The following is a 72,089-nucleotide window of genomic DNA, read 5'->3' as shown; positions in this document are numbered from 1 at the left end:
TGCCTTGCTTGGTGTTGGGCTCCGCTGCGAGCACCACTGCCTCTTTGCGCTTCACGTCCTTGGCCTTGGCCTTCTTCTCCTCCACTCCTGCAGCTGGCAGCTCAAGGAGAGAGAGGCGCCCCTCCTCAGCTCTTGCGCACTTGGTCGCCAGGTTGAACAACTCCTGAGACGTGCAAAGCTCCTCATGGATAGCCAGCTCTTCCTTCATCTTGACGTCGCGGACGCCGTCGGAGAACGCGAAGATGATGGCCTCGTCCATGACCTTGGGGAACTTGAGGCGTGTGTTGTTGAAGCACTGGATGTACTTCTGGAGGTCCTCTCCTGGATGTTGCTTGATGCGGCGTAGATCGCCCGCAGCCGGTGGGCGGTCGCGAGTGCCCTGGAAGTTGGCGACGAAGCAGTCGCGCATCTCGTCCTAGGAGGAGATCGAGTCGTGCTGCAGGTTCAGGAGCCAGGAGCGGGCCCCATCCTTGAGAGCCATGGGAAACCAGTTCGCCATGACTTTTTCGTCGCCGTTGGCCGTTTCGATGCTCAACTCATAGAGCTTCAGGAACTCCGTGGGGTCGGCAGTGCCGTCGTATCGAGGAGGTAGATCTGGCTTGAACTTGCCTGGCCAGGCAACGCTATGCAGCTCAGGGGTGAAGGCGCGGCAGCCGACCGTGGTTGCCGGGGCCCGCTTCGGAGGTTGAGCTAGGTCTTGGCGAGGTCCGCGCTGCGCCACTATAGGCGGCACGCGGTCTTGACGAGGTGGCACGGGGAGCGCCGGTGCAGCTTCTCACGGTCGTGGGATTTCTTGGCAGCTTCTTTCTTCACGCGCGGGTGCCGGGCGTGGTGGATCACGCCGCAGAGGCGCGCGCCTTGGTGCCAAGGCACCATCTTGGGGTCGAGGCGATGGAGGCACACCATGAGCCTCGTCGCCCGTGGCTGGTTGAGGGGGAGGCAGAGAGTGGGATGGCGCCAGAGAGCCCCCTGCGGCACAGACGAGCTCGGCGACGCGGTCGAGCCACTCCTCATAGAGGTCGTCGACGGGGCGGTAACCCAGGAGCTCGTTCGCCGCAATGAGCATGGCCCGTGCCTCCATGGGAGCGCGGTGCGCGTGAGACGAAGAACCAACAGGGGTGAGTGATGGAGTAGCGGTGCGGCCGTCCTGCCGCACCGAAGGATGCTGCGAGGACACCTGCTGCTCGTTCCCCACCGGGCCGGTGGCAGCGTTGGCAGTGGGGGATGGAGAACGACGAGGTGGCCCGCCGACAGGAGCCGTCTGAGCGACGCGGGCGGCGAGGGCAGCCCGACGCTCAGCTCGAGCACGGCGAGCATCCGACATGGAGACGACGGAGCGACGTAGCGACGGACTGACGGAAAGGAAGCTACGACGCACCCCTACTTGGCGCGCCAAATGTAGGATGTGGGGATCCGGCTAACCCTTAAGGTTCGAACACTGGGGTGCACGCGAAGTCTTTCCCTTCTACCAATCTATGCTCTAGCTCGCTAAGATCTTGCGGACGAACTCGACGAACTCACAACACACAAAGGCACAGGGTTTATACTAGTTCGGGACACCGTTGCGGTGTAATACCCTACTCTAGTGTGGTGGTGGTGGATTGCCTCTTGGGTTGATGATGAACCATACAAGGGGAAGAACATCCTCCTGAGGTTGAAGTGTTCTTGTGCGTATAAACTTGTGGTGTGTAGGTTCCCCCCAGCTAAGATCCGGTGCCTCTACTATGGTGGCTAGCTCTACTTATACAGGCCCTGGTCCTCTTCCCAAATATTGAGCGGGAAGGGAGCCAACAATGGCGGGCTAATTTGAAGGGGGACAACTAGTACAAGCTATCCTGACAAAAGGTAGTCTGCGCCTGTGAAAGGCTCTGGGGTGACGCCGTCTTGGGCTCCACGATGACCTTCGTCTTGCAGTCCATGGTCTTGGTCTTGTTGCACCGAAATGGCAACCTTTGCCTGAGGCCTCGGTACTCCATGGCTGCGCTTGCCTCCTTTGCACCAAAGAGGAAATAAGGACGCTGCGCGCGCTGGCGCCCGCCTGGTGTCGATCGTCATGGCTCATGTCACGAGGGTCTCGTGAGGTTTGCCCCGCCTTGATATCTCCGCTCCTCACAAGCCTGCCTGACTAGGCCACTCGGGAGGAGGTCTTGCGTCGTCTGCCTCGCGAGGCTTGGCCCCTCGCGAGGGTCTTGGGTGCCTTGTTGGTGAAGATGGATCGTACGACCTGCTGGCTCAGCCACGCCGTGGGCCGCAGGCAGGCAGGTCTGGGGACCCCCGTTCCCAGAACGCTGACAACAGCGGCGGTAGGTATTTACCTCAGATATGAAACCAAGGTTATCAAACCAGTAGGAGAACCAAGCAACACAACGTAAACAACACCTGCACACAAATAACAAATACTCGCAACCCGACGTGTTAAAAGGGTTGTCAATCCCTTTCGGGTAACGGTGCCAGAAATTGGTACGTGGACGGGAGAAAGTTGTAAGTATTGATAGATCAAACACAAAATAAAATAAATTGTAGCAAGGTATTTTTGGATTTTTGGATTTAATAGATCTGAAAATAAAAGCAAAGGAAAATATATCGCAAAGACAAATAATATGAGAAAGAGACCCGGGAGTCGTAGGTTTCACTAGTGGCTTCTCTTGAGAAAAATAGAAAATAGTGGGTAAACAAATTACTGTTGTGCAATTGATAGAACTTCAAATAATCATGATGATATCCAGGCAATGATCATTACATAGGCATCACGTCCAAGATTAGTAGACCGACTCCTGCCTGCATCTACTACTATTACTCCACACATCGACCGCTATCCAGCATGCATCTAGTGTATTAAGTTCATGGGGAAGTGGGGTAATGCAATAAGAACAATGACATGATGTAGACAAGATCTATCTATGTAGAGATAGACCCCATCGTTTTATCCTTAGTAGCAACGATACATACGTGTCAGTTCCCCTTCTGTCACTGGGATCAAGCACCGTAAGATCGAACCCACTACAAAGCATCTATTCCCATTGCAAGATAAATAGATCAAGTTGGCCAACACAACCCAAATATCAGAGAAGAAATACGAGGCTATAAGCAATCATGCATAAAAGAGATCAAAGAAACTCAAATACTTTCATGGATATAAAAAGATAGATCTAATCATAAAATCAAAGTTCATCCGATCCCAACAAACACACTGCAAAAAGAGTTACATCACATGGATCTCCAAGAGACCATTATATTGAGAATTCGGCAAGAGAGAGGAAGCTATCTAGCTACTAACTACGGACCCGAAGGTCTACAAAGAACTACTCACGCATCATCGAAGAGGCACCAATGGAGGTGGTGAACCCCATCCGTGATGGTGTCTAGATTGGATCTGGTGGTTCTGCGCTCTGCGGCATCTGGAATTGTTTTTCATCGACTCCCCTATGGTTTCTGGAATATTGGGGTATTTATAGAGCAAAGAGGTGGTCCGGGGGGCACCCGAGGTGGGCACAACCCACCAGGGCACGCCCAGGCCTCCTGGCGCGCCCTGGTGGGTTGTGCTATCCACGGAGCCCCCCTAGGCGCAACCTTGGCCCATTAGGTGTCTTCTGGTCCAAAAAAAATCTCCGTAAAGCTTCATTTCATTTGGACTCCGTTTGGTATTGATTTCTTGCGATGTAAAAAGCATGCAGAAAACAGCAACTGGCACATGGCGCTATGTCAATAGGTTAGTACCAAAAAATGATATAAAATGACTATGAAATGATTATAAAACATCCAAGATTGATAATATAACAGCATGGAACAATAAAAAATTATAGATACGTTGGAGACGTACCATGAGGCTCGCGGCGGGTATCGTTATTTTCTGACCTTCACAGATGATTTGAGCAGATATGGGTATATCTACTTAATGAAACATAAGTCTGGAACATTTGAAATGTTCAAAGAATTTTAGAGTGAAGTGGAAAATCATCGTAATAAGAAAATAAAGTTTCTATGATCTAATCACGGAGGCGAATATTTGAGTTATGAGTTTGGTCTTCATTTGAAACGATGTGGAATAGTTTCACAACTCACGCCACCTGGAACACCACAGCGTAATGGTGTGTCCGAACGTCGTAACTGTACTTTATTAGATATGGTGCGATCTATGATGTCTCTTACCGATTTACCACTATCATTTTGGGGTTATGCTTTAGAGACGGCTACATTCACGTTAAATAGGGCACCATGTAAATCCGTTGAGACGACACCATATGAACTGTGGTTTAGCAAGAAACCTAACTGTCATTTCTTAAAGTTTGGGGTTGCGATGCTTATGTGAAAAAGCTTCAGCCTGATAAGCTCAAACCCAAATCAGAGAAATGTGTCTGCATAGGATACCCAAAAGAAACTGTTGGGTACACCTTCTATCACAGATCCGAAGGCAAGATATTTGTTGCTAAGAATGGATCCTTTCTAGAGAAGGAGTTTCTCTTGAAAGAAGTGAGTGGGAGGAAAGTAGAACTTGATGAGGTAGTTGTACCTTCTCTCGAATTGGAAAGTAGTTCATCACATAAATCAGTTCCACTAATGCCTACAGATTAGTGAGGAAGCTAATGATGATGATCATTAAACTTTAGATCAAGTTACTACCGAACCTCGTAGGTCAACCAGAGTACGTTCCGCACCAGAGTGGTACGGGAATCCTGTTCTAGAAGTCATGTTACTAGACCATGACAAACCTAAGAACTATGAGGAAGCGATGATGAGCCCAGATTCCACGAAATGGCTTGAGGCCATGAAATCTGAGATGGAATCCATGTATGAGAACAAAGTATGGACTATGGTTGACTTGCCCGATGATCGGCAAGCCATAGAGAATAAATGGATCTTCAAGAAGAAGACTGACGCTGATGGTAATGTTACTATCTGCAATGCTCGACTTGTTGCAAAAGGTTTTCGACAAGTTCAACGAGTTGACTACAATGAGACCTTCTCACCCATAGTGATGCTTAAGTCTGTGTGAATCATGTTAGCAATTGTCGCATTTTATGATTATGAAATTTGGCAAATGGATGTCAAAACTGCATTCCTTAATGGATTTCTTAAAGAAGAGTTGTATATGATGCAACTAGAAGGTTTTGTCAATCCTAAAGGTGCTAACGAAGTGTGCAAGCTCCAGCGATCCATTTATGTACTGGTGCAAGCCTCTCGGAGTTGGAATATACGCTTTGATAGTGTGATAAAAGCATATGGTTTTATACAGACTTTTGGAGAAGCCTGTATTTACAAGAAAGTGAGTGGGAGCTCTGTAGCATTTCTAATATTATATGTGGATGATATATTGCTGATTGGAAATGATATAGAATTTCTGGATAGCATAAAAGGATACTTGAATAAGAATTTTTCAATGAAAGACCTCGGTGAAGCTGCTTATATATTGGGCATCAAGATCTATAGAGATAGATCAAGACACTTAATTGGACTTTCACAAAGCACATACCTTGATAAAGTTTTGAAGAAGTTCAAAATGGATCAGTCACAGAAAGGGTTCTTGCCTGTGTTACAAGGTGTGAAGTTGAGTCAGACTCAATGCCCGACCACTGCAGAAGATAGAGAGAAAATGAAAGTCATTCCCTATGCCTCAGCCATAAGTTCTATCATGTATGCAATGATGTGTACCAGACTTGATGTGTGTCATGCTATAAGTTTAGCAGGGAGGTACCAAAGTAATGCAGGAGTGGATCACTGGACAGCTGTCAAGAACATCGTGAAATATTTGAAAAGGACTAAGGATGTGTTTCTTGTTTATGGAGGTGACAAAGAGCTTGTCATAAATGGTTACGTCGATGCTAGCTTTGACACTGATCCGGATGACTCTAAGTCACAAACCAGATATGTATTTATATTGAATGGTGGAGCTGTTAGTTGGTGCAGTTCCAAGCAGAGCGTCATGGCGGGATCTACGTGTGAAGCGGAGTACATAGCTGCTTCAGAAGCAGCAAATGAAGGAGTCTGGATGAAGGAGTTCATATCCGATCTAGGTGTAATACCTAGTGCATCAGGTCCAATGAAAATCTTTTGTCACAATACTGGAGCAATTGCCTTAGCGAAGGAATCCAGATTTCACAAGAGAACCAAACACATCAAGAGACGCTTCAACTCCATCCGCGATCAAGTCAAGGTGGGAGACACAGAGATTTGAAAAATACATACAGATCTGAATGTTGCAGACTTGTTGACTAAGCCTCTTTCATGAGCAAAACATGATCATCACCAAGACTCCATGGGTGTCAGAATCATTACTATGTAATCTAGATTATCGACTCTAGTGCAAGTAGGAGACTGAAGGAAATATGCCCTAGAGGCAATAATAAAGTTGTTATTTATATTTCCTTATATCATGATAAATGTTTATTATTCATGCTAGAATTGTATTAACCGGAAACTTGATACATGTGTGAATACATAGACAAAACAAAGTGTCCCTAGTATGCCTCTACTAGACTAGCTCGTTAATCAAAGATGGTTAAGTTTCCTAACCATAGACATGTGTTGTCATTTGATGAACGGGATCACATCATTAGGAGAATGATGTGATGGACAAGACCCATCCGTTAGCTTAGCATAATTATTGTTAAGTTTTATTGCTATTGCTTTCCTCATGACTTACACATATTCCTTTGACTATGAGATTATGCAACTCCTGAATACTAGAGGAACACCTTTTGTGCTATCAAATGTCACAACGTAACTGGGTGATTATAAATATGCTCTATAGGTGTCTCCGAAGGTGTTTGTTGGGTTGGCATAGATTGAGATTAGGATTTGTCACTCCGAGTATCGGAGAGGTATCTCTGGGCCCTCTCGGTAATGCACATCATAATAAGCCTTGCAAGCAATGTGACTAATGAGTTAGTTGTGGGATGATGCATTACGGAATGAGTAAAGAGACTTGTCCGTAATGAGATTGAACTAGGTATGAGGATACCGACGATCGAATCTCAGGCAAGTAACATACCGATGACAAAGGGAGTAACGTATGTTGTTATTGCGGTTTGACCGATAAAGATCTTCGTAGAATATGTAGGAACCAATATGAACATCTAGGTTCCGCTATTGGTTATTGACCGGAGATGTGTCTCGGTCATGTCTACATAGTTCTCGAACCCGTAGGGTCCGCACGCTTAACGTTCGATGACGATTTGTATTATGAGTTATGTGTTCTGGTGACCAAAGATTGTTCGGAGTCCCGAATGAGATCACAGACATGACGAGGAGTCTCGAAATGGTCGAGAGGTAAAGATTGATATATTGAAAGATGGTATTCAGACACCAGAATGATTTCGGAGTGGTTCGGGTATTTTTTGGAGCACCGAGGGGTTACCGGAACCCCCGGGGAAGTAATGGGCCTACATGGGCCATAGGGGATAGAGGAGGCAGCCCACAAGGGGTGGTCGCTGTTGGGTTTCGTAGTAATTTCAAAAAAATTCCTACGCACACGCAAGATCATGTGATGCATAGCAACGAGGGGGGAGAGTGTTGTCTACGTACCCACGCAGACCGACTGCGGAAGCGTTGACGCAACGTAGAGGAAGTAGTCGTACGTCTTCACGATCCAACCGATCAAGCACCGAAACTACGGCACCTCCGAGTTTGAGCACACGTTCAGCTCGATGACGATCCCCGGACTCCGATCCAGCAAAGTGTCGGGGAAGAGTTCTGTCAGCACGACGGCGTGGTGACGATCTTGATGTTCTACAGCAGCAGGGCTTCGCCTAAACTCCGCTACAGTATTATCGAGGATTATGGTGGCTGGGGGCACCGCACACGGCTAAGGAATAGATCACGTGGATCAACTTGTTCGTTCTAGGGTGCCTCTACCTCAGTATATAAAGGACCAAAGGGGGGAGGTTGGCCGGCCACAAGGGGCGCGCCAGGAGAGTCCTACTCCCTCCGGGAGTAGGATTCCCCCCCCCCAATCCTAGTTGGAATAGGATTCGCGGAGGGGGAAAAGAGAGAGAGGGGGCCGGCCACCTCTCCTAGTCCTAATAGGACTAGGGGAAGGGGGAGGCGCACATCCCATGTAGAGCTGCCTCTTCTCTTTTCCACTAAGGCCCATCATGGCCCATTTAGCTACCGGGGGGTTCCGGTAACCTTCCCGGTACTCCGGTAAAATCCCGATTTCACCCGGAACACTTCCGATATCCAAACATAGGCTTCCAATATATCAATCTTTACGTCTCGACCATTTTGAGACTCCTCGTCATGTCCGTGATCACATCCGGGACTCCGAACAACCTTCGGTACACAAAATGCATAAACTCATAATATAACTGTCATCGTAACCTTAAGCGTGCGGACCCTACGGGTTCGAGAACAATGTAGACATGACCGAGACACGTCTCCGGTCAATAACCAATAGCGGGACCTGGATGCCCATATTGGCTCCTACGTATTCTACGAAGATCTTTATCGGTCATACCGCATAACAACATACGTCGTTCCCTTTGTCATTGGTATGTTACTTGCCCGAGATACGATCGTCGGTATTCCAAATACCTAGTTCAATCTCGTTACCGACAAGTCTCTTTACTCGTTCTGTAATACATCATCCCGCAACTAACTCATTTAGTTGCAATACTTGCAAGGCTTAAGTGATGTGCATTACCGAGAGGGCCCAGAGATACCTCTCCGACAATCGGAGTGACAAAACCCAATCTCGAAATACGCCAACCCAACATGTACCTTTGGAGACACCTGTAGCACTCCTTTATAATCACCCAGTTACGTTGTGACGTTTGGTAGCACCCAAAGTGTTCCTCCGGCAAACGGGAGTTACATAATCTCATAGTCATAGGAACATGTATAAGTCATGAAGAAAAGCAATAGCAACATACTAAACGATCGGGTGCTAAGCTAATGGAATGGGTCATGTCAATCAGATCATTCAACTAATGATGTGATCTCGCTAATCAAATAACAACTCTTTTGTCCATGGTTAGGAAACATAACCATCTTTGATTAACGAGCTAGTCAAGTAGAGGCATACTAGTGACACTCTGTTTGTCTATGTATTCACACATGTATTATGTTTCCGGTTAATACAATTCTAGCATGAATAATAAACATTTATCATGATATAAGGAAATAAATAATAACTTTATTATTGCCTCTAGGGCATATTTCCTTCAGTCTCCCACTTGCACTAGAGTCAATAATCTAGATCACATCACCATGTGATTAACATCGATAGTTCACATCATCATGTGATTAACACCCATAGTTCACATCGCCATGTGACCAACACCCAAAGGGTTTACTAGATTCGGTAATCTAGTTCACATCGCTATGTGATTAACACCCAAAGAGTACTAAGGTGTGATAATGTTTTGCTTGTGAGAGAATCTTAGTCAACGGTCTTTTACATTCAGATCCGTTATGTATTTTGTAATTTTCTATGTCTACAATGCTCTGCACGGAGCTACTCTAACTAATTGCTCCCACTTTCAATATGTATCTAGATCGAGACTTAGAGTCATCCAGATCAGTGTCAAAACTTGCATCATTGTAACCCTTTACGGCGAACCTTTTTGTCACCTCCATAATCGAGAAACATATCCTTATTCCACTGAGGATAATTTTGACCGCTGTCCAGTGATCTACTCCTAGATCACTATTGTACTCCCATGCCAATTAGTATAGGGTATACAATAGATCTGGTACACAGCATGGCATACTTTATAGAACCTATGACTGAGGCATAGGGAATGACTTTCATTCTCTTTCTATCTTCTGCCGTGGTCGGGCTTTGAGTCTTACTCAACTTCACACCTTGTAACACAGGCAAGAAACTTTTCTTTAACTGTTCCATTTTGAACTACTTCAAAATCTTGTCAAGGTATGTACTCATTGAAAAACTTATCAAGCGTCTTGATCTATTTCTATAGATCTTGAAGCTCAATATGTAAGCAGCTTCACCGAAGTCTTTCTTTGAAAAACTCCTTTCAAACACTCCTTTATGCTTTACAGAATAATTCTACATTATTTCCGATCAACAATATGTCATTCACATATACTTATCAGAAATGCTGCAGTGCTCCCACTCACTTTCTTGTAAATACAGGCTTCACCGCAAGTCTGTATAAAACTACATGCTTTGATCATACTATCAAAGCGTTTATTCCAACTCCGAGAGGCTTGCACCAGTCCATAAATGGATCGCTGGAGCTTGCACACTTTGTTAGCTCCCTTTGGATCGACAAAACCTTCTGGTTGCATCATATACAACTCTTCTTCCAGAAATCCATTCAGGAATGCAGTTTTGTTTATCCATTTGCCAGATTTCATAAAATGCGGCAATTAGCTAACATGATTCGGACAGACTTAAGCATAGATACGAGAGAGAAACTCTCATCGTAGTCAACACCTTGAACTTGTCGAAAAACCTTTTTGCGACAATTCTAGCTTTGTAGATAGTAACACTACTATCAACGTCCGTCTTCCTCTTGAAGATCCATTTAATCTCAATGGCTCGCCGATCATTGGGCAAGTCAATCAAAGTCCATACTTTGTTCTCATACATGGATCTCATCTCAGATTTCATGGCCTCAAGCCATTTTGCGGAATCTGGGCTCACCATCGCTTCCTCATAGTTCGCAAGTTCGTCATGGTCTAGTAACATGACTTCCAGAACAGGATTACCATACCACTCTGGTGCGGATTTCACTCTGGTTTACCTACGAGATTCGGTAGTAACTTGATCTGAAGTTTCATGATCATCATCATTAGCTTCCTCACTAATTGGTGTAGGTGTCACAGAAACTGGTACTACTTTCCAATAAGGGAGGAGGTACAGTTACCTCATCAAGTTCTACTTTCCTCCCACTCACTTCTTTCGAGAGAAACTCCTTCTCTAGAAAAACTCCGAATTTAGCAACAAAAGTCTTGCCTTCGGATTTGTGATAGAAGGTGTACCCAACAGTCTCCTTTGGGTATCCTATGAAGACATATTTCTCCGATTTGGGTTTGAGCTTATTAGGATGAAACTTTTTCATATAAGTATCACAACCCCAAACTTTAAGAAACGACAACTTTGGTTTCTTGCCAAACCACAGTTCATAAGGCGTCGTCTCAACGGATTTTGATGGTGCCCTATTTAACGTGAATGCAGCTGTCTCTAATGCATAACCCCAAAACGATAGTGGTAGATCGGTAAGAAACATCATAGATCGCACCATATCTAATAAAGTACGGTTATGACGTTCGGAAACACCATTACATTGTGGTGTTCCAGGTGGCGTGAGTAGTGAAACTATTTCACATTGTTTTTAATTGAAGTCCAAACTCGTAACTCAAATACTCTTCTCTACGATCAGATCGTAGAAACTTTATTTTCTTGTTACGATGATTTTTCACTTCACGCTGAAATTCTTTGAACTTTTCAAATGTTTCAGACTTATGTTTCATCAAGTAGATATACTCATATCTGCTCAAATCATTTGTGAAGATCAGAAAATAATGATATCTGTCGCGAGCCTCAATATTCATCGGACCACATACATCAGTATGTATGATTTCCAACAAATCTGTTGCTCGCTCCATTGTTCCGAAGAACGGAGTCTTAGTCATCTTGCCCATGAGGCATGGTTCGCAAGCATCAACTGATTCATAATCAAGTGATTCCAAAAGCCCATCAGCATGGAGTTTCTTCATGCGCTTTACACCAATATGACCTAAACGGCAGTGCCACAAATAAGTTGCACTATCATTATTAACTTTGCATCTTTTGGTTTCAATATTATGATTATGTGTATCACTACGATCGAGATCCAAGGAACTATTTTCATTGGGTGTGTAACCATATAAGGTTTTATTCATGTAAACAGAACAAAAATTTATTCTCTTACTTAAATGAATAACCGTATTACAATAAACATGATCAAATCATATTCATGCTTAACGCAAACACCAAATAACACTTATTTAGGTTCAACACTAATCCTGAAATTATAGGGAGTGTGCGATGATGATCATATCAATCTTGGAACCACTTCCAACACACATCGTCACTTCACCCTTAACTAGTCTCTGTTTATTCTGCAACTCCCGTTTCGAGTTACTAATCTTAGCAACTGAACTAGTATCAAATACTGAGGGGTTGCTATAAACACTAGTAAAGTACACATCAATAAGATGTATATCAAATATACTTATGTTCACTTTTCCATCCTTCTTATCCGCCAATCACTTGGGGTAGTTCCGCTTCTAGTGACCAGTCCCTTTGCAGTAGAAGCACTTAGTCTCAGGCTTAGGATCAGACTTAGGCTTCTTCACTTGAGCAGCAATTTGCTTGTCGTTCTTCTTGAAGTTCCCCTTCTTCCCTTTGCCCTTTTCTTGAAACTAGTGGTCTTGTCAACCATCAACACTTGATGTTTTTCTTGATTTCTACCTTCGTTGATTTTAGCATCACGAAGAGCTTGGGAGTTGTTTCCGTTATCCCTTGCATATTATAGTTCATCACGAAGTTCTACTAACTTGGTGATGGTGACTAGAGAATTCTGTCAATCACTATCTTATCTGGAAGATTAACTCCCACTTGATTCAAGCGATTGTAGTACCCAGACAATCTGAGTACATGCTCACTAGTTGAGCGATTCTCCTCCATCTTTTAGCTATAGAACTTGTTGGAGACTTCATATCTCTCAACTCGGGTATTTGCTTGAAATATTAACTTCAACTCCTGGAACATCTCATATGGTCCATGACATTCAAAACGTCTTTGAAGTCCCGATTCTAAGCCATTAAGCATGGTGCACTAAACTATCAAGTAGTCATCATATTGAGCTAGCCAAACGTTCATAACGTCTGCATCTGCTCCTGTAATAGGTTTGTCACCTAGCGGTGCATCAAGGACATAATTTTTCTGTGCAGCAATGAGGATAAACCTCAGATTATGGATCCAATCCGCATCATTTCTACTAACATCTTTCAACACAATTTTCTCTAGGAACATATCAAAATAAACACAGGGAAGCAACAACGCGAGCTATTGATCTACAACATAATTTGCAAAATACTACCAGGACTAAGTTCATGATAAATTTAAGTTCAATTAATCATATTACTTAAGAACTCCCACTTAGATAGACATCCCTCTAATCTTCTAAGTGATTACGTGATCCATATCAACTAAACCATAACCGATCATCACGTGAGATGGAGTAGTTTTCAATGGTGAACATCACTATGTTGATCATATCTACTATATGATTCACGCTCGACCTTTCGGTCTCCACGTTCTGAGGCCATATCTGCATATGCTAGGCTCGTCAAGTTTAACCTGAGTATTCTGCGTGTGCAAAACTGGCTTGCACCCATTGTAGATGGACGTAGAGCTTATCACACCCGATCATCACGTGGTGTCTGGGCACGACGAACTTTGGCAACGGTGCATACTCAGGGAGAACACTTCTTGATAATTCAGTGAGAGATCATCTTATAATGCTACCGTCAATCAAAGCAAGATAAGATGCATAAAAGGATAAACATCTCATGCAATCAATATAAGTGATATGATATGGCCATCATCATCTTGTGCTTGTGATCTCCATCTCCGAAGCACCGTTATGATCACCATCGTCACCGGCGCGACACCTTGATCTCCATCGTAGCATCGTTGTCGTCTCGCCAATCTTATGCTTCCACGACTATCACTACCGTTTAGTAATAAAGTAAAGCATTACATCGCGATTGAATTGCATACAATAAAGCGACAACCATATGGTTCCTACCAGTTGCCGATAACTCGGTTACAAAACATGATCATCTCATACAATAAAATTCAGCATCATGTCTTGACCATATCATATCACAACATGCCCTGCAAAAACAAGTTAGACGTCCTCTACTTTGTTGTTGTAAGTTTTACGTGGCTGCTACGGGCTTAAGTAAGAACCAATCTCACCTACGCATCAAAACCACAACGATAGTTTGTCAAATAGACTCCGTTTTAACCTTCGCAAGGACCGGGCGTAGCCACACTCGGTTCAGCTAAAGTTGGAGAGACAGTCGCCCGCAAGCCACCTGTGTGCAAAGCACGTCGGGGGAACCGGTCTCGCGTAAGCGTACGCGTAATGTTGGTCCGGGTCGTCTCGTCCAACAATACCGCCGAACCAAAGTATGACATGCTGGTAGGCAGTATGACTTATATCGCCCACAACTCACTTGTGTTCTACTCGTGCATATAACATCAACATAAATAACCTAGGCTCTGATACCACTGTTGGGTTTCGTAGTAATTTCAAAAAAATTCCTACGCACACGCAAGATCATGTGATGCATAGCAACGAGGGGGGAGAGTGTTGTCTACGTACCCATGCAGACCGACTGCGGAAGCATTGATGCAACGTAGAGGAAGTAGTCGTACGTCTTCACGATCCAACCGATCAAGCACCGAAACTACGGCACCTCCGAGTTCGAGCACACGTTCAGCTCGATGACGATCCCCGGACTCCGATCCAGCAAAGTATCGGGGAAGAGTTCCGTCAGCACGACGGCGTGGTGACGATCTTGATGTTCTACAGCAGCAGGGCTTCGCCTAAACTCCGCTACAGTATTATTGAGGATTATGGTGGCTGGGGGCACCGCACACGGCTAAGGAATAGATCACGTGGATCAACTTGTTAGTTCTAGGGTGCCTCTACCTCAGTATATAAAGGACCAAAGGGGGAGGCTGGCCGGCCACAAGGTGTTGGGGAACGGTGCAGAAAACAAAATTTTTCCTACTCGTTTCACCAAGATCCATCTAGGAGTTCATCTAGCAACGAGTCATCGGATGCATCTACATACCTTTGTAGATCGCGTGCGGAAGCGTTCAAAGAACGGTGATGATGTAGTCGAACACGACGTGATCCAAATCACCGATGACCAAGCGTCGAACGGACGGCACCTCCGCGTTCAACACACGTACGGGACGGGAGACGTCTCCTCCTTCTTGATCCAGCAAGGGGGAAGGAGAGGTTGATGAAGATCCAGCAGCACGACGGCGTGGTGGTGGATGCAGGGCGTCACAGTAGCAGGGCTTCGCCTATACTACGAGAGAGAGACGTAACGGGGAGAGAGGGAGGCGCCAGGGGCTGGTGTATGAAGTCCCTCCTCTCCCCCACTATATATAGGGGTGCTAGGGGGGGCGGCCGGCCCTAGGAGATGGAATCTCCTAGGGGGGGCGGCGGCCAAGGGTGGGGGGCTTGCCCCCCAAGCAAGGGGGCGCCCCCTTTAGGGTTTCCCCTCAACCCTAGCCGCATGGGCCCTAGGGGAGTGGCGCCCCAGCCCACTTTGGGCTGGTCCCTCTACTTCAGCCCATGGGGCCCCCGGGATAGGTGGCCCCACCCGGTGGACCCCCGGACCTTCCGATGGTCCCGGTACAATACCGGTGACCCCGAAACTTGTCCCGATGGCCGAAACAGCACTTCCTATATATAATTCTTTACCTCCGGACCATTCCGGAAACTCCTCGTGACGTCCGGGATCTCATCCGGGACTCCGAACAACATTCGGTTACCTGCATACAATCTTCACAACCCTAGCGTCACCGAACCTTAAGTGTGTAGACCCTACGGGTTCGGGAGACATGCAGACATGACCGAGACGATCTCCGGTCAATAACCAACAGCGGGATCTGGATACCCATGTTGGCTCCCACATGTCCACGATGATCTCATCGGATGAACCACGATGTCGAGGATTCAATCAACCCGTATACAATTCCCTTTGTCTCGGTATGTTACTTGCCCGAGATTCGATCGTCGGTATCCCAATACCTCGTTCAATCTCGTTACCGGCAAGTCACTTTACTCGTACCGTAATGCATGATCCCGTGACCAGACACTTGGTCACTTTGAGCTCATCATGATGATGCATTACCGAGTGGGCCCAGTGATACCTCTCCGTCATACGGAGTGACAAATCCCAGTCTTGATCCGTGTCAACCCAACAGACACTTTCGGAGATACCCGTAGTCTACCTTTATAGTCACCCAGTTACGTTGTGACGTTTGGTATACCCAAAGCACTCCTACGGTATCCGGGAGTTACACGATCTCATGGTCTAAGGAAAAGATACTTGACATTGGAAAAACTCTAGCAAACGAACTATACGATCTCATGCTATGTTTAGGATTGGGTCTTGTCCATCACATCATTCTCCTAATGATGTGATCTCGTTATCAATGACATCCAATGTCCATAGTCAGGAAACCATGACTATCTGTTGATCAACGAGCTAGTCAACTAGAGGCTTACTAGGGACATGTTGGTGTCTGTTATTCACACATGTATTACGATTTCCGGATAACACATTATAGCATGAATAAAAGACAATTATCATGAACAAGGAAATATAATAATAATGCTTTATTATTGCCTCTAGGGCATATTTCCAACAGTCTCCCACTTGCACTAGAGTCAATAATCTAGTTACATTGTGATGAATCGAACACCCATGGAATTCTGGTGTTGATCATGTTTTGCTCTAGGGAGAGGTTTAGTCAACGGATCTGCTACATTCAGGTCCGTATGTACTTTACAAATATCTATGTCTCCATTTTGAACATTTTCACGAATGGAGTTGAAGCGACGCTTGATGTGCCTTGTCTTCTTGTGAAACCTGGGCTCCTTGGCAAGCGCAATAGCTCCAGTGTTGTCACAAAAGAGTTTGATTGGCCCCGACGCATTGGGTATGACTCCTAGGTCGGTGATGAACTCCTTCACCCATATTGCTTCATGTGCTGCCTCCGAGGCTGCCATGTACTCCGCTTCACATGTAGATCCCGCCACGACGCTTTGCTTGCAACTGCACCAGCTTACTGCCCCACCATTCAAAATATACACATATCCGGTTTGTGACTTAGAGTCATCCAGATCTGTGTCGAAGCTAGCGTCGACGTAACCCTTTACGACGAGCTCTTCGTCACCTCCATAAACGAGAAACATTTCCTTAGTCCTTTTCAGGTACTTCAGGATATTCTTGACCGCTGTCCAGTGTTCCTTGCCGGGATTACTTTGGTACCTTCCTACCAAACTTACGGCAAGGTTTACATCAGGTCTGGTACACAGCATGGCATACATAATAGAACCTATGGCTGATGCATAGGGGATGACGCTCATCTCTTCTATATCTTCTGCCGTGGTCGGACATTGAGCTGAGCTCAATTTCATACCTTGTAACACAGGCGAGAACCCCTTCTTAGATTGATCCATATTGAACTTCTTCAATATCTTATCAAGGTATGTGCTTTGTGAAAGACCTATGAGGCGTCTTGATCTATCTCTATAGATCTTGATGCCTAATATATAAGCAGCTTCACCAAGGTCCTTCATTGAAAAACTCTTATTCAAGTAGGCCTTGATGCTGTCCAAGAGTTCTATATCATTTCCCATCAAAAGTATGTCATCTACATATAATATGAGAAATGCTACAGAGCTCCCACTCACTTTCTTGTAAACGCAGGCTTCTCCATAAGTCTGCGTAAACCCAAACGCTTTGATCATCTCATCAAAGCGAATGTTCCAACTCCGAGATGCTTGCACCAGCCCATAAATCGAGCATTGGAGCTTGCACACCTTGTCAGCATTCTTAGGATCGACAAAACCTTCCGGCTGCATCATATACAATTCTTCCTTAAGGAAACCATTAAGGAATGCCGTTTTGACGTCCATTTGCCATATCTCATAATCGTAGAATGCGGCAATTGCTAACATGATTCGGACGGACTTCAGCTTCGCTACCGGTGAGAAAGTCTCATCGTAGTCAACCCCTTGAACTTGTCGATAACCCTTAGCGACAAGCCGAGCTTTATAGATGGTCACATTACCATCTGCGTCTGTCTTCTTCTTAAAGATCCATTTATTTTCTATGGCTCGCCGTTCAACGGGCAAGTCAGTCAAAGTCCATACTTCGTTTTCATACATGGATCCTATCTCGGATTTCATGGCTTCTAGCCATTTGTCGGAATCCGGGCCCGCCATCGCTTCTTCATAGTTCGAAGGTTCACCGTTGTCTAACAACATGATTTCCAAGATAGGGTTGCCGTACCACTCTGGTGCGGAACGTGTCCTTGTGGACCTTCGAATTTCAGTAGGATCTTGATCAGAAGCATCTCGATCATTATCATTAACTTCCTCTCTAGTCGGCGCAGGCACCTCAGGAACATTTTCTTGAGTTGCGCCATTTTCCGGTTCAAGAGGTAATAATTCATCAAGCTCTACTTTCCTCCCACTTACTTCTTTCGAGAGAATCTCTTTCTCTAGAAAGGACCCATTCTTGGCAACAAAGATCTTGCCTTCGGATCTGAGGTAGAAGGTGTACCCAATAGTTTCTTTTGGGTATCCTATGAAGACGCATTTTTCCGACTTGGGTTCGAGCTTTTCAGGTTTAAGTTTCTTGACATAAGCATCGCATCCCCAAACTTTCAGAAACGACAGCTTAGGTTTCTTCCCAAACCATAATTCATACGGTGTCGTCTCAACGGATTTCGACGGAGCCCTATTTAAAGTGAATGCGGCAGTCTCTAAAGCATAGCCCCAAAAAGATAGCGGTAAATCGGTAAGAGACATCATAGATCGCACCATATCTAATAGAGCGCAATTACGACGTTCGGACACACCGTTATGCTGAGGTGTTCCAGGCGGCGTGAGTTGTGAAACTATTCCACATTTTCTTAAGTGTGTGCCAAATTCGTGACTCAAGTATTCTCCTCCACGATCTGATCGTAGAAACTTGATTTTCCTGTCACGTTGATTTTCAACCTCACTCTGAAATTCCTTGAACTTTTCAAAGGTTTCAGACTTGTGTTTCATTAAGTAGATATACCCATATCTACTTAAATCATCAGTGAGCGTGAGAACATAACAATAGCCACCGCGAGCCTCAACACTCATTGGACCGCACACATCAGTATGTATGATTTCCAATAAGTTGGTTGCTCGCTCCATTGTTCCTGAGAACGGAGTCTTGGTCATCTTACCCATGAGGCATGGTTCGCACGTGTCAAATGATTCATAATCAAGAGACTCTAAAAGTCCATCTGCATGGAGCTTCTTCATGCGTTTGACACCTATATGACCAAGGCGGCAGTGCCACAAGTATGTGGGACTATCATTATCAACCTTACATCTTTTGGTACTCACATTATGAACATGTGTAGTATTACGTTCGAGATTCATAAAGAATAAACCATTCACCATAGGAGCATGACCATAAAACATATCTCTCATATAAATAGAACAACCATTATTCTCGGATTTAAATGAGTAGCCATCTCGAATTAAACGAGATCCCGATACAATGTTCATGCTCAAAGCTGGCACTAAATAACAATTATTAAGGTTTAAAACTAATCCCGAAGGTAGATATAGAGGTAGCGTGCCGACGGCGATCACATTGACCTTGGAACCATTCCCGACGCGCATCGTCACCTCGTCCTTTGCCAGTTTCCGCTTATTCCGCAGCCCCTGCTTTGAGTTACAAATGTGAGCAACTGCACCGGTATCAAATACCCAGGAGCTACTATGGACACTAGTAAGGTACACATCAATTACATGTATATCACATATACCTTTTGTTTTGCCGGCCTTCTTGTCTGCTAAGTATTTAGGGCAGTTCCGCTTCCAGTGACCGCTTCCCTTGCAATAAAAGCACTCAGTCTCGGGCTTGGGTCCATTCTTTGGCTTCTTCCCGGCAGCTTGCTTGCCAAGCGCGGCAACCTCCTTGCCGTCCTTCTTGAAGTTCTTTTTACCCTTGCCTTTCTTGAACTTAGTGGCTTTATTGACCATCAACACTTGATGTTCCTTTTTGACTTCTACCTCCGCTGATTTCAGCATTGAGAACAACTCAGGAATGGTCTTTTGCATCCCCTGCATGTTGAAGTTCATCACAAAGCTCTTGTAGCTTGGTGGAAGCGACTGGAGGATTCTGTCAATGACAGCATCATCCGGGAGATTAACTCCCAGCTGAGACAAGCGGTTATGTAACCCAGACATAGTGAGTATGTGCTCACTGACAGAACTATTTTCCTCCATCTTACAGCTGAAGAACTTATCGGAGACTTCATATCTCTCGATCCGGGCATGAGCTTGAAAAACCATTTTCAGCTCTTCGAACATCTCATATGCTCCATGTCTCTCAAAACGCTTTTGGAGCCCCGGCTCTAAGCTGTAAAGCATGCCGCACTGAACGAGGGAGTAGTCGTCAACACGTGTCTGCCAAGCGTTCATAACGTCTTGGTTCTGTGGGACGGGAGCTTCACCTAGCGGTGCTTGTAGGACATAATCTTTCTTGGCAGCTATGAGGATGATCCTCAGGTTCCGGACCCAGTCCGTATAGTTGCTGCCATCGTCTTCCAGCTTGGTTTTCTCTAGGAACGCGTTGAAGTTGAGGACTATGTGGGCCATTTGATCTACAAGACATATTGTAAAAAAATTTAGACTAAGTTCATGATAATTAAGTTCATCTAATCAAATTATTAATGAACTCCCACTTAGATTAGACATCCCTCTAGTCATCTAAGTATTACATGATCCAAGTTAACTAGGCCGTGTCCGATCATCACGTGAGACGGACTAGTCAACATCGGTGAACATCTTCATGTTGATCGTATCTTCTATACGACTCATGCTCGACCTTTCGATCTTCTGTGTTCCGAGGCCATGTCTGTACATGCTAGGCTCGTCAAGTCAACCTAAGTGTTTGCATGTGTAAATCTGTCTTACACCCGTTGTATGTGAACGTCTGAATAAAACACCCGATCATCACGTGGTGTTTTGAAACAGCGAACTGTCGCAACGGTGCACAGTTAGGGGGAACACTTCTTGAAATTATTATGAGGGATCATCTTATTTACTACCGTCGTTCTAAGTAAACAAGATGCAAAACATGATAAACATCACATGCAATCAAATAATAAACATGACATGATATGGCCAATATCACATAGCTCCTTTGATCTCCATCTTGGGGCTCCATGATCATCTTGTCACCGGCTTGACACCATGATCTCCATAATCGTGTCTCCATGAAGTTGCTCGCCAACTATTACTTCTACTACTATGGCTAACGCGTTTAGCAATAAAGTAAAGTAATTTACATGGCGATTCTCGATGACACGCATGTCATATAAAAGAATAAAGACATAAAGACAACTCCTATGGCTCCTGCCTGTTGTCATACTCATCGACATGCAAGTCGTGATTCCTATTACAATAGCATGAACATCTCATACATCACATATAGATCATTCATCATTCATCACAACTTTGGCCATATCATATCACAAACCACTTGCTGCAAAAACAAGTTAGACGTCCTCTAATTGTTGTTGCAAGTTTTACGTGGCTGAATTAGGGTTCTAGCAAGAACGTCTTCTTACCTACGTTAAAGCCACAACGTGATTTGTCAACTTCTATTTACCCTTCATAAGGACCTGTTCATCGAATCCGCTCCAACTAAAGTGGGAGAGACAGACACCCGCCAGCCACCTTATGCAACTAGTGCATGTTAGTCGGTGGAACCGGTCTCACGTAAGCGTACGTGTAAGGTTGGTCCGGGCCGCTTCATCCCACAATGCACTGAAGCAAGAAAAGACTAGTAGCGGCAAGAAAGTTGACAAATCTACGCCCACAACAAATTGTGTTCTACTCGCGCAAGAAGAACTACGCATAGACCTAGCTCTGATACCACTGTTGGGAACGTTGCAGAAAAAAAAAAATTTTCCTACTCGTTTCACCAAGATCCATCTAGGAGTTCATACTAGCAACGAGTCATCGGATGCATCTACATACCTTTGTAGATCGCGCGAAGCGTCAAGAACGGTGATGATGTAGTCGAACACGACGTGATCCAAATCACCGATGACCAAGCGTCGAACGGACGGCACCTCCGCGTTCAACACACGTACGGGACGGGAGACGTCTCCTCCTTCTTGATCCAGCAAGGGGGGGAGGAGAGGTTGACGAAGATCCAGCAGCACGACGGCGTGGTGGTGGATGCAGGGCGTCACAGTAGCAGGGCTTCGCCTATACTACGAGGAAGAGAGACGTAACGGGGAGAGAGGGAGGCGCCAGGGGCTGGGTATGAAGTCCCTCCTCTCCCCCACTATATATAGGGGTAGGGGGGCGCCGGCCCTAGTAGATGGATCTACTAGGGGGGCGCGGGCCTAGGGTGGGGGGCTTGCCCCCCAAGCAAGGGGGCGCCCCCTTTAGGGTTTCCCCTCAACCCTAGCCGCATGGGCCCTAGGGTGGCGCCCCAGCCCACTTTGGGCTGGGTTCCCTACTTCAGCCCATGGGGCCCTCCGGGATAGGTGGCCCCACCCGGTGGACCCCCGGGACCCTTCCGGTGGTCCCGGTACAATACCGGTGACCCCGAAACTTGTCCGATGCCGAAATAGCACTTCCTATATATAATTCTTTACCTCCGGACCATTCCGGAACTCCTCGTGACGTCCGGGATCTCATCCGGGACTCCGAACAACATTCGGGTTACTGCATATACATATCCCTACAACCCTAGCGTCACCGAACCTTAAGTGTGTAGACCCTACGGGTTCGGGAGACATGTAGACATGACCGAGACGACTCTCCGGTCAATAACCAACAGCGGGATCTGGATACCCATGTTGGCTCCCACATGCTCCACGATGATCTCATCGGATGAACCACGATGTCGAGGATTCAATCAACCCCGTATGCAATTCCCTTTGTCAATCGATATGTTACTTGCCCGAGATTCGATCGTCGGTATCCCAATACCTCGTTCAATCTCGTTACCGGCAAGTCACTTTACTCGTACCGTAATGCATGATCCCGTGACCAGACACTTGGTCACTTTGAGCTCATTATGATGATGCATTACCGAGTGGGCCCAGTGATACCTCTCCGTCATACGGAGTGACAAATCCCAGTCTTGATCCATGTCAACCCAACAGACACTTTCGGAGATACCCCGTAGTCTACCTTTATAGTCACCCAGTTACGTTGTGACGTTTGGTATACCCAAAGCAATCCTACGGTATCCGGGAGTTACACGATCTCATGGTCTAAGGAAAAGATACTTGACATTGGAAAACTCTAGCAAACGAACTATACGATCTTGTGCTATGTTTAGGATTGGGTCTTGTCCATCACATCATTCTCCTAATGATGTGATCTCGTTATCAATGACATCCAATGTCCATAGTCAGGAAACCATGACTATCTGTTGATCAACGAGCTAGTCAACTAGAGGCTTACTAGGGACATGTTGGTGTCTGTTATTCAGACATGTATTACGATTTCCGGATAACACAATTATAGCATGAATAAAGACAATTATCATGAATAAGGAAATATAATAATAATGCTTTTATTATTGCCTCTAGGGCATATTTCCAACACAAGGGGCGCGCCAGGAGAGTCCTACTCCCTCCGGGAGTAGGATTCCCCCTCCAATCCTAGTTGGAATAGGATTCGCGGAGGGGGAAAAGAGAGAGAGGGGGCCGGCCACCTCTCCTAGTCCTAATAGGACTAGGGGAAGGAGGAGGCGCGCAGCCCATGTAGGGCTGCCTCTTCTCTTTTCCACTAAGGCCCATCATGGCCCATTTAGCTCCCGGGGGGTTCCGGTAACCTTCCCGGTACTCCGGTAAAATCCCGATTTCACCTGGAACACTTCCGATATCCAAACATAGGCTTCCCATATATCAATCTTTATGTCTCGACCATTTCGAGACTCCTCGTCATGTCCGTGATCACATCCGGGACTCCGAACAACCTTCGGTACATCAAAATGCATAAACTCATAATATAACTGTCATCGTAACCTTAAGCGTGCGGACCCTACGGGTTCGAGAACAATGTAGACATGACCGAGACACGTCTCCAGTCAATAACCAATAGCGGGACCTGGATGCCCATATTGGCTCCTACATATTCTACGAAGATCTTTATCGGTCAGACCGCATAACAACATACGTCGTTCCCTTTGTCATTGGTATGTTACTTGCCTGAGATACGATCGTCGGTATTCCAAATACCTAGTTCAATCTCGTTACCGACAAGTCTCTTTACTCGTTCTGTAATACATCATCCCGCAACTAACTCATTTAGTTGCAATGCTTACAAGGCTTAAGTGATGTGCATTACCGAGAGGGCCCAAAGATACCTCTCCGACAATCGGAGTGACAAAACCTAATCTCGAAATACGCCAACCCAACATGTACCTTTGGAGACACCTGTAGTACTCCTTTATAATCACCCAGTTACGTTGTGACGTTTGGTAGCACCCAAAGTGTTCCTCCGGCAAACGGGAGTTACATAATCTCATAGTCATAGGAACATGTATAAGTCATGAAGAAAAGCAATAGCAACATACTAAACGATCGGGTGCTAAGCTAATGGAATGGGTCATGTCAATCAGATCATTCAACTAATGATGTGATCTCGCTAATCAAATAACAACTCTTTTGTCCATGGTTAGGAAACATAACCATCTTTGATTAACGAGCTAGTCAAGTAGAGGCATACTAGTGACACTCTGTTTGTCTATGTATTCACACATGTATTATGTTTCCGGTTAATACAATTCTAGCATGAATAATAAACATTTATCATGATATAAGGAAATAAATAATAACTTTATTATTGCCTCTAGGGCATATTTCCTTCAGTCGCGCCCCCCTCCCATGGGGAGTTCGAATTGGACCAGGGGAGGGGGCGCGTCCCCCTTTCCTTCTCCTCCTCCCTCTCCCTTCCCATTTCCCCTTCTATAAGAAAGGAAGGGGCGAATAAGACTTGGAGTCCTATTCGGTTTCCCCCCATGGCGCGCCCCTAAGGCCGGCCGCCTCCTCCCCTCCTCTTTTATATACGAGGGCAGAGGGCACCCCAAGGCACACAAGTTGTTCTCTTAGCCGTGTGCGGTGCCCCCCCTCCATAGTTTACTCCTCCGGTCATAGCGTTGTAGTGCTTAGGCGAAGCCCTGCGTGGATCACATCACCATCACCGTCACCATGCCGTCGTGCTGATGAAACTCTCCCTCTACCCTCTTCTGGATCAAGAGTTCGAGGGACGTCATCGAGCTGAACGTGTGCTGAACTCGGAGGTGTCGTATGTTCGGTACTAGATCGGTTGAATCATGAAGATGTTCGACTACATCAACCGCATTAACCTAACGCTTCCGTTTTTGGTCTACGAGGGTACGTGGACACACTCTCCCCTTCTCATTGCTATGCATCTCCTAGATAGATCGTGCGTGATCGTAGGATTTTTTTTTTGAAGTTGCATGCTATGTTCCCCAACACACGATACATCTTACACATGCATGGCAAGAGTATGAGCAGCGGAAAGAGTAAAGCATGCAAGTGCAAGAGTGTAAAGGGATTGGGATTGGAGTGTGCAAACGCAATGGAGACGCGGAGATCTTTTGGTGTGGTTCCGATAGGTGGTGCTATCGTACATCCATGTTGATGGAGACTTCAACCCACGAAGGGTAACGGCTACGCAAGTCCATGGAGGGCTCCACCCATGAAGGGTCCACGAAGTATCAACCTTGTCTATCCCACCATGGCCATCGCCCACGAAGGACTTGCCTCACTCGGGTAGATCTTCACGAAGTAGGCGATCTCCTTGCCCTTACAAACTTCTCGGTTCAACTCCACATCTTTTCGGAGGATCCCAAGCGACACCTAACCAATCTTGGAGACACCACTCTCCAAAAGGTAATAGAGGGTGTGTTGATGCTGAACTCCTTGCTCTTGTGCTTCAAATGATAGTCTCCCCAATACTCAACTCTCTCACACAGTTTTGGCTATGGTGGAAGAAGGATCTGACTGGAAAGCAACTTGGAGAAGATTAGAAATCAAGGTTCAAATGGTATGAATGGAATCTCTTGATCTCAAGTTCTCAACACGTGAGTAGGTGGTTCTCTCTACAAAAATGAATGGTGAAAGTGTAGGCACATTTTGATGGCTCTCTCCGATGAGGAAGAGGGGATGCAGGGGTATATATAGCCTCCACACAAAATCCAACCATTACACACTTTTGACCCATCTCGGTGGCACTGATTTGTGCAAGAATATGAACATTAGGAATCTTGGTGGGACCGACGGGAACAACTCGGTGGGACGGATGTGCTAGGGTTTAGGGCAAACCTCATCTCGGTGGCACCGACTTCATCATCTTGGTGGGACCGAAGTGAAGCAACAAGGCAATATAGAATCAGTCAAGCCATCTCAGTGGGACCGATTGCAACATCTCGATGAGCCCTAAGTGATTGCAACAAGTCATAGAGAGCTAGCAAGGCCATCTAGGTGGGACCGATATCCGTATCGGTGGAACCAAATTGTTAGGGTTTTGGCAGTGGCTATGTCAAGATGAACTCGGTGGTTTCAAATGGGAAATTTCGGCGGGGCCGAGTTGGAATGCAGGGTTTGGACATATTTGGGTAGAGAAAGTGGCTGAGGGTTTTGGAGCAATATCACCAAGCACTTGATCAAATAGATCATTAAGCAACACCCCATCCCCTTTTAATAGTATTGGCTTTCATATGGACTCAATGTGACCTTGGACCACTCAAACAAGAATGTAGAGTCTTGAGCTTTTGCCAATCCTTGTCCCTAGCATCCTGAAGGGGTTCCACATCCTCTTGTCCTTGCCACTCCACTGTTGAACTTCTCTGAAATATACTAGATAAAACTATTAGTCAAACAAGAGATATATTTGACATTAATTACCAAAATCACCCTGGGAGCGCTTGGGCTTTCAAACTCTAATGCCCTTTTCATTGAACCCTTGAAGTTCAAAATATGCTCCTCTCACTTCTCTATTTCTTCCTAGATACTCATCATCATCATCATTCTAGCGTCTTTGTCGTCCGAACCCGACTAATTGATTAATTCTTTGTATATGAATTTGTCAAGGTCCTTGCTCCCATAGTCCTCATCTGACGAATCCATCGTTTGCCTACAAATGAGCAAAGAATTGAAAACTGCTCAAACATTTCATCCAACACAAGAGGGCGAGCTGTATGTATAGAGAAGTTGGGCGTACCGGGGCGGCGCCCGGTGATGGCATAGACAACGATGTTGTGGGTTGGGCCCTTCGGTGGCAGCGTCGTGGGTTGGGACAACAACATGGTTAGGGTGAAGGTAGAGCTAGAGTGATGGCGACGTGGACAATGCTGAAGAGAGGAGAGGAAGAATGCAGGCCGGGATAGGTTGGTGATGGGGAGATTCGGGATGTGGGTCGCCCCGTCGGACCTGATGTGACAGATGTGTCCAGACGTCTGTTATCCGTCCCACATATGGGCTAGGTTTGAGGGGTGCCAGACAACCCGACTATTTATACTGGGTACAGACAAACCGGTTCAGTGGTGTTTTCGGTCCAAGCGGTGACCGGACTGTCCGGTCGAAGCATTTGAGAAGGGTTTGAGGGGTCCGGTTGTATATGCTTAGAGCATCTCCAAGAGACGCCCAATATTAACGTCGTGTCCAAAAAATCGCAAGTTTAGCGCACTCGGAGTTAAAAATAGCACCCCAGTGGACGCTGCATAATAGAGCACGCTGTAAAAAGTGTTCAACGCGCTGGGAGAAACTGGACCGCAAGCTGTATATTTAGCGCTTGAGCTCCAGCGCGCTGAAACTTCCCACACACGCTGAGAAGTGTCCCGTGCGCCCGCGGCCGGCCTCCTCGCGTGTGCCCGCCAGCCGGCCAGCCGGCCACGGGCGGCGGGGCGGGGAGGAGCGCAGCCACGGCCACGGGCGACGCGACCACGACGGGGCGGAGCGCGGCCACGACCACGGCGGCGGCGGGCCATGGTGGGCCGGAGCGCGGCCACGGCCACGGCGGCGAGCAGGCCACGGGCGGCGGGGCGTGGCCATGACCACGACAGCGAGCAGGCCACGGGCGGCGAGCTAGGTACGGGCGCGCGTGGTTAATTTTGGGCACCTGTTGAAGATGCTACTGTTGCTAGGTGGCAGTATATTTTTAAACGTCTGCTGGAGATGCATCCGTTTGAATCCCGCTCTAATCCAGACTGTTGGGACCTGATCCATTAGTAAATACGGTGTGTCGAGCTGCAATTCTCGGTCTGATGAACAACTTTTTTTGAGGGGTTGTCCCACGAACAATTAGTTCAGTTCGATTTTTAACCAGGCAACCTCGGTCAGCTGAAAAAAGCCCAGCCAAAAAAGGGTGCTAGACAGCCCAACAAAGCAGTAGGATCCCGACGACGACACATCGTGACCGAGCTGCCGCTGCCGTCCCTCACACTGATGGCATCGACCAGCGATGGTCATCCGGCGCATTAAAACATTATTTTGGCGCTCTAAAAAATTTTAGATCGAAAATGCTTTTAGAGTATCTCCAATAGCCGCCAAATGCACGGCTAAAAACTAGTATTTCGCAGCGTGTCCATTGTTTGAAAAAGCGTGGTAGACAGCGCTGGCTCCAGCCGGCGCGCTAAAATTGAGCATGCGTGTAGGTTCAGCAGGCGTGCGCTATTTGACGAAACAATGCATATATATTTTTAAAATAAAAACAATACATATTTCATAGATAATAAAAATGATACATAAATATTTTACGTAATTCATAGCATAGATCGATAAACAATATATAGATAGATAAAGCTACAATGTAACTACATAAACTATGGTACAACTAGATGAACCATGGTGGAATTACACCCTACTTCGAGTGGTTCTCCTCCTCATCCGGATTGGTGTTGTCCGAGATATCGATCCACATGTCCTCCCAACGAGAATCATTATCCTCAAAGATCGACACCCCACCTGCCTCAACGATATCGCACTGCGATATCGCCAGAGCCTTCCGCCGACGCCTCTCCAACCGCTTTGCACGGCCCTTTGCCGTCCTTTCCACCCAGAAGGCGTGCTCCGCCGCGACGTCCCTCGGGTGGCGCCAGCGCCACTCCTCCATGGCTCGCTTGTCCTCCTCGGCGACGAGGAGGCGGCGCTGCCGCCGCCGATGCTCCACACGGTCCTGGTCCGTGATAAGACGAGGCAGAGGGACGACGTCCTGCGCTTGCTCACGCGTGAAGACGTCGTGAAAGTTCATCTGCGTCGGCGGCCTCTATAGGCGCCACGCCACCGCGTTGTACGCGCGGGGCGTCCTCGTGCGCGGTCCCGAATGTGTCGAGGCCGAGCCGGCCGCCGGGGCGCTCGCGGACGTCGCGGTAGCCAGACGATCCACGGCAGCGCGGCGGCATGGTGACGCGGTGGTGGCGGGGGCGAGGAAGCGACAGAGTGCGCGACAGAGTAGCGAGGAGAACGCGCGTAGTGTGGAGGCCGCGTGGCGAGCGCGACAATTTATAGGTGCGCTCGAAGCTGTGCGCCAAATCTAGCGCGCACTGTCGTCTTTTCCCGCGCGCACGCAAACGTTTCCCGCGTGCTAGTTTTCCGCCGTCGCTGGAGTGCGTCCAAACATCCCGCGTGCGTTAAAGTGAAAGTTTACCCCGCGCGTCTTTTGGTGTCGCTGAGACTAGCCACAGTGGAAGTAATTTTAGCAGTAACTTCAAGTCCAACTCAACAAATTTGTCTACGTGGCAATGAGTTAATGAAGAGAGAGGTGGTTCTAGTAACTTAATTAGTTACTGTAACATCACATGTCCCAATGGAGTATGAGTCTATAACCTAATAAATGGAGCTTTGCATGACACCACACCTATGTTACTACCCACTATGAAGGTAGTAATATAGTCGAGGGATATGTGTATATTAGAGGGTGCTTGGATACGTTTTAGTCCCATGACTAAAAGTAGTGGAACTAAAACTTGCTAGCCTCACCCATGCTTGGATCCAAATACTAAAGAGACTAAAATCAAGTTATTGAGCATTTATTATTCTTTAAACCCCCAATTCAGAACTCGTATGTGTTAAAGGAGAGGAATTAAATGAGGAGAGAGGGCTAATACATATTTTAGTAGGTTTCCTATGACTAAATTTTTTTAGCTTTAAGACTAATCTTAGTCTCTTTTTAGTCAGGGGTGCTTGGAACTTTAGCCTCTAAAAATAATCCCTTGGATCAAGCATGCTCTTACGTTACTTTCCATTGTGGCTAGTCTGAACATGCTCTTAGAAAAAAAGTGATCCGACGTCACCGTACGGTGTACGGCCGGTCCGCCACGTATCTCATTGCACGCGCATCCCTAGCCCGACCCCGACCCCGACGTACCCGTCCCATCCGATCCCTGCTCCCTCTCTCGCTCTCGCCGCGCAGTACCAGCAGCAGACATGGATCTACTACCGCCGGCGTCGGAGGCGCCGGCCGGTGGCGGCGCAGTTGGGGGGCGAGGGCTGCGACGCGGGGTCGGGTTCCGGTCGCTCAAGCTGGTGAACGTGTCCATGGAAGAGGCCCTCCCAGCCGAGCCCGTCGGCGTCGCCTACGGCCGCCTCGCCAACGGACTCACCTACTACGTCCGCTCCAATCCCAAGCCCCGCATGCGCGCAGCCCTCTCCCTCGCCGTCAAGGTCGGGTCAGTACTCGCTCTCTAGCGTGCCTTCCTTTCGCTCGCCCTGCTCTTCCGTTCCCTTAGTTCGTTTTGTTTTGGGCGTATATCTGTATGTGGCTGGATTTGATTCGCGCGCGCAGGTCGGTGGTGGAGGAGGAGGACCAGCGCGGGGTGGCGCATATCGTGGAGCACCTCGCCTTCAGCGCAACGTCACGCTACACCAATCACGACATCGTTAGGTTCCTCGAGAGCATTGGCGCAGAGTTTGGTGCCTGCCAGAACGCTCTCACTTCCTCTGACGAAACCATCTATGAGCTGCTCGTGCCTGTGGACAAGCCCGGACTGCTCTCCCAGGCAATCTCCGTCCTCGCTGAGTTCAGCTCCGAGGTAATAATGGGCTTTTGGCCTTCCATCCACTGCCATTAACTAGTGTGTGTAGTTGGCTGATGCTCGTAAATTTTGGCGAGAAGGTTCGGGTTTCAGCGGAGGATCTGGAGAAAGAAAGGGGTGCTGTGCTGGAGGAATACAGGGGCGGGCGCAACGCCACTGGGCGGATGCAGGACTCCCACTGGACATTGTTGTTTGAGGGTTCTAAGGTATTGCTCTCTGTCCTGCTATAAACGGGAAATCGACAATAATCACTTGTTCCATCACATCGATGTGCAAGAGCGGTTTGTGGGTTTCAGTTTAAGTAGTGAACCTCTTCTATGAAGGGTAGGGTCTGTGCTCTGTGGCACATTGTGTTTTCCTAATGGGATTCAATGGTGTTGTATTTACAACTATAGACCTTTGTAAATGGTATGATTTGTTAATGTCCTTCTGTTCAGTATGCAGAACGTTTGCCGATAGGTACAGAGAAGGTGATACGGACTGTTACACATGAGACAGTTAGAAATTTTTATCATAAGTGGTACAATCTAAGCAATATGGCTGTCTTTGCAGTGGGAGACTTCCCAGATACACAGGTCTGTATTTGCTCCCGTTGGCATACTTGAAATCCATTTATCCATAATATTACTGCCATTTTGTGTGTAACTCTTGACTTACTGCAGGCTGTTGTTGAGTTAATAAAGGAGCATTTTGGCCAGAAAGCCTCAATTTCCTGCCCTCCACCGGTTATACCGGAGTTTCCAGTTCCATCGCATATTGAACCTCGATTTTCATGCTTTGTGGAATCCGAAGCTGCAGGGGTCAGTACTTTATAATCTGGGATATATTTTGTATCTAACTGTGATGTTTCTAATAAGACACCTTTTATCTGTTTTCTTGTACCAAAAACAGTCAGCTGTTGTTATTAGCTGCAAGATGCCTGCCGGTGAAATTAAAACAGTCAAGGATTATAGGGACTCATTGGCAGAATCAATTTTCCATTGTGCTCTGAACCAGAGGCTCTTCAAACTATCTCGTAGGAGGGATCCTCCATACTTCTCTTGCTCTTCAGCTGCGGATGCTCTTGTCCGTCCGGTGAAGGCATATATTATGACATCCAGTTGTCGCGAAAAAGGCACGGTTGAGGCTCTTGAGTCTATGCTAGTTGAGGTATTAAACGGAGATAGATTTCTTGCCATGGCACCCTGCATTAACAAAAATCTAATGGTCAACCAACTGGTTAGAATAACAAAATATCATGGGAAGTTCCAGTGAGCCAATGGCAGAAAACAATTAGTACGCAAAGACCACCCTTACTTTATTGTTTGATTGTATCCTCATTGCGGAGCTAATCGTTGGCACACTGGCAATGATTTCTTAATACAGAGAATTACGCTTTATGGTTGAAAGAATGTGGTTTATCTAATCTTGAGATGTTTTGACTTCAAAGTGATCCCTTTTACAATATCTTTTCTGAAGGTTGCTAGGGCACGGCTCTATGGGTTTTCTGAACGTGAGATATCCATTGTGAGTGCTTTAATGATGTCAGAGATCGAGTCTGCATATCTGGAGCGTGATCAAATGCAATCAACCAGCTTACGTGATGAGTATCTGCAGGTTCTCATAATTCTGTCTCTTAACATTTCTCCAGTTTAGGTTTTGTAGAATTTATCTCATTGCATGTTTAGCAACCAAACTATTAACTAGGTTCGGTCAAGTGCCATGTGTTTTATGAATTTATTCTTCAGATCTTAATGTAGTTAATATTATCTCAGCTCCTGTATTTTTTCCCTGGTACTTATGCGATCAATTGTTCTAGTAATATGATTACGAACTACAGGTTTGCTTAATATATCAGTTAAGTCACATGATGCCCCATCATCAATTTGCTAAGCATACTAGTGGCATTTCCTTCACCCATTGCAGCATTTTCTTTGCGAGGAGCCTGTTGTCGGGATTGAATATGAAGCACGGTTGCAGAAGACTCTTCTTCCATGTAAGTACACTCGCGTGCTACCTAGTGTAAGAGTTCATTTTTAGGCTTTGTTATGCTATTCAATTTTCTTTTCAATGAATTCATTGCTTTTCAGTTTACAGTGTTATTCTGACAATTTTTTTTCTTCAAAATTGTCTCTGTCTCTATCTTTACTTCAACCAGACATTTCTTCTGCTGAAGTGGTGAAGTTTGCGGAAAACTTTTCAACAACCAGTAGCTGTGTTATCAAGATAGTTGAGCCCCGGGCCCATGCTTCTTTGGAGGATCTGAAAGCTGTTGTATTGAAAGTTAACACTCTAGAAGAAAAGAGGAGTATTCCTCCCTGGGAGGAAGAGCAAATCCCTGAAGAAATTGTTAGCCGAAGTCCAGTGCCAGGGTATTATGGCATTATCATTTTCTTCTTATACAAATGGAATTGATCTTTTGCTCACGATGAACCGTCTTTTTAAATGATTATTTGAATAATTTGTGTGCATTTTTCTGCCCACAGAAGCATCTTAGTATTCCGCACATTCTTACTGTTGTACTTGCCAAATTTCATCACAGAATTATTGTTGATAAAGTGGAGCACCCAGGCATAGGTGCCACTGAGATGATACTATCTAATGGGATGCGAGTTTGCTACAAGTGTACTGACTTTCTTGATGATCAGGTTAGTACTATTACGGTGCTAATACTATTTGGCAACATCCAGGCCTTTTTACCTTATTATTCTTGATGAAAGTCACACATCTGCAATTTATGTTGTAACCTTTCCTCTATCTTTTTAGAACATTTTTTTGAAAGAAAACTCTCTTGCATTCACTATGAAGTTCTTGTGGAGCAGAGGAAGGATCCCAAACCTGGTCAATGTGTGTTGTGGCGGCGCTGTTGTCCAGACAGCGTCGTGCTCCTCCTCCTATGGGTCAGCACCCACATGGGCTTGGGCCTTATGCGCCAGCAGTACTTGGGCTCTTATACAACACTCCCCCTCAAGAGGGGTGATATCTATCTATCATTCCTATCTTGTCACACACTAAGTTGCATTCTCTGGTTCCAATCCTTTAGTCAAGCAAGCAATCTGCAATTTGTTGCCTTGAACTCACATACTCTATCTTGATAATCCCAACGTCCAGCTGTTCTTTGATAAAGAATCTGTCTATCCCCACATGTTTGGTTCTGTCATGTTGAACTGGGTTGTTTGCTATATTAATTGCCGACTTGTTGTCACACCATACGTTCATGCAACTAGTCTTCAATATCTTCTGCTCTTCTAACAGATTCCTTGTCCATAACAACTCACTCAGCCCTGAGACATGGCTCTATTCAGCCTCTGCAGTTGATTTGGAAATAACAGGTTGTTTCTTGCTTCTCCAAGACACTAGATTTCCTCCTACAAAAACACAATGGCCTGAAGTTGATCTCCTGCCATCCAGGTAGCTAGCCCAATCAACATCACAATAACCATCTACAACAAGGTGTCCATGACTCTTGAACAACAGTCCTTTCCCAGGAGTACCTTTCAAGTATCTCAAGATTCTATGTAATGCCTCAAGATGTTCACTTCTAGGCTCATGCATGTATCTGCTCACAACACTTACTGCAAATGCAATGCATGGTCGTGTACTCGTGTATGACACAAGTACAACAATCTTCGCACCAATTGTTGATATTTTTCTTTATCCACCAGATCACCTTATGGTTTTGTTCAATTGGGGTTGAAGCTGCTTGACAACCCAACATCCGAAGTTGCCAACATCACAGAGAAGGTCCAAGGTATACTTTCTTTGAGAAAGAGCTGGCCACTTCTATACCAAGGAAGTACTTGAGTCGACCAAGATCCTTAACTTCAAAGGCCTTACTCAAGCACCTCTTTAACCTTGCTATCTCTACGCCATCACTCAGATTATAATGATATAATCTGCATAAACTACAAGAATGGTATTTTTCCCTTCGGACTGTATAAAACAGTGTATGGTCACCATTGCATTGTTCATACCTGATACCACATGTCACACACCGCCCGTCTGAACTTTTCAAACCAAGCTCTTGGAGACTGCTTCAGTCCGTGAAGGGCTTTCTTTAACCTGCATACCTTGCCAGCAGTCTCAGAAGTCAAGAAACCAGGTGGGATCTCCATGTAGACCTCCTCTTGCAAGTTCCCACGCAAGAAAGCATTCATCACATCAAGTTGATGTAAAGACCACCCGAAATTTGCTTCACAGGAGATCAGAATCCATACAGTATTCGCTACTGGAGCAAAGGTCTCATCATAGTCAATGCCGTAGGTCTGGTTGTACCCCCTCACCACAAGCCTTGCTTTGTACTCCCTCGAAGCTTTTATAAGATCTTTTAGATCACTAAAGTAGTGATCTAAAAGATCTTATAGAAGTTAGGGAGTAGTGATCTAAAAGATCTTATAGAAGTTTACAGAGGGAGTAGTGATCTAAAGGATCTAAAAGACCTTTCAATCTTCCCTTCTGCATTTTGTTTCACAATGTATACCCAATTGCAGCTGACTGTCTTCTTTCCTGATGGAAGAGGTGCCAGTACCCATGTCTTATTCTTACACAAAGCCTCCAACTCCACCATGGTCATACGCCATTTTGAGGCCTCCGTTGCCTTCAAGTCAGTCGGAATTGACCTAGACTAAGAGAAGCAACAAACACTTTGTAGGCTGGAGATAATGCTTCATAGGAGACATAATTCCCAAAATCATTGACATCGAACGCACATCATTTTTCTGGTATGCCTGCTTTTGCTCGAGTAGTTCTCCTCACAGCAATTGGCCAATCAATCGACCCTTCAGCCTGATCCCCATCAGAGATGGAAATCACGTAAGTACTAACCTGTTGTTCAGTCAGTGGCTGATCTAGTTGCTCCTCCTGATGTGCAACGCCATCACCTCGCTTCCGTGAATACACCTTTAGTTGTTGCTCTTGCTCTGCCGTCCACCTCGGTACACTACCAGTCTGGTGGGAGCACCGTCTGCCTGGCTCGGCACCCCATCAGTCACAATCGGTCCTTCACTCAGTGGTATTATCGGTTTCTGAGGCTGCTGCACGCTTCGCTTTACCGGAATAACATCCTCAACGGTTTGCCGCTGTTAGAGTTATATATATAGCCATGTAACCTTTCGTATTTACCCTATTGTATAAGGGGTTTCCTGCATAGGTTCCACACCTGTACATGTATATATACTGGCCTATGGCCACCTGGAAATACAAGTTGCTTTCCTAACATGGTATTAGAGCCTTAGGTTTTTTTTCGCACACGCAACTCGTGCTCCCGATCCAATCTCCGAGCGGTCGTCGTCCTTCTCCGAGCGGCGCTGCTCTCTCCTCATCGAGCGCCCAGGCCGGCTGCTTCCGTCCTCGAGTTCGCCGGCCAACTCTGTGCTGCTCGATCCGGTCGGCCCGTCCGCTGATCTCCGCCTCCAGCCCGAGCACTCCCATCCAATCCTCCTGCTGCTGCTGCTTGTTAAGGATTGAACAGGTGCTGCTGTTGCCCAGGACGCCAACCCCATCCCGTTTTCCAATCTGCCCCTGCTGCTGCTTCGCTCGGGGTCCTGCCCGGCCCCTGACTGCTACTGCTGTTCTCATCCGGACCCTCTGCTGGTTCCCTTTTGTTGACCAAAAATAAATAAATACAGGTGCGATGTCTCTGTCCTCAGGCTATGTTGCTGTCCCTCGCTGTCCGATGATTTTTGATGGTACCAACTACATTGAGTTTGTTGGCTTTATGCGCATTCATATGCGTGGCCTTCGTCTCTGGGGTGTTCTTTCTGGCGAGGTCCCCAGTCCGCTGTGTCGGTTCCTCCTGTGGCTCCTACTCCGCCGACGCCACTGGTTCTTACTGCCGACGCTAATCAGGCTGTGAAGGATGCATCTAAGCTGGCTGATGATGCTGCCGTTCATGCTTATGATGAACGGGTTCAGACCTATGAGGACGCACTTTAGAATTATCATGCAGCTTTGTTTGCTTACACTCAGTGGCTTGATGATGATGCTCGTGCCGCAGCTGTTCTCACTGCTAGTGTTCTGCCTCAGTTTGCCTCTAAGTTTCTCGGCCTCTCTACTGTATTTGAGATGTGGACTCGGCTTCGTCAGCGTTATCAGCCCTCTGGTGATGCCTTATACCTGTCTGTGGTTCGTCAGGAGCATGCTCTTCAGCAGGGTGACTCCATTGTTGATGAGTTCTATGCACAGAGTTCTGCTATCTGGCGTCAGCTTGATTCTCTCCGCACTGCTGGTTGTCGTACTTGTCAGTGTTGCCAGGCTATGCGGGCTGATTTTGAGTTTCATCGTGTCTACGAGTTCTTGTCTCGACTCCGTAAGGAGTTTGAGCCCCGACGCGCTCAGTTGTTTGCTCGTGGTCGTATCTCCCTCATGGAGGCGCTTTCTGAGATCCGTGCTGAGGAGACTCGCCTTTGTGGCGCTGGTTTACTTGAGGTTCCCTCTGTGCTCGCTACTCGAGTTCCTGCTATGCCCGCTGCACCGACCCCTTCCCACTCGAGTGCTCCGCCGCTCTTGCCTACTCTTACGTGCGGCCAGGGTCGGTCTCGTCCTCACTGCAGCTACTGCAAGATGGATGGTCATGTTGAGTCTCAGTGCTTCCAGAAGAAGAAACACATGTGTAAGGCGCGATCATCAGCTTCAGGGTCTTCTTCTACTTCGATATCTTCAACCACCGCTTTGACTGAGCAGGATATTCTGCGACTTAAGCGTCTATTTGCCGCTTCAGGTTCTCCTTCGACGGGTACTGCAGGTTCTGTGACTGATGCTTCCCGCACTGAGCAACCACCCTCTATACAGTCAGATACATCCTCGTGGGTTCTGGACTCCGGAGCTTCTTTTCATATGTCTTCTCATTCTTTTCTTTTTGAGGAAAGCCATCATGGTGATTTTTATTGATCTGGAATCACAGTTACATCATCAACTAGCACAGCACGAATAAAACCTGGAGGTTCCTGCCAAGAATGGTTCCCCTCACTAAATCTAGCCAGATTATGGGCTGCTCTATTAGCTTCCCTAGGGCAGTGTGAGAAAATTACACGTGTAAAATTTCGGCATAGAAAAGTACATTCTTCATAAATGGCTGCCGCCACACCTAGAGAATTGCCGCCATTTTGCATGACCTTCACTACTTCCATACAATCACTTTCGACTAGGAGTTTGTTGCATCCTACATTACCTGCAATGATCAAACCATCACGAAGTGCACACGCTTCAGCGGTCGCCGGTGTATCAATGAATGACATACATGAGCTACCCCCGGCAATTGGAGCTCCTGTATAATCATGAATAATTGCCCCTGTTGCCCTGTACCTGTTTCCTCATTAAAAGCAGCATCAACATTTAATTTCACAAATCCCTCTGATGGTTTAGTCCAGCCATGTCTGATCACTTTGGCAGTTCTGAGTTTCTTCACTCGAGCAAAGTTTAAAGCCAGCAGCGAGATGGCTTGAGCTGATCTGACCGGTGCTTGCAGCGCCTCACCTCTTGTGAACTTCCTCCGTTCCCACCATGTGTACCAGGAGGCTACAGCCACAATATCACACCTCCGGATACCTGCCATCATAGGCACATTGTTAGTGTCTAACAGTAGCCGTTCAAGGGGGCCAATCCCATCCACCTCCGCAAAACAAGCCTCCTCAACAATTCCATTCATACCCAGGTGAGACCAGATTTCTTTCGCTCTTTGGCATTTAAAAAACATATGGCCAATGCTTTCACAATCAATTGAGCAGATAGAGCATTCGCTCCAGCTTTGTATATGACGATTTGCAAGTACGCCATAGCATGGGATTGTGCCATACAAAGCACGCCAACAATGGATCTTAACCTTAGCCGGAGTTTTTAAATCCCATAAGGCCTTCCATACTGGATTACATGAGGAAGTATCATATGGTCTTGTGATCCGTAACTTCCGACCATGCTGATGATCCCATTCAAAATAATAAGCTGATTTAACTGTGAACAATCCATTCTTATTATGATTCCATGACACAAAATCTTCCATCATCCCTATAGCCAGGGGTATTTTGAGAATCCTTTCCGCATCTACCGCCCAAAACAGCTCTCTGATTAGTGTTTCATCCCAAACTCGAGCTTCGTGATCAATCAGTTCACCAACTTTTGTGAATACAATATTCCCTCTCCTAGTCAAAATCTTCCTGTTTGGACTGCTCGGAATCCAACAATCATCCCATATATCAATATTGTTTCCATCTCCAACTCGCCAAATATGTCCTCTTTTAAAAGTTTGTATACCTGCCCACAAGCTTTGCCAAGTATAGGAACTTCCCTTCTTCAATTCACAATTCAGAAGGTCCCCTGATGGGTAGTATTTTGCACGAAGCACTTGGGCACATAGGGAGTTTGGCTCACAAAGTAGTCTCCAACATTGTTTAGCTAGCATAGCCAAATTAAAACTCCCCAAATCCTTGAACCCCATACCTCCTTGTCTTTTTGGAACGCACATTTTCCACCATGCAAACCAGTGTATATGCTTTTGTTGGTCATCATCTCCCCACCAGAATTGAGATATTGCAGAGATTATCCCTTTGCATACCTGCTTGGAGAGCCTGAAAACTGACATAGCATAAGTTGGAATAGCCTTCTCATTCTTTAAATTTGTCCTATCTTAAATCGCTTGATTTTCCTGTTCATGTACTCGCTGCTGATGGTACTCCTCTTTCTGTTGCTAGTCGAGGCAATCTTACCACACCTTCTTACTCTGTTCCTGATGTTGCTCATGTTCCTCGACTTAACATTAATCTTTTTTCTGCCAGTTAACTTACTGATTCTGGTTGTCGCGTCATCCTTGACGTTGACTCTTGTTTTGTTCAGGATCGTCGAACGCACACTTTGGTTGGGGCTGGCCCTCGCCGCCGTGACTCTCAGGGTCTTTGGGAGCTAGACTGGCTTCATGTTCCTTCCGCTGCCACCACTATTGCCAGTCCATCCGCTTCTGTCACTTCAGCTACCGGCTCCTAGCAGTGGCATCATCGACTTGGTCATCTTTGTGGGTCTCGCTTGTCGTCATTAGTTTGTCGAGGTCTTCTGGGGTCTGTCTCAGGAGATGTCTCTTTAGAGTGTCAGGGTTGTAGACTAGGAAAACAGATTCAGTTACCTTACCCTACTAGTGAGTCGGTGTCTCAGCGTCCTTTTGATTTAGTCCATTCTGATGTATGGGGTCCGGCTCCCTTCGCTTCGAAAGGGGGCCATCGATACTATATTATTTTCATAGATGATTTCTCTCGTTACACTTGGCTTTATTTTATGACTTCTCGTAGTGAGGTTCTTTCCATCTATAAGCGTTTTGCTGCTATGGTTCACACTCAGTTCTCTTCGCCTATTCGTGTGTTCCGTGCTGAATTCGCTGGCGAGTATATTTCCAAGATGTTGCATGGTGTTCTTGCTGAGCAGGGCACTTTTTCTCAGTTCTCTTGTCCTGGTGCTCATGCCAGAATGGTGTGGCTGAGCGTAAGCATCGCCACCTTCTTGAGACGGCTCGTGCGTTGATGATCGCCGCTTCTCTTTCACCTCATTTTTGGGCCGAGGCTATATTCACCTCCACCTATCTCATCAACCTTCAGCCTTCCGCTGCTCTGCAGGGTGGTGTTCCTTTCGAGCGTTTTTTTGACCGTTATCCTGATTATTCGACGCTTCGCTTGTTTGGTTGTGTTTGCTATGTTCTTCTTGCCCCTCGCGAACGCACCAAACTGACCGCTCAGTCTGTTGAGTGTGTTTTCTTAGGCTATAGTGATGAGCATAAGGGCTATCGTTGTTGGGATCCTATCGGTCGTCGGATGCGTATTTCTCAGGATGTGACTTTTGATGAGTCTCGTCCCTTCTACCCGCGTCCGTCTTCCTCGACCTTTTCTGTGGAGGATATCTCTTTTCTCACTTTTCCCGACACACCTATCACTCCAGTTGAGCCCTTGTCTCTCCGTCCTGCTCACTCTACTTCTCCACCTCTTGCCGATTTGCCGCCACCATCTCCCACGATTTCCTCACCTCGCATGTCACCAGATTTTGCACCTTCATCCTCAGTGATTTCTTCGTCTCCACCTCTTGATTCTACCTCGGCTATTCCTCCTCTTTTCTTCCATCTTTTCCTTAGTATTACACTCGTCGTTCACGTAATGTGGATGCATCTGCTGACGTGTCGTCCTTCTCGTCTCAGCCTACCTATGGCTTGCGTCCTCGTCCGCTTCCGCCTGTTGATCGCCTTGGTTTTTCAACCGCGGGTGCTGCTGTTCTTGAGCCGACTTCTTATCGTGAGGCTGTTGTTCATCCTGAATGGCAGTTTACGATGGCAGAGGAGATTGCTGCTCTTGAACGCACTGGTACATGGGATCTTATTTCTCTTCCTCCAGGTGTCCGTCCCATCACTTGTAAGTGGGTCTACAAGGTTAAGACTTGCTCCGATGGTTTTCTTGAGCGTTACAAAGCTCGTCTTGTGGTTCGTGGTTTTCAGCAGGAGCATGGTCGTGATTATGATGAGACATTTGCTCCTGTGGCCTATATGTCCACTATCCGCACACTTCTTGCCGTGGCCTCTGCGCGCCACTGGTCTGTATCTCAGCTTGATGTTAAGAATGCCTTTCTTAACGGTGAGCTGCGTGAGGAGGTATACATGCAGCCACCACCTGGGTATTCTGTTCCTGATGGCATGGTATGTCGTCTTCGTCGCTCTCTCTATGGCCTTAAGCAAGCCTCCCGCGCCTGGTTTGAGCGTTTTGCCTCTGTGGTGACTGCCGCTGGTTTTTCAGCGAATGCTCATGATCCAGCATTGTTTGTCCACCTTTCTCCTCGTGGTCGGACTCATCTTCTTCTCTATGTTGATGACCTGATCATCACTGGCGACGACCCCGAGTATATTGCCTTTGTAAAGGCCCGTCTTAGTGAGCAATTTTTTATGTCCGATCTTGGACCTCTTCGCTACTTTCTTGGGATTGAAGTCTCTTCTACCTCTGATGGCTTTTTTATATCCCAGAAAAAGTATATACAGGATCTTCTTGCTCGTGCTGCTCTTACTGATGAGCGCATTGTTGAGATTCCCATGGAGCTCAATGTTCACCTCCGTGATACTGATGGTGACCCCTTGCTTGACCTGACGCGTTATCGTCATCTTGTTAGGAGTCTTGTCTACCTAGCTGTCACTCGTCCGGATATCTCTTATCCGGTTCATATTCTGAGTCAGTTTGTCTCCGCTCCCACTTCGGTTCACTATAGTCACCTCCTTCGTGTTCTCCGATATCTTTGGGGCACGATCTCTCACCGTCTATTCTTTCCTCGCTCCAATTCTTTACAACTTCAGGCCTATTTGGATGCTACGTGGGCTAGTGATCCCTCCGATCGCCGTTCACTTTCTGCTTATTGTGTTTTTCTTGTTGGTTCTCTCATTGCCTGAAAGACGAAGAAACAGACTGCAGTTTCCCGTTCGAGTGCAGAGGCTGAGTTACGAGCTATGGCTCTTTTGACGGCAGATGTGACTTGGTTACGGTGGTTACTTCAGGATTTTGGTGTTTCTGTTACTACACCTACTCCGCTCTTGTCTGACAGTACAGGTGCTATTAGCATTGCGCGCGATCCTGTGAAGCATGAGCTCACCAAGCATATTGGTGTTGATGCTCTCTATGTGCGTGCTGGTGTGCAGGATCAGGTTATTGCTTTTCAGTATGTGCCTTTCGAGTTACAGTTGGCGGATTTTCTGACGAAGGCCCAGACTAGAGTGTAGCATGGCTTCTATATCTCCAAACTCAGTGTTGTTAATCCACCATGAGTTTGAGGGGGGTGTTAGAGTTATATATATAGCCATGTAACCTTTCGTATTTACCCTATTGTATAAGGGGTTTCTTGCATATATTCCACACCTGTACATGTATATATACTGGCCTATGGCCACCTGGAAATACAAGTTGCTTTCCTAACAGCCGCAACACTAAATTGGCACCACCGCAACTACCACTCTCCCCCTCTTGACCTATCACAGTAGATTGGGTATGGTCAAGACTTTCAAATAATCCACTAAGATCAATTTTCTCACCATAAAATGGGTTGGTGATGAGGAACATGAAAATATAATCACATGTCAAATCTGTTTGGCTACTTCTAGATACTTCTATTGTGGTCTAGTATTTCTTTTCTTTTCTTTATCCTACCTGCTGTTTTCTAGAGTCTTCTAGTTGTGAGTAACTATGAGTAGAATGGTGAACCTTAAATAATTTTCTTGAGTATTCCAGCTATAAGTAGAAGTATGTGAAGGCTTCCCAAAGCCCTATAAATAAAGGTCCTCACCTCTACTTTGTACCCAGACTATGTACCCCTACTTATAATAGAACTTGTTGTTCTTATCTAAGATCTTGGAGTAGATCTTGTGCCCTAGGAGTTCTGGATTGAACTCTTGCTGCCCTATGAACCTATATTCGCCTCTAGAGTGATATCTAGCGCAGCACGTTGAAGCTGTTCCTTCAACACTTGTGTTGTACACATTGTAGCAGCAAGGTGGAGTTGCTCCTCCACAACCTTTGTGCTGCTTCAGGTGGTATCAGAGCCTCGTTGACCCATAATCGTTCTTGCTGTCCTCTTCGAGAGCAAGTTGGAGCAAGCAATGGAGCAATTGGAGAAGAGGCTGGATGCTGCTGAAACAAATCAAAGAGCTGCGTGAAGATCTTAATAGGAGATTTGACCAGCTGGTTGAGATGATAAGAAAGGGTGTCCCCCCTGCTACCAATGAAGGAGATTCATCTAAAGAAGAGGAAGATGTTCATCAAGGAAGGAGAGGTAATCTTGGAGCAAGACCGCCACAACATGTTGTTCAACGTGCTTCAAGAAGGCCAATTTATGTTGAAGCTTCTGAAGGTGAAGAATATGATGATGCCCTTGAAGAACCAAATCTCTACGCATATCGGAGAGCACCCAACCCTACATATGCAAGAGGTACATACAAGGTGAGAGCTGAGATCCCAAGTTTTAATGGAAATGTTGACATTGAAGGGTGCCTGGATTGGTTATATGAAGTGGAGACTTTCTTTGAGGCCATGGAGGTTCCGGAAGATCGTAGAGTTCCTTTGGTCGCATACAAGTTGAAAGGAGGAGCCGGTGCATGGTGGCATCGCGTTCAAGAGGAGCGCAGGCTGAGAGGAGAACCTCGTGTTAGAACTTGGCGATAAATGAAAGGCCTCTTGAAAGGGAGATTTTTGCCCGCTGATTATGACTCAGATCCTATTTATCCAATTTCAAAATTGTGCTCAAGAAAATAGGACTGTTTCAGACTACACGAAGGAGTTTCTAAGGCTACAAGTGAGGTGCAACCTTGCTGAAACTGAAGGGCAACAAGTTGCAAGGTACATCAATGGTCTCAATGATGCTATTCAAGATCGATTGATGATGCAACAATCTGGTCCGTTGATCAAGCACAAACTCTAGCCTTAAAGGCCGAGAGGTTTGTGAGGATGAGAAAGACAACTAAGGCTCCATATCCTCCATATCCTCATACCGAAGGCTCATCTAGGAGCCAACCTAATAGAGTGGAAGAAAAGGCCACTCCACCAAAGACAAAACAGCCAATCCCGAAACAAACTAGAAGCAAGGGTAAGGCAAATGAAGGCCCAAAGTGCTATAAATGTGGTAAAGAGGGACACGTATCCAGCGGTTGCCCACTAAGGAAATTTGTTAACACGACTATCCATGATGGTGAAAACGATGAGGAAGAATACGAATCTGAAGATGTAGACGGACAAGAGGTTTGTCAAGAAGAAGGCGAAGAGGTGGTATGTGTGATCCAGCATCTCCTATGTTCCACACCACAACTCGATGACACACAACGGAAGAAAATATTTGAGAGCAAATGCACGGTGAATGGCAAGGTATGCAAACTAGTGATTGATAGTTGCAGCTGCGAGAATCTTATCTCCCAGAAGTTGGTGGACCATTTAAAGCTTGAAATCCATGATCATCCGAATCCCTACACTATTGGATGGATCAAGAAAGGAGTGAATATGAGGATCACCAAACAATGCAACCTGCCACTTTCTTTGGGTAAGCATTATCGCTCAAATGTGTTGTGGGATGTGGTTGACATGGATGCCAGCCATGTTCTTCTTGGGAGGCCTTGGCAATTTGATGTGGATACTACACACAAGGGCAAGGAAAATTCTTACTCTTTCATTTGAAACAAAAGAAAGATCATTATCTTACCAAACAAAACCGAAGGTAATACCTCTAAGGAGGAGGGAAAAACTATGTTAACTATCTCCCATACCTCTCATGAGTTTATGGAAGACTTGAAGGAGGCAGATTTGTGTGCTGCACTTGTTGTAAAGGGAGAAGAGCACCTGCCTGTTGAAATTCCAGCAAAGGTACGTGGTTTATTGGCAGAATTTCAGAACATACTTGGGGAGCCACATGGCTTGCCACCGATGAGAGGAATTCAACATAGAATTGACTTAATTCCGGGAGCAAGTCTTCCTAATCTTCCACACTATCGAATGAGCCCAAAGGAGCATGATATATTGAAGGAGAAAGTGGAGGAATTGTTGCAAAAGGGGCACATTCGAGAAAGTATTAGCCCATGTGCTGTACCAGCCCTACTCATGCCAAAGAAAGATGGATCTTGGCGCATGTGTCCAGACAATAGAGCCGTTAACAAGATCACCATAAGGTATAGATTCCTTATTCTCCGTTTGGATGATATGTTGGATCAGCTTAGTGGAGCAAGAGTGTTCACAAAGCTAGATTTAAGAAGTGGATATCATCAAATCCGTATAAGACCCGGGGATGAATGGAAGACCGCCTTCAAGACAAAGGAAGGGTTGTTTGAATGGCTAGTCATGCCATTTGGACTCTCAAATGCACCAAGTACCTTTATGCACTTAATGAATCAAGTCCTTAGACCCTTTTTATTCCACTTTGTTGTGGTCTATTTCGATGACATCTTGATCTATAGCAAGGATGAGGATGAACACTTTGATCATATTCGAAAGGTGCTAGAAGTACTAAGGGAAAATGAGCTCTACGTCAACTTGAAGAAATGTGTTTTCCTACAAACACAACTTCTTTTCCTAGGATTTGTCATAACATGTGACGGCATTCGTGTTGATGATTCCAAGGTTGAAGCAATCCGAGAATGGCCAACTCCTAAGACCATTTCTGAGGTAAGAAGCTTTCATGGCCTTGCAACTTTCTATAGGCGATTTGTGAAGAATTTCAGCACTATCATGGCACCAATTACCGAGTGTTTGAAGAAAGGAAAGTTCCAATGGACAGAAGCAGCTGAAGCTAGTTCCAATGAGATTAAACAAAAGCTATCACAAGCTCCTGTCTTGGTACTACCTGATTTCAACAAGACTTTTGAGTTGGAGTGTGATGCAAGTGGAGTAGGCATTGGGGCTGTCCTATCTCAAGAAAGGAAGCCCATTGCTTTCTTTAGTGAGGAGTTAAGTGAAGCTAGACAGAAATGGAGTACCTATCAACAAGAATTATACGCCGTTTTCAGAGCGTTGAAAACTTGGGAAGTCTATTTGCTGCCCAAAGAGTTCATTGTTTATAGCGACCATCAATCCTTGAAGCATTTTAGAAATCAAAAGCATGTTGACCGCATGCTAGTAAGATGGGCAGCATATCTGGAGAGGTTTAACTATCTCATCGTGCATAAATCTGGAATAACTAACAGAGTGGCCGATGCTTTGAGTCGTCGTGCATGCCTCTTGAGCTGAACTTCCGGGCATGGATCAAATAAAGGAGTTGTATGAGGGTGACGAAGACTTTGGTCATGTTTGGGTAAAGCACGCAAGGGGCCAACCATTAGGTGATGACTATTTGATGCAAGATTGATCTCTTCAAAAATGATCGTTTGTGCATTCCAAGAAGTTCTCTACGTGACAAGCTGGTTAGAGAGCTCCATTCAAGTGATCTTAGTGGCCATGTTGGACGGGACAAGACTATCGCTAACCTGGAAGCTCGCTACTTTTGGCCACAACTAAAGAGAGATGCTGGAAAGTTCGTTCAACGGTGCCCCGTATGTCAGACCTGCACAGGCCAAGTCCAGAACACAGGGTTATACATGCCTTTGCCTGTTCTTGTTGCTCCATGGGAGGACATTTCTATGGACTTCGTCTTGGGCTTGCCAAGAACAAGGCGATGAAGTGATGCTGTACTTGTGGTCGTGGATAGATTCTCTAAGATGGCTCATTTCATCCCATGCCGCAAGACAACGGATGCTCATCATGTGGCGAACCTATTCTTTCGAGAAGTGGTCAGACTTCATGGAGTTCCAAGGTCCATTGTTTCAGACCGTGATAGCAAGTTTCTTGCTGCATTTTGGCTCACTTTGTGGATGCATTCAACACTGAATTGAAATTTTCTAGCACTGCTCATCCACAAACAGATGGACAAACGGAAGTGGTGAACAAGTTTTTGGGTAATCTGATCCGTTGCATTTGTGGAGAAAGGGACAATGGGATTTGGCTTTATCTCTTGCAGAATTCTCCTACAATAACTCCAAGCATAGATCCATAGGAAGGAGCCCTTTTTCCATTGTTTACACTAAAGTTCCATCACATGTGGTGGACCTGATGAAGCTACCATCAAGGGAAAACTCAAAATCAGCATTGTCCTTTGCTGATAATTACACCGAGTTATTTGAAGAGATTCGCGGTTCTTTGAAAGCACAAAATCAGAAATATAAACAACTTGCTAATTGCAAAAGGAGGCCAAAATCATTCCAAGCTGGTGATAAGGTGATGGTCTACCTCCGAAAGAGAGGCTGCCTTTAGGTGTTAAAGGGAAACTTAGGCAGCGAAGGTATAGACCCTTCTCTATCGTGAGGAAGATAAATGATAATGCTTATGTGATAGATCTTCCAAGCGATATGGGTATCTCCAACACTTTCAATGTTGCGGACTTGACTCTCTACCATCCAGAAGAAGCGCTCTATGAAGATAACTCGAGGGCGAGTTCCAAACAACCAGGGGAGAATGATGAGGAACATGAAAATATAATCATATGTCAAATCTGTTTGGCTACTTCTAGATACTTTGTTGTGGTCTAGTATTTCTTTTCTTTTCTTTATCCTACCTACTGTTTTCTAGAGTCTTCTAGTTGTGAGTAACTATGAGTAGAATGGTGAACCTTAAATAATGTTTCTAGAGTATTCAAGCTATAAGTAGAAGTATGTGAAGGCTTCCCAAAACCCTATAAATAGAGGTCCTCACCTCATACCCAGACTATGTACCCCTACCTATAATAGAACTTGTTGTTCTTATCTAAGATCTTGGAGTAGATCTTGTGCCCTAGGAGTTCTGGATTGAACTCTTGCTGCCCTATCAGCCTACATTCGACTCTAGAGCGATATCTAGCGCAGCACGTTGAAGTTGTTCCTTCAACACTTGTGCTGTACACATTGTAGCAGCAAGGTGGAGTTGCTCCTCCACAACCTTTGTGCTGCTTCAGTCGGGTTCTGTGAAGGTGACGTCCATGCTCAGAAAGGTCCTCCGTTCAAAAGGACTCCAACACTTGTAGCCTCACTGCCCATAAGAATACCCGATGAAGATTCACTTGACGGCCCGTGGATCTAATTTGCCCACAGATGGCCTGTGATCCCCGACAAAGCAGACACAACCGAACAGCTTGGTAGGAACCACAAAATCATTCTTTCCCAGAAGCAACTCAGAAGGTGACTTTATACCTAGTACTCTCGATGATGTGCGATTGATCAGGTATGTTGCAGCCATCACAACTTCACTCCACAAGAATATGTTGGTTTGTCAGGGATCCAATTACTAGACTTTTAGCACATTCATAGTAAGCATCAGTGATCGAGCAACCTCCAGAATGTATCAGTTCTTCCTTTCAGCCACTCCATTCTCCATTCTGAGAAGTGTCCAGACATGAGGTTTGACGCAAAACTCTTGCTCTGATAAGAAAGTCCCAAACGCTTTGTTCACATACTTAGTGCCATTATCAGTTCTTTATTGTACCTGAACATTGTAGTGATTTTTCACATAGGCATATAAATTCTTGAAGCATTGGAAAGTTTCATCTTTGTGATGCATCAAATAGACCCATGACAATAAAGGTCACAAAATACCTTGCACCACTAACTGACACCACATGGCTTGTCCATCCATTCGAGTGAACAAGCATGAATGGAGATATACTTCTAAGTCCCTTGCTCACATAAGATGTCCTCGTGTGTTCTGCAAACTCACACGCATCACATTTTAGCTTGTTCTTATCTACTACATTCATTACAGCAGGAAACAACTTGTACATTTAGCAAAGGATACATGCCCCATTCTGCAGTGATGTTTCATCATCGATGACTCTTTCTTCCACAATCGCCGCAAACACTGAGCTGCCCATCTGACCAAGCCCCTCACAGTCCATGTACCTCCATAGTCCCCTATGCCTTATTCCAGTCCCAATTCTCATTCCAGTCGGCTCTGTCCTGAATCAAGCACATTCCTCTGTCAGTGTTATCCTACAGTCCACATGGTTGATTAGAGCACTCAGAGACACCAGATTGACCTGGAAAGCTGGCACATGTAGGGCCGAAGATAGCTTAATAGTAGGGGTACATTGAACTGTCCCAATGCCCTTAATATGCCGCAATTTCCCGTCAGCAGTACATATACTGTTACATGGAGAGGGAATGTGCTGATCATATGACTCAAATTCCCTGAAGTCACCTGCAACATGTTGAGATGCACCAGACTCTAATACCCACTCCGGATCAGTTATGTGAGCAGCAATTGTGGCCTTTTCAGTGTTGGCCTCATTTGTATAGATAAAATGAGCCAAACTTGGAAGACTTGTATCCTCATGGCTATCATGCTGTTCGGTCTCACCCGTATTCTCTACTTCATGCATCTCTTCGCCGGGGGAAAGCAGCAAAGCACACGCCTGCCGCCACATACTTGCTGCACATGTCCACAGCAAACCAACACCATTCACCGTCGCCTTCTCTGCCTCACGCAGCTCACACCTGCCCAACACATGCGTCCTCTTCCGGTCATGGTCTTCTCCTTCATCTCCTACATGCCTTCCTCCTTCCTCTGTGTCGCACAAACACCCATCATCCGGCTGCAGTGAATCCATGACCCTGGTCTCTGCCAAGTCGTTGAACATATCCACAAGCACATCATCTACGATCTTCCCAGGCAGCCACACGCAGCAGTTAGCCTTCCTCCTTGAATAGCCACACGCAGCAGCAACACCTCCAGCAGAAGCAGCACAACACAGGCACCACCAGCTCCTACTTTACACTCCCAAGATAGCAGCAGCTCGTCGGCACCTCCAGCACCACCTCTTCTTCCACCTCCTTCCTCTCCAATCAGCAGAAGCAGCTCGCAGCAGCAGCAGCAGCTCCAGTCATACGCAATCTCTTCTTCTCCACTATTTTGTGCCCCCCTACTCTAAAATCAGCACGTACGCAGCAGCAAGTACCACACAGCAGTAGCACATGCCACACAGCAGCAGCATTCTCTCAATCTCTATCCCGGCGAACGCACACCACGTGCAGCCAAAGCCGCCGCGCCTCGCCTGCCGGAGATGCGCCCCGTATCCAGCTCGCATGCAGCCACGCCGCCCTGCCATACCCAGCCATCGCCGTCGCCGTCGCCTCCGCCTATGCCCCTCTCTCTGATACCATGTGGAGCAGAGGAGGGATGCCTAACCTGTTCGATATGTGTTGTTGTGGTGCTGTTGTCCAGACAGCGTCGTGCTCCTCCTCCTATAGGTCAGCACACACATGGGCCTGGGCCTTTATGGGCCAGCAGTACTTGGGCACATATACCACAGATCTGCATACCTCTCCATATCAGGTTTTATTGCAAGTTTATTAGGATAAACCACATATATGGTATAATTAGAATGAAGATAGGGTCTAACTTCTAAATATAATAGGGTTATGGCGATCGAGGATAAATTTCTGTCCTTGGATGTTTTGAGGCGGTGCTGTCTTGCCAGCTTGAATTCATTTGCCAAACTTTTAGAAGTTCTGTATTGACATTTTTCCTTTTCAGTGGTAAAACATTGACATATGTTCTCTAATGAGTGATATGAAAATGTAGCTTTCAATGATTCTGTCAGCACCGCACCTACGGCTGGAAGACAAGAGATTCATAGATAACAGTTCTTCCTATGAGCAATTATTACTGCAAAAGTACTAACTTTGTGCATTGTGGGGACCTACCTATGGCACATCCATTTTGTGAGTCATGGATAACAGTTGAAAGCTGCTACTTTTAGTTTGAAGATCTCGAGACAGTACAACACTTAGTAGCATATTTGCTGTTTTGTGTTTTGCTACATGATAAAAGAAATAAATGACGTATCATACTTATCTTTCCCTAATAATAAAGCATGGATTGACTCCGTGGGTTCACCGTCACAATACGCTTTCTTCCTGTGAATTTACGTTTTCAATTTGAATTTAAAACATATATGCGAGGTGGTACTAATTTGGGGAACCACGACAATTTCGTCCGTCACGCTGCTCCTGCTCGTACTCTTCATCCTTGATACAACTTTGCCAGGCTGAGCTAAATCACCTTACTGGGCCTTGACCCGAAATCGGCCCATGCAAAAAATATGACATGCAACCGAGATTATGCAGAAAATAAACGTCTTTACATGGAATCGAACTCACAATGTTGCACGTCGAGGCCCAAAGCTGCAACCAACACAGCTAAAGCATCAGGATACAAAACAAAACGTTTGTTTGTTTATAAATTAGTACCACCTTGCTGCTTTACAAGCCATTCTACCGATTTATATATGTTTCCGATTCAACATCAATAAGCAGCCTGGAGAATTAATTAGTAATAATGGGCCCTGTTTGTGAGGAAAACACCTTTGAGAATAAGGAAACAAAGGTGGCTGACATATATGGCTTAGATTTCATGAGATGTGTGGCGTGTGATCAGTGGGCATCAATAAGGAAAAAGAGTGGCGTGATTAGAGGGTATATATGTATATATATATATATGGAAAGAGAATTTCGAAAAAGAAAAAGGAGAGGATAATGACCATATAATACCAGCGTTGTGATCCTTGGGCATAAATAAGGAAGGTGAGCTCCCTAAAGCAAGGAAGAAGGAAGGAGATAATAATATGTTGCAAAGAAATTATAATACGAGGGCATGATCAGTATGCATAAATAAGGAAGAAGAGTTTAACAAGAAAGAAAGAAAGGTGTATGATATGACACAAAGCAATTACCCAGACATGGCATGCAATTAACACAAAGTTGATGAGATTTTAAAATTGCTTCAATTTACAAATAATGCCTTTAAAATTTGAAAATTAGGGGGTCCTTTAGGGTCAGAATTGTTGTACCAAAAGTATTGTATGTGTAGGGATTGTTTGTTCAAATGCGAAGGAATTATAATTCATTATTTCTAATGCTTAGTGAGATTTTCTTTCACGACAGATTACAAATAATGCCTTTAAGATTTAAAAATTAGGGGGCCTTTTAAGATCAGAATCGTCGTATAAAAATCATATCAAAAGCATTGTATATATAGCATGCTTCTTAATGTACAATTGGGAAAAGACTTACTCACCTGCGAGCGTTGTAACGCTCCGCAACGCATCTGGGGACGAAGCCACGTAAATCTCTCCTCACCCTAATTAATTTCTCTCCCCGGTGAATTCAAGGGTGGGCCCACACTAACTAATCACCCCCCTAATTCAACTGTGGGGCCCACACTAACTAATCTCACCCACCTGAATTCGCGTGAATTGGCCATGCCCGTACAATTGCTATGAAGTATTACTAGACCTTGGTGCACGCCTTCTTGCCGTTGCTGGGTGGCATCATTTAGATGTTCTTGGGACATGTTGCTGGATATTTCGGTGGATACGTCACTATATCTCCCGTTGCAACGCACAGGCATATGTGCTAGTAAGATATATAATTCAGCATTCAGTTTAGTTTTGGACAAAATAGTAAGAGTAATTGTTATTGATTACCAGGCAAGCGCATGAACTCCAGTACTGGGTACTATAGTTATTTTTTTTCGAGAAAACACAAAGGACCTTTGTGTTTCATTGCATGGAAAAAGTAGAGTTTGGATACAATCCTCCTAGGAGGTCAAGTACAAATGAGGATCAGTGAAACTAGTGACATCCCAGGTGGACGGCAGGACAGCGCGAAGGCCGCGGGCACCAGCTCGTGCCCACTGCTGGGCTTCATCCTTGATCCTGGAGACCAGCACGTGAACCAAGGGCTGGGCGCCGTCGAAGATGCAATTGCGTTGCTTCCAGATTATCCACGACGCCAGGAGGGCAATGGAGGCTAGGCCTTTGCGCATCGGTGTCAGCGTGTTTTGCCTGGCGTGCAGCCACCGGTCCATGAGCGAATGTTCGTGGCTTGGTCTTGCGGTGGTCATCCGTAGCCAGGAGAGGATTTCGTGCCAAGTCTGCCTGGAGGAGACCACGCCTAGCCAAGCGATCAGCCGTCCAACACCTATCCTGGTCTGCCAACCAATGGAAGAACTTCACCCGCGGTGGCGCCCAATTCTTCCAGACGAGCTTCCAAGAGAAGGAAATTGTGGATCCCTGGAAGGTGGTTAGGTAGCAGGAGCTAGTAGTGTAAGGGCGTGTTCGGGAGCCCTCCGGCTCCTCAACTCCACGACTCAAGTCTGGAGCTGAGCCGAACGCTCCAAATCATGGTTATGGAGGAGAGAAGCTGGCTATCACGGTAGTGTATTTTATGTGGAGTTGAGGAGCGAGCAATTCCCAGCTCCCAGGATCTGAAGAAGCGGGAGTTGATCAAAATTACATGATGCTGCCACCACGAAGTGAGTCTGAGCGTACCGGTTTGAGCTTCTAATCCCACGACCCCCACGACCGACCAATCCCACCGCGAAGAAAATGGAACCGACAACGAATTGGGCTATGAGCCTGCTACAAATTTTGAGTTGAATGGGCCAGATTGGGACAATTTCATGGGCTTCGGACTGACTCCTGGAACGAGCGAGAAGCCGTGTCCCTGAACATTTCGCCCGCTCCCGGCTCGCTCGGGAGAAGCTGGCGAGAGGATCCTGACGATGGAGTTGAGGAGTTGGTGGCCGTGGAGGGCTAACGAACATGCCCTAAGTACCGAAGGCCGTCCATCTCCAAACTAGCTGGTCAGGGGCGTTCGAGAGCGTGATGTGCTCGATCGCCAGCCAGACATGAAGGTATTGCCCAATCTCATGTATACTGGGTAGTATAGTAGAAACAAGACATTGGTGACCTTTGGTTTTTCTGTCTCTCTTTAATCATTTGGCCTTGATGAACTAACCATGCACTCAGAAAGTTAATTTAGTGATTGCTATCAATTGGAAGCTTGAGTCAATAGTTTTTTTTTCATGGTGCATGGGACCGGATTATTCTAGTCAAGCTGGTAGTTTGGGACTTAGTTCTCAATGTTATTAGCGCGTATGCCCTGCAAGTAGGCCATAATGAGAACACCAAGAGGGAGTTCTGGGAAGGTCTGGAGGACATGGTTAAGAGTGTACCTATTGGTGAGAAGCTCTTCATAGGAGGAGACCTCAATGGCCACATGGGTACATCTAATACAGGTTTTGAAGGGGTGCATGGGGGCTTTGGCTATGGCTATATGGCATCAGGAATCAAGGAGAAGATGTCTCGAGCTTCACTCTAGCCCAGGTCATGATCATAGCTAACACCCTCTTTAAAAAGGGAGAATCACATCTAGTGACTTTTAGTAGTGGTCAATACTCTAGCCAGATTGATTTCGTCCTCTCAAGAAGAGAAGACATCCGTGCTTGCCTAGATTGTTAGGTGATACCTGGAGAGAGTGTCGTCCCTCTCAATATAAGCTTGTGGTGGTTGACTTCCGCATTCGGATTCGTGTCCAGCGGTAGAAGCGCGCCAAAGTCGCTAGAACGAAGTGGTGGAAGCTCAAGAGGGAGGCAACTCATACTTCCTAGGAGAGGGTCATTAAGGAGGGCCCTTGGGACGAAGGAGGTGATGCAGACAATATGTGGATGAAGATGGCGACTTGCATTCATAAGGTAGCTTCAGAGGAGTTTGGGATGACCAGGGAAAGTAGAAGTGAAGCTAAAGATACCTGGTGGAACGATGATGCCCAGAAGGCTATTAAGGAGAAGAAAGATTGTTTCAGACACTTGCATTTGGGTAGGAGTGCAGACAACATAGAGAAGTACAAGGTGGCAAAGAAGGCCGCAAAGCGAGCTTTGAGTGAAGCAAGGGGTCGGGCGTGCGAGGACCTCTACTGGCGCTTAGACACCAAGGAAGGCGGAAGGAACATCTATGAGATGGCCAAGATCCAAGCGAGGAAGACAAGAGATGTCCGACCAAGTCAAATGCATCAAGGATGAAGCAAATTTGCTTCTGGGGAAGGACGAGGAGATTAAGCATAGATGACGGGGTACTTCGACAAGCTGTTCAATGGTGAGAATGAGAGCTCTACCATTGAACTGGACGACTCCTTTTGATGATACCAGCAGATGTTTTGTGCGGCGAATCTAGGAGTTCGAGGTCAGGGAGGCTTTAAAAAGGATGAATGGTGGCAAGGCCGCAAAGCGAGCTTTGAGTGAAGCAAGGGGTCGGGCGTATGAGGACCTCTACTGGCGCTTAGACATGAAGGAAGGCGAAAGGAGCATCTATAAGATGGCCAAGATCCAAGCGAGGAAGACAAGAGATGTTGACCAAGTCAAATGCATCAAGGACGAAGCAAAATTAGCTTCTGGGGAAGGACGAGGAGATTAAGCATAGATGATGGGAGTACTTCGGCAAGCTGTTCAATGGTGAGAATGAGAGCTCTACCATTGAACTGGACGACTTCTTTGATGATACCAGCAGACGTTTTGTGCGGCGAATCTAGGAGTCCGAGGTCAGTGAGGCTTTAAAAAGGATGAAAGGTGGCAAGGCGTTGAGCCCTGATTGTATCCCCATTGAGGTGTGGAGAGGCCTCGGAGACATAATGATAGTATGGCTAACTAAGCTTTTCAACCTCATTTTTCAGGCAAACAAGACGCCAGAAGAATGGAGGCGGAGTATATTAGTACTAATCTTCAAGAACAAGGGGGATGTTCAAAGTTGTACTAATCACTGTGGAATTAAGCTGATGAGCCATACAATGAAGCTATGGGAGAGAGTATTTGAGCACCGCTTAAGAAGAATGACAAGCGTGACCAAAAATCAGTTTGGTTTCATGTCTGGGAGGTCGACCATGGAGGCCATTTTCTTGGTACGACAACTTATGGAGAGATATAGGGAGCAAAAGAAGGGCCTGCATATGGTGTTCATTGACTTAGAGAAGGCCTACGATAAGATATCGCAGAATGTCATCTGGTGGGCCTTGGAGAAATACAAAGTCCCAACAAAGTACATTACCCTCATCAAGGACATGGGACATCTCCTTATACATCCATTGTGACCTCACCCATCACCAAAGCAAAAACGATAAGTGTTCAAGGCTGACCCTTGGTGCAGTCCTATTTTAAATGAGAAGTCATCAGTGTCGCCATCCCTTGTTCGAACACTTGTCACAACATTATCATACATGGTGTATGCTATTTGCGGATGATGTGATGCTAGTCGATGATAGTCAGGACGGGGGTTAATAGAAAGTTAGGAGACAAATCTTGGAATCAAAAGGTTTTATTACATGAGGTGTGATTTCAGTACTACTAGGCATGGGGAGGAGGTTAGCCTTGTTGGGCAGGTGGTACCTCGAATGACGCCTTTCGATATTTGGGGTCAATGTTGTAGAAGGATAGTGATATCAATGAAGATGTGAGAGCAAGCTGGATGGATGAAGTGGCGCCAAGCTTCTGGCAGTCTTTGTGACAAGAGAGTGCCACAACAGCTAAAAGGCAGGTTCTATAGGACGGCGATTCGACCCGCAATGTTATATGGCGTTGAGTGTTGGCCGACTAAAAGGCGACATGTTTAACAGTTGGGTGTAGCGGAGATGCGCATGTTGAGATGGATGTGTGGCCACACAAGAAAGGACCCGTCCGGAATGATGATATATGGGATAGAGTTGGGGCAGCACCAATTAAAGAGAAGCTGGTTCAACATCGTCTGAGATGGTTTGGGCATGTTTAGCGCAGGCCTCCAGAAGTGCATAGCGGACGGCTAAAGCGTGCTGATAATGTCAAGAGCGGTCGGGGCGGACCAAACTTGACATGGGAGGAGTCCGTAAACAGAGATCTGAAGGACTGAAATAACACCAAAGAACTAGCCATGGACAGGGGTGTGTGGAAGTTAGCTATCTACATGCCAGAACCATGAGTTGGTTTCTAGATCGTATGGGTTTCAGCTCTAGCCTACCCCAACTTGTCTGGGACTAAAGGCTTTGTTGTTGTTGTTGTCGTTGTTGTTGTTGTTGTTGTTGTTGTTGTTGCAGTTGTCATTTACCTTTGGTTACTTTGTGATAAGGACATGTTTCATTCTTTTTATATGTTAAACTATATGAAGGTTGTTTTTACTGGGTTTGCCTATGGTGGTCTGTCCGAATTATCTGAAGATGAATATACTTCATGCACAATGGGCTCGACAATAGCAGGAGAAATTGGTATTTTTGGCTACAGACCTTCTGTCTTGATGGACATGCTTGCTGGCAAGAGAGCTGAAGTTGGTACAAAAGTTGGGGCGTACATGAGATCATTTTCTGGCGATTGTTCACCTTCAGATCTTGAGACTGGTTTACAGGTTTGCCTATCTTCAAGCATTCTTAATTGAGCATAAAGTGTGTTCTAATTTACAGGAACATGCTGACGGCACTATACACATAGCAATCATATCACTTGTATCTGTGAAAAGTGGGTCTATGCTTATCCTTGACTGCCTTCTGAAATACAGCTTGTCTACCAACTATTTACAACAAAGGTGGAGCCAAGGGAGGAAGAAGTAAAAATAGTCATGCAAATGGCGGAGGAAGCTATCTATGCTCAGGAAAGAGATCCTTACACTGCATTTGCAAATCGTTCACGGGAAATAAATTATGGGAACTCCTACTTCTTTAAGGTACACCTGAATAAGCTGAACACTGATAAGTTCCCAATGCTTTCTTCCTATTATTTCTTTATTTAAATTTAAATTTACAAGCTCCATTATGCAGCCAATTAGAATAAGTGATTTGAAGAAAGTGAATCCAATCAGAGCATGTGAATATTTCAACAGTTGCTTCAAGGATCCATCAGCTTTTACCGTTGTAGTAGTTGGAAACATAGACCCAGACATCTCAATCCCACTGATATTGGAGTACCTGGTATGTTCTGTTCCTCTTCTGATTGTTACAAAGTAGATGCCAAACCCTTGTAATGCTGATGGACTCTTCTTTTTTTGTAGGGTGGGATACCGAAGGTACAGGATACAGTTCAGCCACTTAGTCGTGAGGATCTAAAGGGATTGCCCTTCAAGTTTCCGGAAACCATAATTAGGTTTGCTGCTGTTTTTTTTTCCTTGCACTAATTATATCAGTTGCACACGTGCAGGGTGTAGCAACCACACAGTTTCTTTTTTCCTTTTCCAGAAATTATCCTGCCAAACACTAGTAATCTTACCCTGAACTGTTTTTTTTTTGTTTTGCAGAGAAGTTGTCCGCAGCCCTATGGTTGAAGCTCAGTGCTTCGTCCAACTAGGGTTTCCAGTGGTTCTAAAGAGCACAATGATGGTATGCAGCCCTTGAAATAATATAATACTGTAATAGTTTGTTTCAAAACCTAACCTCGATCTTACACTATATTCTGCTCTATGCGAAGACGGAGGATATTCACTATGTTGGATTTCTAAGTAAACTTCTTGAAACAAAAATCATGCAAGTACTCCGCTTCAAATATGGACAGGTAAAATATCCTGGGCAAGCAAAGACCATCTGGATTGATTATTCCCTTCCAACATGGACTGCAGCATTTAGAGTTTAGTATGTATAATATATTTTTCATTTTGCAGGTCTACTCAGTTAATGTAGGTGTCTTCTTAGGTGGCAACAAACCTTCTAGAAGTGGAGATGTTCGTGGAGACATAAGTGTGAATTTCTCATGCGATCCAGACATGTCATCTAGGCTCGTATGATTTATTGACTTTCTGGTTAAAATTATGTAGTCTTGTTATAAGAGGCTTCAGTTCGGAGTTGACACTCAGAATTTTTTCAGGTTGATTTTGTTCTGGAAGAGATATCATATCTACAGACAGAAGGCCCTTCTGAAGAAGATGTATGGACCATCCTAGAAATTGAACAAAGAGCCCATGAAAACGGATTGCAGGTTTAGTTGAAGTTTTCTTTATGTACTTATAATCCTGATATGGTTTGGCATTTTAATATTTACGACCATCCTAGAAATTGAACAAAGAGTGCATGAAAACGGATTGCAGGTTTAGTGGGAGTTTTCTTTATGTAAATATTAATGCTGATATGGTTTGGCACTTTATATTTACAGTTTTTTTCTTGTGAAACTGCAGGAAAATTATTACTGGTTGGATCGAATTCTGCGGAGCTATCAATCAAGGATTTATTCAGGAGATGTTGGATCCACCTTCATGGTAGTGTGAAGCTTTCTATCTGTTATTGAGTTCATGTTTCTCCTGTTATTTGCTGGCTTACAAAACATATTATCAGCAGAGGGACGTGCCTTCATATTTTACAGATATTACCGATCATCACCAGAACATATATTTTTCAGCCTTACTTTCCTCTAGTTTAAATTGTATATTTGAAATGACGTGTTGTTGAGTGCTTACTTTCTGTTTTGCGCAGGTTCAAGATGAGGGACGTGTAAAAGTTAGAGAAGCTTTGACACCACAGGCCATGCAAATGGCCTTGCGAAGGGTGATATCTTTCCCATGTAAAAAACAGTACACGGTAGTAATCCTTATGCCCAAGTCATCTCGTTGGAATTCGTTGATATCGGTGGTTAGTTGGAGTTCTGGTGGATTTAGCAGAGATGCCAAGGTTAGATATTGTATTTACCATGGCATGCAATTCTCTCAGTTAAATTTTTCACCCAAAATGCGATCATTTTGATAATTCTCGCCCACTCTGCAGATTTTGGCTGGCATGGCTGGTGCACTGGTCTTAGCAGCCAGTTTGTGGAGATACTCACGGGGTGCATTGAGATCGTAGTGCACAGCACATTTAAGTTAAGAGCCAAATTGGTAGATGTTTGTTACCATCTCACCATCAGCCAGCAAATCTGGTTGTTGGTGCGGTGATTCTTCATCACGGAAGAAGGTATACAGAAATCGGTAGCTAACTGATTCGTTGCTGCGTGTGTGTAAGATTGTAACAACATTGGTTTACTGCCACATGCGTGCGTGTAACAGCCGCTGATTACTACTGGCACCTCCCAGTTGATTCAAATGGTAGAACGCTTATGCCAGATTCAGTTTTGTCGAGATCGATTGCATGTGCTTTGTGACCCAGGATGGCAAAATAATAGATGCACCGTTTCATATATGCTTTGCCATTTTTTTTTTACATCAGCACCATTTGCATCCTTTTCTTCTTCTCATGGCCATGGTTTTTGCCATCGTGCTTGCAAACATCTGGGCAAAAGTCTCATAACGCATTGCTGCATTGTCCCTTCGGCCTTTGCCTCATGCACACGATTTGCATCAGGAGTCGGCAGAAGAGAATCAAGAGATGAATCGGCACATAGGTGGCCGTCCGGCTGACACCACTAGCTGCACCGACCAAAGCGGTGATTTGGCATTTTGTAAAGTAAAAGAAAAAGAGGTAACGGCATCTGGGGTTCAGAAATTTGGCAAACGTGATCTGCAAACTAAAGATGTCACTCCGTTGTTGTTAACAAACTTGGTCGGGCGTGGCAAATAGAGCAGCCCATAATTTGGCTAGATCAGTGAGGGGAACCGTTCTTGGGAGCCAGATTTTACTCGTGCTGTTCTAGCTGATGATGTAACTGTGATTCTAGATCAATAAAAATTGCCATGATGGCTTTCTTCAAAAAAAAAAAACAAACTTGGTTGGCTGTGGCAAATAAGCCTTTGGCCAATCACACTGCTGTTTGGCTGCCATCGTGGGATCTTTCGGCCGAGCTGCCTCGGCAATTGTCGGCCCGTGCACCCCTATCCCAGGTCTTTGTGAAACATACACGCACAATAGTGAACACATATAGTACAGAGGCCCTCGTTTGCAGTGCTGTGTTGCCGCTCTCACTTGTAAGAAAGATGACGCGGAGTATCCTATGAACATATCATGTCAAGAGCTTGTTTGACAAGTGATTCGTGCGACATCTACTTCACATATATAAAAAGTATTCTATGAATCATCTCTTTTGCACGTGCTTACTTGATCCCTTTGAGGATGGTATACTACTTGACACTTCACTCGTGTGCATATTGGAACGCTATGGACATCGAGAAGGAGTGCGAGCGTAAGTGTACAACTACACCATCCGCGAGGAAAGCGTGGAAGCGAAAACGGAAGAAGACGGAGCTGCGGAGTCTACAGCGGCCGGACGACCGGAAGACACTAGACGTCTGACACTCTACAACGCCCGGATGACCGAGCGCTGATACGTCTCATTCGTATCTATAATTTTTTATTGTTCCATGCCAATATTCTACAACTTTTATATACTTTTTGCAACTTTTTATACTATTTTTGGGACTAACATATTGATCCAATGCCCAGTGTCAGTTCCTGTTTGTTGCATGTTTTTTGTTTCACAGAAAATCAATATCAAACGGAGTCCAAACGGGATAAAATCTGACGGAGATTTTTTTTGGAATATATATAATTTTTGGGAAGAAGAGTCAACGCGAGACGATGCCTGAGGGGGCCACGAGGCAGGGGGCGCCCCCCAGAGGGTCAGGCGCGCCCTGGTCCCTCGTGTCCACCCCGTAAGGCGGTTGGTGCCCTTCTTTCGCCACAAGAAAGCCAATATCCAGATAGAGATTTTGTTAAAATTTCAGCCCAATCGAAATTACGGATCTCTGGAAATTTGAGAAACGGTGAAAGGCCAGAATCTGGAACGCGAAAACAGAGAGAGACAGAGAGACAGATCCAATCTTGAAGGGGCTCTCGCCCCTCCGCCGTCATGGAGGCCATGGACCAGAGGGGAAACCCTTCTCCAATCTAGGGGGAAGGTCAAGGAAGAAGAAGAAGGAGGGGGGTCTCCCCCTCTCTCCCGGTGGCGCCGGAACGCCGCCAGGGCCATCATCGTGTGACAGTGATCTACACCAACACCTCCGTCATCTTCACTAACATCTCCATCACCTTCCCCCATCTATCTACAACGATCCACTCTCCCGCAACCTGCTGTACCAACTTGAACATGGTGCTTTATACTTCATATTATTATCCAATGATGTGTTGCCATCCTATGACGTCCGAGTAGATTTTCGGTGTTCTATTGGTAATTGGTGAATCGCTATGATTGGTTTAATTTGCTTGTGGTTATGTTGTTGTCCTTTGGTGCCCATCATATGAGCGCGCGCGTGGATCACACTATAGGGTTAGTTGTATGTTGATAGGACTACGTATTGGAGGGCAAGAGTGACAGAAGCTTCAACCTAGCATAGAAATTGTTGCATACTAGATTGAAGGGGGACCAATATATCTTAATGCTATGGTTGGGTTTTACCTTAATGAACGTTAGTAGTTGCGGATGCTTGCTAATAGTTCCAATCATAAGTGCATAGAATTCCAAGTCAGGGATGACATGGTAGCAGTGGCCTCTCCCACATAAAACTTACTATCGGTCTAGTAAAGTAGTCAATTGCTCAGGGACAATTTCGCAACTCCTACCACCACTTTTCCACACTCGCTATACTAACTTTATTGCTTCTTTATCTAAACAACCCCTACTTTTTATTTACGCGCTCTTTATTATCTTGCAAACCTATCCAAAAACACCTACAAAGTACTTCTAGTTTCATACTTGTTCTAGGTAAAGCGAACGTTAAGCGTGCGTAGAGTTGTATCAGTGGTCGATAGAACTTGAGGGAATATTTGTTCTACCTTTAGCTCCTCGTTGGGTTCGACATTCTTACTTATCGAAAGAGACTACAATTGATCCCCTATACTTGTGGGTTATCAAGACCTTTTTCTGGCGCCGTTGCCGGGGAGTTATAGCATGGGGTGAATATTCTCGTGTGCGCTTGTTTGCTTTATTACTAAGTAATTTTTATTTGCTGTTCTAAGTTGTTCTCTATCTTTAGTTATGGATATGGAACACGAAATACCAAAAAAAATTAGGTTTACTTGCTACTCATGGAGATGGGGAACCTCCTAAAACCCTCGATGCTCATTATGTGAAAGATATTATGTACTACTTTGATAATTTCGAGAAAACCCCATTCAACTTTATAATGGGAGTAACGTTGGATCAACGTGAATACTTTAGGGATTATCGCTTGACTCAAAAAGGAAAACTATTATGGGATCAAATTTATATGTTGCATTGGTATGCTCGGCAACTATGCTTGAGATATGATTATACTTGTTGCTCTAGGATGAAGGCTCCATACCTGCCCTTTTCATGTGAATTTAATGATAATGAAACCTTGGCTTCTTATACTAATGGTATATATGGTTATTATGATGTGGAACAAATAGAAGAATTCGTTGCTTTTATGGGTGCTTATGAAATTGAATCTTTGTTTAAAGAGTTTGAAGATTTTGATGATTCAGTTTATAGACCTGAAAAATTAGCTATCCTTAAATATTGCTATGAGAATTATAAATACAATTATGATATTGATGAATTTATTGAGAAAGTCTCCGCTGCCCAAGAAGAGACTAATATTTTGCAGGAGTCTATGGAAGAAGAAATTGATGAAACTGTGAGCTCATTGGATGAAAAAAGATGACGAGGAGAGCGAAGAACAAAAGAAGGAAGAGTGAATTAGCTACCCATGCCCACCTTCTAATGAGAGTAACTCTTCAACTCATACATTGTTTAATTTCCCTTCATGCTTACCGAAGGATGGTTGCTATGATGATTGTTATGATCCCGTTGATTCTTTTGAAATATCCCTTTTTGATGATGCTTGCTATGCTTGTGGCCAAAATGACAATATGAATTATGCTTACGGAGATGAACTTGCTATAGTTCCTTATGTTAAACATGAAATTGTTGCTATTGCACCCATGCATGATAGTCCTATTATCTTTTTGAATTCTCCCGGCTACACTATATCGGAGAAGTTTGCTCTTATTAAGGATTATATTGATGGGTTGCGTTTTACTACTACACATGATGTTTTTGATAGATATAATATGCATGTGCTTGCTTCTCCTACTTGCAATTATTATGAGAGAAGAACTACATCTCCGCCTCTCCATGTTTCCAATATGATAAAATTGCAAGAAACTGTTTATACTATGCATTGGCCTTTACTATGTGTGCATGAATTGTTTTTCTATGACATGCCGATGCATAGGAAGAGAGTTAGACTTCGTTGTTGCATGATATATGTTACTTTGTGCTCACTACTAAATCACAAATCATTGTTAATAAAAATTGACTTTGATATACCTTGGGATCCGGGTGGATCCATTACTTGAGCACTATATGCCTAGCTTAATAGCTTTAAAAAAGCGCTGCTAGGGAGACAACCCGGAAGTTTTAGAGAGTCATTTATTTATGTTGAGTGCTTTTATATAGTTAAAAAAATATAAAAAATAAAGAGGGGAACCCAAAACTTTTCAAAAAGGAAAGTGGAAGTGAGAGAGACAAGCATTGTTGAAGTGGGGGAACTCCTTGAACTTTGTTCATGCTCATGGAAACTTTGTGAATCTTGATTACAGAAACTTTTCAACAAAAATAATTATCCCCTTGTACAATTTCATTGTATTATAAAAATAATGTGCCAAGATTTGCCTTTAGGATGTTTACATTGCTTGCTGGTTTGTGCGGTGCAGAACAGAAACTTTGGCTGTAGTGCGCGATTTTACATTTTTACTGGAACTTCAAACGGTTCTGAAATTTTTTGCACTATCTTTCTATACAAATTTTTTATTTTTCCTAATTATTTCAGAATTTGTGGAGTACCAGAGGTATGGTGAATGTTCAGATTATTACAGACTGTCCTGTTTAAGACAGATTCTGTTTTTGATGCATAGTTTGCTTGTTTTGATGAAACTATCGATTTCTAAAAGTGGATTAAGCCATGGAAAAGTTATATTACAGTAGCTACAATGCAAAAATAAATATGAATTGGTTTGCAACAATACTTAGAGTAGTGATTTGCTTTATTATACTAATGGATCTTACCGAGCTTTCTGTTGAGTTCTGTGTGGATGAAGTGTTCGAAGAACGAGGAGGTCTCGATGTGAGGAGAAGGAGGAGATACAAGATCTCAAGCTTGGGGATGCCCAAGGCACCCCAAGTAAATATTCAAGGATACTCAAGCGTCTAAGCTTGGGGATGCCCCGGAAGGCATCCCATCTTTCTTCAACAAGTATCGGCATGTTTTCGGATTCGTTTCATTCATGTGATATGCGTAAATCTTGGAGCGTCTTTTGCATTTAGTTTTCACTTTTCTTTTATGCACCATGCTGGTATGAGATAGTCCTTGGTTGATTTATAGAATGCTCATTGCACTTCACTTATATCTTTTGAGTATGGCTTTATAGAATGCTTCATGTGCTTCACTTATATCATTTGAAGTTTGGATTGCCTGTTTCCCTACACATAGAAAACCGCCATTTGTAGAATGCTCTTTTGCTTCACTTATATTTGTTAGAGCGTGGGCATATCTTTTGTAGAAAGAATTAAACTCTCTTGCTTCACTTATATCTATTTAGAGAGATGACAGGAACTGGTCATTCATATGGTTAGTCATAAAATCCTACATAAAACTTGTAGATCACTGAATATGATATGTTTGATTCTTTGCAATAGTTTTGCGATATAAAGATGGTGATATTAGTGTCATGCTAGTGGGTAGTTGTGGATTGTATAAATACTTGTGTTGAAGTTTATGATTCCCGTAGCATGCACGTATGATGAACTGTTATGTGATGAAGTCGGAGCATGAGGTATTTATTGATTGTCTTCCTTACGAGTGGCGGTCGGGGACGAGCGATGATCTTTTTCTACCAATCTATCCCCCTAGGAGCATGCGCGTAGTACTTTGTTTCGATGACTAATAGATTTTTGCAATAAGCATGTGAGTTCTTTATGACTAATGTTGAGTCTGTCGGATTTCGGGTTCCGGCAAAACCCTTGAGGTTCGAACACCGGGGTGCGCACAAAGAGCTCTCCCTCTTATAGCTTGCACTCCGTATGATCTCACGGCCTAGCTCGACGAACCCGAAGAACAAGAGACACACAATTTATACTGGTTCGGGCCACCATTGTGGTGTAATACCCTACTTCAATGTGGTGTGGTGGATTGCCTCTTGGGCTGAGGATGAACAGTTACAAGGGAAGAACAACCTCCTGAGGAGAGGTGTTCTTGTGCTTGGTGAACTTGTGTGGTTGGGGATGATCTGGATGAGCTGATCCCTTTCTCTCCATGGTGGTGGCAAGTCTGGGGACCCCCGTTCCCAGAACGCCGATAGTAGCCCCCGGGCCCAAGGCGCGCTCGGGCTTGGCTTCGAGGCGAAGCCAAAGGGCAAGTGCGGAGCGCCGCAGGCCCCAACAGCCTGTGGCCACGGTTGGCGTGTGGCGACTGATTGGACATGGGCGTCTCCGCCTCCCACACTGTCTCGGCAACTGCCCGACTTGACGAGTGCCTGCTGCATGCAGAAAAGATCATTATTACCTTAGATCGTGGATGCCAGCGGTTGGCCTCCCCTTGGCTATAAATGGGAACTGGGGGGCGGAGGCCCCGTAATCCATCCCTTCCTTTGCTTCTCCCGCTCCTTCTTCTTCCTTGTTCCACTGCTTGCTGGCGCGGTCATGGCATCGATACAGAGGTTCTCGGCCGCGGAGAAGGGCAAGACTCCCCTCAACGAGCCCGAGCTACTCCCACCGAAGAAGAGGCGATCCCATCATCGCGAGATAGTCGTGAGGCCGGTAGTGTCGCGGCCGTGGTATGAGCGGCCACCTCCTGGGTATCCGTTGCCCTTTTACGCCCAAGTTGAGGGCTCCGGAGAGAGGGGCGCCGAGCACCGTCGCCCGCGCCAGGGCCATAGCCGCCGCGCTGATACGTCCATTTTGCATCATGCTTTTATATCGATATTTATTGCATTATGGGTTGTTATTACACATTATGTCACAATACTTATGCCTATTCTCTCTTATTTTACAAGGTTTACATAAGAGGGAGATGCCGGCAGCTGGAATTCTGGGCTGGAAAAGGAGCAAATATTAGAGACCTATTCTGCACAACTCCAAAAGTCCTGAAACTCCACGGAAGTTATTTTTTGGAATAATAAAAAATACTGAGCGAGAAAATACCAGAGGGGGCCCACACCTGGCCACGAGGGTGGGGGGCGCGCCCTACCCCTGGGCGCACCCCCTGCCTCGTGGGCCCCCTGGTGGCCCTCCGTGCCCATCTTCTGCTATATGAAGTCTTTCGTCCGAAAAAATCATAAGCAAGCTTTCGGGACGAGACTCCGCCGCCACGAGGCGGAACCTTGGCGGAACCAATCTAGGGCTCTGGCGAGAGCTGTTCTGCCGGGACACTTCCCTCCGGGAGGGGGAAATCATCGCCATCATCACCAACGCTCCTCTCATCGGGAGGGGGCCAATCTCCATCAACATCTTCACCAGCACCATCTCCTCTCAAACCCTAGTTCATCTCTTGTATCCAATTCTTGTCTCTAAGTCTGGGATTGGTACCTGTAGGTGCTAGTAGTGTTGATTACTCCTTGTAGTTGATGCTAGCCGGTTTATTTGGTGGAAGATCATATGTTCAGATCGTATATGCATATTAATACCCCTCTGATTACGAACATGAATATGCTTTGTGAGTAGTTACGTTTGTTCCTGAGGACATGGGAGAAGTCTTGTTATTAGTAGTCATGTGAATTTGGTATTCGTTCGATATTTTGATGAGATGTATGTTGTCTCTCCTCTAGTGGTGTTATGTGAACGTCGACTACATGACACTTCACCATTATTTGGGCCTAGAGGAAGGCATTGGGAAGTAATAAGTAGATGATGGGTTGCTAGAGTGACAGAAGCTTAAACCCTAGTTTATGCGTTGCTTCGTAAGGGGCTGATTTGGATCCATATGTTTCATGCTATGGTTAGGTTTACCTTAATACTTCTTTTGTAGTTGCAAATGCTTGCAATAGGAGTTAATCATAAGTGGGATTCTTGTCCAAGTAAGGACAGAACCCAAGCACCGGTCCACCCACATATCAAATTATCAAAGTACCGAACACGAATCATATGAATGTGATGAAAACTAGCTTGACGATAATCCTCATGTGTCCTCGGGAGCGCTTTCTTCTATATAAGAGTTTGTCCAGGCTTATCCTTTGCTACAAAAAGGATTGGGCCACCTTGCTGCACTTTATTTACTTTTGTTACTTGTTGCTCGTTACAAATTATCTTATCACAAAACTATCTATTACCTATAATTTCAGTGCTTGCAGAGAATACCTTGCCGAAAACCGCTTATCATTTCCTTCTGCTCCTCGTTGGGTTCGACACTCTTACTTATCGAAAGGACTACGATAGATCCCCTATACTTGTGGGTCATCAAGACTCTTTTCTAGCGCCGTTGCCGGGGAGTGAAGCGCCTTTGGCAGGTGGAATTTGGTAAGAAAAAATTTATATAGTGTGCTGAAATTTACTGTCACTTGTTACTATGGAAAGTAATCCTTTGAGGGGCCTTGTTCGGGGTATCTTCACCTCGACCAGTAGAGCAAAGAGTTTCTCCTCAACCTACTCAACCTACTGAACCTACTAAAAATGAAAATGTCTACTTTGAAATTCCTTCGGGTATGATAGAAAAACTGCTAGCTAATCCTTTTGCAGGAGATGGAACATTACATCCTGATGAGCACCTAATATATGTGGATGAAGTTTGTGGATTATTTAAGCTTGCAGGTATGCCCGATGATGTTATCAAGAAGAAGGTATTCCCTTTATCTTTGAAGGGAGTTGCATTGACATGGTATAGGCTATGTGATGATATGGGATCATGGAACTACAAACGATTGAAATTGGAATTTCATCAGAAGTTTTATCCTATGCATCTTGTTCATCGTGATCACAATTATATATATAATTTTTAGCCTCGCGAAGGAGAAAGCATCGCTCAAGCTTGGGGGAGGCTTAAATGAATGTTATATTCATGCCCCAATCATGAGCTCCCATGAGAAATGATTATCCAAAAAATTTATGCTTGGCTTTCTGATAACAACCGCACCATGCTCGATACTTCTTGTGTTGGCTCTTTTATGATGAAGACTATTGAATTCAAATGGGATTTATTGGAAAGAATTAAATGCAACTCTGGAGATTGGGATCTTGATGAAGGTAAGGAGTCAGGTATTACACCTAAGTTTGATTGTGTTAAATCTTTTATGGATACCGATGTTTTCTATAAATTTAGCACTAAATATGGACTTAACTCTGAGATAGTAGCTTCTTTCTGTGAATCTTTTGCTACTCATGTTGATTTCCCTAAGGAGAAGTGGTTTAAATATCATCCTCCCATAGAAGTAAAAGTAGCTGCACCTATTAAAGTTGAAGAAAAGACTATCACTTATAATGATCTTATTGTTCCTACTGCTTATGTTGAGAAACCACCTTTTCCTGTCAGGATAAAAGATCATGCTAAAGCTTCAACTGTGGTTCGTAAAAGCAATATTAGAACCTATACACCTCTTGAGCAAGTTAAAGTTGAACCTAATATTGCTATTGTTAAGGACCTCTTGGATGATAATATTGATGGGTATGTTATTTATTTCTGTGATGAAACTGTTTGAATTGCTAAACCTTGTCCCAAAGATAAACATAGACCTGTGGTAGGCATGCCTGTTATTTCTGTTAAAATAGGAGATCATTGTTATCATGGCTTGTGTGATATGGGTGCTAGTGCTAGTGCAATACCTATTGACTTATACAAAGAAATTATGCATGATATTGCACCTGCTGAGTTAGAAGATATTGATGTCACAATTAAACTTGCCAATAGAGATACTATTGTACCAATTGGGATTGTTAGAGATGTTGAAGTCTTGTGTGGGAAAACTAAATATCCTGCTGATTTTCTTGTTCTTGATTTCCCACAAGATAGCTTTTGTCCCATTATATTTGGTAGACCCTTCTTAAGCACTGTTAATGCTAGGGTAGACTGCGAAAAGGATGTTGTTACTATTGGTTTAGGTGACATGTCTCATAAGTTCAACTTCTCTAAATTTCATAACAACACCGTGAAGAGGAACTGCCTAGTAAAGATGAAATTATTGGTCTTGCTTCTATTGTCGTACCTCCTAGTGATCCTTTAGAACAATATTTGCTAGACCATGAAAATGATATGTTTATGAATGAAAGAAGGGAAATAGATGAACTGTTCTTTAAACAGGGACCTATTCTGAAACACAACTTGCCTGTTGAAATCTTAGGGGATCCTCCTCCACCCAAGGGTGATCCCGTGTTTGAGCTTAAACCACTGCCCGATACTCTTAAATATGCTTATCTTGATGAAAAGAAGATATATCCTGTCATTATTAGTGCTAACCTTTCAGAGAAGGAGGAAGAAAAATTATTGAAAACTCTGAAGAAGCACCGTGCTGCTATTGGATATACTCTTGATGATCTTAAGGGCATTAGTCCCACTCTATGTCAACACAAAATAAATTTGGAGAAAGATGCCAAACCAGTTATTGATCACCAACGACGGCTGAATCCTAAGATGAAAGAAGTGGTAAGAAAAGAAATACTAAAGCTCCTTGAGGCAGGTATAATTTATCCCATTGCTGATAGTCAGTGGGTAAGTCCTGTCCATTGTGTCCCTAAGAAGGGAGGTATTACTGTTGTTCTTAATGATAAAGATGAGTTGATTCCGCAAAGAATTATTACAAGTTATAAGATGGTAATTGATTTCCACAAATTAAATAAGGCTACTAAAAAAGATCATTACCCCTTACCTTTTATTGATCAAATGCTAGAAAGATTATCCAAACATACACATTTTTGCTTTCTAGATGGATATTCTGGTTTCTCTCAAATACCTGTGTCAGCTGATGATCAATCAAAGAGCACTTTTTCTTGCCCTTTCAGTACTTTTGCTTATAGACGTATGCCTTTTGGTTTATGTAATGCACATGCTACCTTTCAAAGATGCATGATGGCTATATTCTCTGATTTTTGTGAAAAGATTTGTGAGGTTTTCATGGACGATTTCTCCGTTTGTGGATCCTCTTTTGATGATTGCTTGAGCAACCTTGATTGAGTTTTGCAGAGATGTGAAGAAACTAACCTTGTCTTGAATTGGAAGAAGTGCCACTTTATGGTTAATGAAGGTATTGTCTTGGGGCATAAAATTTCTGAAAGGGGCATTGAAGTTGATAAAGCTAAAGTTGATCCTATTGAAAAGATGCCGTGTCCCAAGGACATCAAAGGTATAAGTTTCCTTGGCCATGCCGACTTTTATAGGAGGTTCATTAAGGACTTCTCAAAAATTTCTCGGCCTCTGACTAATTTATTACAAAAAGATATACCATTTTCTTTGATGATGATTGTGTAGAAGCATTTGAAATACTTAAGAAAGCATTAATCTCTGCACCTATCGTTCAACCACCTGATTGGAATTTACCTTTTTAAATTATGTGTGCTGCTAGCAATTATGCTGTAGGTGCTGTTCTAGGGAAAAGAGTTGATAAAAAATTAAATGTTATTGAATATGCTAGTAAAACTGTAGACAATGCCCAGAGAAATTATGCCACTACTGAAAAAGAATTTTTAGCAGTTGTATTTGCGTGTGATAAGTTCAGACCTTATATTGTTAATTCTAAAATAACTATTCACACTGATCATGCTGCTATTAAATATCTTATGGAAAAGAAAGATGCTAAACCTAGACTTATTAGATGTTCTCTTGCTACAAGAATTTGATTTGCATATTATTGATAGAAAGGGAGCTGAGAACCCCGTTGCAGATAACTTGTCTAGGTTAGAAAATGTTCTTGATGACCCACTACCTATTGATGATAGCTTTCCTGATGAACAATTAAATGTCAGCAATGCTTCTCATACTGCTCCATGGTATGCTGATTATGCTAATTACATTGTTGCTAAATTTATACCACCTAGTTTCACATACCAACAAAAGAAAAAAAGAAAAAGTTTTTCTATGATTTAATACATTACTTTTGGGATGACCCACATCTTTATAAAGAAGGAGTAGATGGTGTTATT

General features: G+C 44.9%; 1 protein-coding gene across 2 annotated transcripts; it reads left to right on the top strand.

Moving 5' to 3' along the window:
* The first annotated feature begins 30,163 nt into the window (after nucleotides 1–30,163).
* LOC125544017 (zinc protease PQQL-like) lies at nucleotides 30,164–60,251 on the top strand. Of its 2 annotated transcripts, XM_048707539.1 has the most exons (21): nucleotides 30,164–30,483; nucleotides 30,600–30,846; nucleotides 30,930–31,055; nucleotides 31,287–31,424; nucleotides 31,512–31,649; nucleotides 31,741–31,998; nucleotides 32,308–32,445; nucleotides 32,755–32,824; nucleotides 32,987–33,200; nucleotides 33,371–33,476; nucleotides 57,274–57,507; nucleotides 57,658–57,822; nucleotides 57,917–58,066; nucleotides 58,147–58,238; nucleotides 58,390–58,471; nucleotides 58,560–58,643; nucleotides 58,750–58,866; nucleotides 58,953–59,063; nucleotides 59,260–59,340; nucleotides 59,555–59,749; nucleotides 59,843–60,251. In XM_048707539.1, the coding sequence occupies exons 1-21, from the start codon at nucleotides 30,242–30,244 to the stop codon at nucleotides 59,918–59,920; spliced, it is 3,066 nt and encodes a 1,021-aa protein (XP_048563496.1). In that variant the 5' UTR covers nucleotides 30,164–30,241; the 3' UTR covers nucleotides 59,921–60,251. The 2 variants fall into 2 exon arrangements, 1 of the variants encoding a protein (XP_048563496.1); XR_007299240.1 differs by lacking the exon at nucleotides 59,843–60,251 and having other exon boundaries at nucleotides 58,750–58,862; nucleotides 59,555–59,743.
* Nucleotides 60,252–72,089: the final 11,838 nt, after the last annotated feature.

The sequence above is a fragment of the Triticum urartu genome, chromosome 3 (assembly GCF_003073215.2).
Source record: "Triticum urartu cultivar G1812 chromosome 3, Tu2.1, whole genome shotgun sequence".
NCBI classification, from domain to species: domain Eukaryota; kingdom Viridiplantae; phylum Streptophyta; class Magnoliopsida; order Poales; family Poaceae; genus Triticum; species Triticum urartu.
The sequence above is the reverse complement of the archived record's forward strand: the minus strand, read 5'-3'. Positions and strand labels throughout refer to the sequence as shown.

Bases quoted from the DNA above. Each gene is read 5' to 3' on its own strand.
- LOC125544017 (XM_048707539.1), top strand. From the start codon at position 30,242: ATGGATCTACTACCGCCGGCGTCGGAGGCGCCGGCCGGTGGCGGCGCA. The intron at 31,650-31,740 runs GTCAGTACTTTA...TACCAAAAACAG, and splicing joins TGGAATCCGAAGCTGCAGGG to TCAGCTGTTGTTATTAGCTG. The intron at 57,508-57,657 runs GTTTGCCTATCT...TCTGAAATACAG, and splicing joins ATCTTGAGACTGGTTTACAG to CTTGTCTACCAACTATTTAC.